A 72,089-nucleotide genomic window follows, 5' to 3' on the forward strand; every position below is an offset into this window, starting at 1 on the left:
CAATATATTGCCTTTTTGTACAGAAAATGTCAGAACACTTTAACAGACTTTCTATAACTTATATTGTTCAACTACTCAGCAAGCTACAATTTACAACAACAAAAAAGCAAACTATTATTAACATAGGAGAAACCTAATGCATTTACAAATTCTGATTCTGTCTGGATCCACCACAGCTAACATGGCGGTCCTAGACAAATGGACATTGGTGGGAATGGTGCTGGAGGGCCCGCCTCAATTTAACCAGCCTCTGTGTTACCATTATAGCAAGAATTTAATCGGTCACAAAGGTTATTGTTATGCAGGCCTGCTGATGCTTCCCTGTTGTTAAATCTACATTCCGATGAACTCTAATTATGGTGAATGAACAATACAGGACAGGCAGGACTTCTGTCCTTCAAATAATCCTCATATTGTTTAAAGTTGAAATACTGAAATGGCAAATATGTTTATTTACCTGTGTATGGTTGTTTGTCTGCACCTATACAACTTAACATCAATTAACTGGGGGTATTTAGCAATGCAAGATCAATGGCTCCACATCCAGAGGAGTCCATCTAGCTACTAAGAGGGGTGAGTAGACACAAATCTGGTCAACAGGGGCAATATAGTTTTTACTCACAGGCTCACGGGCACATGCTAGGGCCATGCAGGACCCCTTTGAGCTATCAGAATCTGGATAGCTCTGAGGCTAACTAAGTGTTGCACCTCTTCAAAACAGGGAAAGGTCAGTGGAACACCAGGAGTGGATTGGGAACACTTCTTTTGACATCTGGGTCTAGGCCCTGGCTCACTGCACAACAAGTGAAGTCAAGTAAGTAGCCAAAATGGCAAATGCTGAAGAGGGATCAGTAAAATATTGGTACAGGGTGGAAGTGTGTCGACCTGACCCTGATGGCTATAAGCACTCAGCATCTGACCTACCGGCTCTGATGAGGGATAAAGAGGGCTTCTTTCAACTGTGTGTTACTCATTGGACTTGCTGGGGGCTTTCTTACAAGCATATTTATTTGCTGTTTAGGCTAGTCTAGGCTTGCAGAGCTTCATCTTGGCATGTAGCTTAGTCCTAGCAGTAAGAAACATTGAGCACTCTATTTACAAAGAAAGTGTGTCTGATGCCTATTTCCATGAGAATTACATGGAAATAAATGATTTCCAATTGGAGTTCAGTTCCCTCTTTACAGTGTTTTTTTGTGGTGTAGAAAACCACACAGAGGAAATAGAATTCCCTTTTGAATGCAGACTTTCTTTTAAAGAAATAAATAAAAACAAATTCCAGCATTGAAAATATATTTCCCAGGGAGAAACCACTTCCCCATACCATTACAAAATTTGGTAGTGATCCATTTCCCTTTCCACACTTGATAGAAACTTGTGCCGGCAGTTGGCTGAAGTACATCTCCAACTCTTTTCTGTCAAATGTGAAGAATTTGTGAATGGCCACAAATGTTCTACTTTGTGGACATTCACACATTTCTGAGGCTAACCACATCTAGAAATGTCCTCAATCACACCCCTTAAGCAGGATTTATGGGTGCAGACATCTCCATATACGTAAATGGACTTACACCTACAGGAAATCCTGTTACTACTACTGGGCAGGCATAACTGTGTTTAATTTGGTCATAAGCTTAAGTATGTGGGTGAATTTTTCTTTGTAAATGAGCCGCGCAGCATGGAAACCTACTTCTAGGAAGAAAAATCCACACAGGTCTATGTAGATTGATCAAGTCCATAAGCATTAGTGGGCATGCAGCATTTGCTCACAGCCCACTGCCAATGAGTGTCAATGCATCCTGACATTTCAAAATTTCACACCACTAGGTTGATATAGAGTTTCCCACATCAGAGGAGTTTTAGGGAAGGGCAGATTATGCCCTGTTACCAGACTGCACTTTTGGGCTGATGCCCTCTGACACTAGGCAGCTGCATTCCCCAGGGACATTCTCTGGTGGAAAATGCTGTATGTTTTCCATAAAAAGGACATGGGACAAAGGAGCTGTGAGAGGACGAAGTAAAGGACAGGAATGCCCTAGTTGTTTCTCTGTTGGCAGAAGACATCCTTCAGTTACAGTGTCCATTTCCAACTAAAAAGACATTTGTGATCTTTCACAGATAACCCTAATAATAGGTTCTCTGAATGTGATTGTAACCAATCTTTGCTCTGCACCTGTTGTGATGTTTGCACCTAGTATTGAAAACTAATATTCATCCACTATAAGAAAAACAAATCTAACCCCAAGAGTGCATAGACATTATCCTTTTACATTATGACTCGATGAAGCTGCTATAATAAGAAGCCAACTTCTAGGATCTCGTCCACTTGGTTGAGCTGGCTCGTACCTCGAGTCTAGAGGTTGGGAATAAATTGAGATAATACCCCAAAAAATAGGCTAGATAAAGAGTGTTTCTATGGAGCACTAGATGTTCAGTTTGATGAGTCACTGAGATTAGGAGCCCCATACACTGAGAAAACAAGGAAAAATACAGAGGAGTATCCAGAACAAGGAAATAATTGCAGGTATGGACTAGCTTTACAGATGGTATGAAATTTGATTCTAATTCCCTACTACCTGTCTTCTTACAGTGGGCTTCAAGCCTTCCTGTGCACAGTATGCAGCACTTCACAAGAACTCGAAATACAAAATAAATATTGAATTTTCTAGGCTAGCCTTTGGTGAGAGCAAATGATAGTGGAATGGTTGTGTGGAATGAAGAGGCTCTAGGGATCAGACATGTTAGGATAGTTATAAAAATGTAGCATGACCAACATGCATCTCTGCGGTAATCACAGCTGGCTGACCAGGTTATAGGTACAGACTCAGAGAATCACCTACACGTTGCAATTTCACTTTATGTCACTCTATCAAAGACCTATATGGTTGTGACTAAAAAATTGCCTGATTTTATCAGCTTTATAGTATAAAGTTGGAACCTGCATGCAAACTCTTAAGAAAGAAGGATTCATCTGCTGTTCTCATGGGAAGGCCTTTGTGATTTTAATTGAAAGTTGCATGATCTAATATCCTTTCACATCAAACCGATGGTCGGCAGAAATTGTCACATGCACTGTCATTTTCACACAGGCACAACACACAGAAACCTAAAGGCCAATGGCAAAGAAAAAATGGGTGTCTTCTGTCACTAAAGCAAATTGATCAAATGGCTTGAATTCCGGCTCTGAACACACAAAAGTAGATCTGTAACAACCAGTCTTAAGTTGTTTAGATGGATGGAAAGTTTGCAAAGTGGACTAACACGTACTTTGGGTGGATCGTTGTGTAACCAGAATTATATATTTTCAAGCATTGGTAGGTCTAATCCTTCTGTGATTGATTATATGACTACCATTGAGTTGGATAACCATTTATACCTGTTATCAGCACCTAGAGTTTGACTGCCAGTTGTAAGTAGATACATTAAAAAGATTATTATAAACTACTTTCAAGAGCACATAGACCACAAAGTCTATTCAATTCCAGTAAATATGCGTTTTCTTCACAAACTGATCTTAAACTGTCCTTCTAGATACAGTGGATAATATGCACTTTCTCACTGATCTTGGCAAACAAACTCTGATGATTGTATTTGATCTGTCAACAAAGTCTGTTACTGTGGACCTCCCCATTCTTCTTAGTTGACTGACTTTTGTTGCCTAAACACGCTGTATTACTTGGGAATGGTTTTACTCATTACACAGCCATCTAATGACATCTGTCCAAGTAGGAATGTTCCTCTCTATAGCATCCTATCTGGATTAGGGTATACCAAAGGGTCAATTAACCAACCAATCAATACGAACTTTATTCAGCTTTTGAAAAAAAGCATAAAGGTACAACGAATCACAGTATACACATAAGTTGATAAATTCGCCTAAAAATAAATAAGGGGTCAATCCTTTCCATCATAAAACAATGTATATTAGCAAATAGCTCATTCTCCTCACGGTGTATCATGGCCATGAATGACAGATGTGTATTGTTACCTGGTTCAATGACCCTATGTTGCTTCAACATTTATCCCCAATTACTATTTGCTATGATTAAACACTACGCCTAGCCCACCGGTGAAGTGTTGATGCCAGTATTGTTTGTCTAAGGCTGGATGGGTCTGCCAAAAAGTTTAAAAATTGCACATCCTAAAACAATGACTTCGAAATTTGGATGCAGAGCAACTGTCTATAACTAAGTTGAGTAAAAGAAATATAACATTCTGTGTGCAAGAAGGAACAAGAGGATGTAGCCTTACAGCTAGAGCAGTCGATCTCGAAGCTGGGGAACTGGGGGGCATATTATCAAGACAGGTGATAAAGTTATCGAAGTTTTAGCAGCAGAAAACTGGCGCTAAAACGGCGATAATGGGTTTGATAATATGCTCTTTGGAATTCCAATTGAAGCCCATGTTAGATGTCCTTCACATTTGACATGGGCTTCAATTGGAATTCCATAGAGCATATTATCAAGCCCATTATCGCCGTTTTGTCGACAGTTTTCTGCCGCTAAAACGGCGATCATTTTATCACCTGTCTTGATAATATGCCCCCTGGGTTCGAGTTTCAGTAACGATGCTCAACATCCTGTGATTCTGGGAAAATCACTTAATCTCTCTGTGCCTAACAAAATGAATATGTCTAGCTGTAACGAAACTGGTGCTCATGTAAATCGTTCTGATAACTGATATGTTCGGGTCTAGTTCGCGCTTTATAAAAAATGTTCTTTAAAAACAGTTGGACTATAGTTTTCTTATCAGCTCTATCAACCTCTTTAGTCATAAAGTATACTGGTAAGGACAGTGAGAAATGATAGATTGTTAACTAGCTAGATCTTCTCGATCACCTCAATTACCTCAGGTAATCTAAGAATGCACATTTGCAACTTAATTCAGAAATGCAAATGTACTATTATGATCTTTAATAAAAGGACTTGGCAGTGTTTTTTCAAACATTTCTAATGATTAATATGACCACCCACATCATTGCATAATGATTTCCTAGCACTATTGTTCCCAAAATAGAGGAAATCTTCAGGATATCAGTTGCAATATATAATAAAAGACATCTTATTATTATTAAATGTTAATGATGCTCACAAGAAAAATTAATGAAGATAGTCACAGGCATAAATCAGCAGACACCAGGTTGAATAAATTAAACTCCAGTGTGACTGTAACAATAAAAAACAATGACATGTTCCATGTCACTAAGTGCTTCATTTGAGCACAGAGAAGCATGAGAGCTATAATATTTGCAATACAAATATTAGCAATGCGGCATTAAATCTGGGAATTCAGACTAATGCATGGATACAATAGTTTCAAATCGCACATTACATTAATTTATAATGCATACAGGGCTCTCCAAATTAGTGTTCTTCTTTGAAAATTAACATTCATCGAAGAAAACAAAACATTCTATGAATCAGGTTACTACATTTTGTATTAAGGACATTCACATCTTGAGTTCAATGTGCAAAGTAAATTATTTTCTTCAGTTCTGTGAAGAGAGTAAGTAAACAGAGAGTGCCCCTAGAGAACTGTGTGTTGAATGTCCCCGGAGAACAACGGGTTGAGTGCTTTTACGAAAGGGACAGCATAAGTTCCAAATGGCATGACACAAGAGTCAGATAATGCTATGAACAAAATGGCGACCTCCCACAATGGAATGCTCTTTGTAGTCCCCAATTGATAAAAACACAGTTGATGGACAGAATGTAGAACAATGTCATACATTCATCCCAGTACAAGGATCTGGGCCTAAATCCATCGTTTTTTTGCACTCCACACCACCCTGGGTTAGACACTGGCTATATGCAAATCAGCTCTGACCCTGTGCCTCATGGGAACAGTCCAGTCCGAACTACCAAGCCATGTCTTTCCCAGACCGGAATCAAGCATCCAAGGACCGGTTTCTGGCTATCAGCCTTCATCAGCCTGGATAGCTTGACTCCAGTGGTGTGGAGAGCATGGGACTCACGTCTGAGCATACCCAGCCCACTCGGGGTGAAAATTGCAATAAACACAGTTGATGGACAGAATGTAGAACAATGTCATACATTCATCCCAGTACAAGGATCTGGTCCTAAATCCATCGTTTTTTTGCACTCCACACCACCCTGGGTTAGACACTGGCTATATGCAAATCAGCTCTGACCCTGTGCCTCATGGGAACAGTCCAGTCCGAACTACCAAGCCATGTCTTTCCCAGACCGGAATCAAGCATCCAAGGACCGGTTTCTGGCTATCAGCCTTCATCAGCCTGGATAGCTTGACTCCAGTGGTGTGGAGAGCATGGGACTCACGTCTGAGCATACCCAGCCCACTCGGGGTGAAAATTGCAAAAAACACAGTTGATGGACAGAATGTAGAACAATGTCATACATTCATCCCAGTACAAGGATCTGGGCCAAAATCCATCGTTTTTTTGCACTCCACACCACCCTGGGTTAGACACTGGCTATATGCAAATCAGCTCTGACCCTGTGCCTCATGGGAACAGTCCAGTCCGAACTACCAAGCCATGTCTTTCCCAGACCGGAATCAAGCATCCAAGGACTGGTTTCTGGCTATCAGCCTTCATCAGCCTGGATAGCTTGACTCCAGTGGTGTGGAGAGCATGGGACTCACGTCTGAGCATACCCAGCCCACTCGGGGTGAAAATTGCAAAAAACACAGTTGATGGACAGAATGTAGAACAATGTCATACATTCATCCCAGTACAAGGATCTGGGTCTAAATTCATTGTTTTTTTGCACTCCACACGACCCTGGGTTAGACACTGGCTATATGCAAATCAGCTCTGACCCTGTGCCTCATGGGAACAGTCCAGTCCGAACTACCAAGCCATGTCTTTCCCAGACTGGAATCAAGCATCCAAGGACCGGTTTCTGGCTATCAGCCTTCATCAGCCTGGATAGCTTGACTCCAGTAGTGAGGCACAGGGTCAGAGCTGATTTGCATATAGCCAGTGTCTAACCCAGGGTGGTGTGGAGTGCAAAAAAACGATGGATTTAGGCCCAGATCCTTGTACTGGGGTGAATGTATGACATTGTTCTACATTCTGTCCATCAACTGTGTTTTTTGCAATGTTCACCCCGAGTTGGCTGGGTATGCTCAGACGTGAGTCCCAGGCTCTCCACACCACTCGAGTCAAGCTATCCAGGCTGATGAAGGCTGATAGCCAGAAACCGGTCCTTGGATGCTTGATTCTGGTCTGGGAAAGACATGGCTTGGTAGTTCGGACTGGACTGTTCCCATGAGGCACAGGGTCAGAGCTGATTTGCATATAGCCAGTGTCTAACCCAGGGTGGTGTGGAGTGCAAAAAAATGATGGATTTAGGCCCAGATCCTTGTACTGGGGTGAATGTATGACATTTTTGTCTACATTCTGTCCATCAACTGTGTTTTTTGCAATTTTCACCCCGAGTGGGCTGGGTATGCTCAGACGTGAGTCCCAGGCTCTCCACACCACTGGAGTCAAGCTATCCAGGCTGATGTTTATGTTTATGTTTATTAAAACTTTTATAGCGCGCTCTGTTACCACGGGGTATCCTGGCGCGGTGAGTGAATTGAGAACATAAGTGCTGGAGCAAAGCCTGGATGAACTACAAGAGAGGGGCATTGAACAAGTGGGTCTTGAGATCTTTCTTAAACACAGAAATGGTTGGTGAGGCTCTGAGGGGAAGGGGGAGGGCATTCCAGGCAGAGGCTGCTTTAACTGAAATGGATTGACCTCCCATACGTGCATATTTGAATTTAGGGGTGGTTAATAAACATAGATTGGCCGATCGAAGGGCACGGTTGGGAGTGTAAAATGAAAACCTTTTCTGCAGATATGTTGGTCCCTGGCCATGGACTGCTCTAAAAGCCAACACAAGGATTTTAAACAGAATTCGATGTGGTACTGGTAGCCAGTGCAGACTGCGTAAGTGGCTGCGCACGCTTGACCTCCTTGGGAGAGAGAAAAGCAGACGTACTGCAGCGTTTTGTATCACCTGCAGGCGGTGAACCATGTACGCAGGTAGACCACTGAATAAGGCATTGGCGTAGTCGAGCCGGGAAAGGATCAGAGCTTGAAGGACAGACTCCTTGGCTGCCCTAGGCAGAAGAGGAAAGAATTTCCTCAGGGCACGCAAGGTGCCAAAGCAGATGCCGGTCAATTTTTTTATGTGGTCCGCAAACTTTAGATCCTGACCGAACCAGACCCCCAGGTTCTTAGCTGGGCCTCCCGTCGCACTGGGACAGGGAAGGTCCGGGGGCCAAATCTGGTCCTTGAAATTAACAGGGAAGGGGCCGAAGAATAAGACCTCGGACTTATCTTCGTTGCACTTAAGTTGGACTTGTGCAAGCCACCTGAAAACTTCCGACAGACAATGCTGGACTGCTGATGGATCGGACACACCCTTAGGCCATGTGAATAGCAGCTGAGTGTCATCAGCATATACTATTATCTTGGCTCCCAGATGTTCCGCCAGATAAAGTAGAGGGGTCATATAAACGTTAAACAATAAAGGGCTTAACGTAGAACCCTGCGGGACTCCAGTTGACAGTCTCTTCGGGGCCGACGAATAGGGGGGCATCCAGACCTGTTGAGTTCTATCACTCAGGAATGATGACAGCCAGTCAAGGGCCAACCCAGAGATGCCAACAGCACGCAATCTGTCAATCAGTAAGGCATGTGGGACCGTATCGAAGGCGGCAGAGAGGTCCAATAAAATCAGGACCGCTCTGCCACCTCCGTCCAGGCACTCACGAACAGCCTCCGAAACCTCAACTAGAGCTGTTTCGGTACTGTAGGCAGCTCTAAATCCTGACTGAGCAGGATGTAGGGCGTGAGAGGACTCAATGAAGCTGTCCAATTGTTTAAAGGCCACCTTTTCACACACCTTCGCCAGAGCTGGCAGCAGTGAAATGGGCCGATAGCTCGATGGTAGTGCTGGGTCTGAACCGGCCTTTTTTAATAAAGGGAGCAGCTTTGCCTCCTTCCAACTTCTCGGGATCATGGCCGTGGACAGGGAGATGTTAATGATGTACGTCACCTCTTGAATAATGGTGTCCGTTATCCCGCCCAAAACCCTGGCTGGGCAGGGGTCTGAGGGAGATCCAGACTTTAAAGCGGTCAGGAATTGCCGTATGTCCAGTTCCGAGGCCGGGAGGAAGGCAACAAGTTGGTCCTGTAGACATAGTCTATCCGATCCAAGTAGGACAGGAGGAGTCGTAAGGGACTTTTAAACCATTTCTATGTCCAATTGTATTTTTGCAATTTTGTCCATAAAATAGCAGGACAGTTCTTCACACCATTGGGCTGAAGAAGGGAGCTGGGGTTGGGCAGCACAGGGAGATAGAAAGTTTTGGACAATTGAGAAGATCTCTTTGCTGTTGTTTTCCGCCTTCTCAATTCTGTCCGAATAATACCTACTTTTAGCTGTCTTGATCGCAGCATAATAGTCCATTTGGGCTGCTCGTAAAGCTTTCTTTGCGGCAGGCAGGTAAGCTTGTCTCCATGCTCGCTCTAGTTTTTTGCAGACCAGCTTCTGTTCTCGCAGGGCATGCGTGAACCATGGTTGGGAGGGTCGTGACCGCATTCGCCGGACACCCCCCACATTAGTGGAGGTGGCGACACCGTTCGCTATCCAGGAATTGAATGCATCAACAGTCGCTTCTAGCTCCATCCTTGGGGCCAGCCGGGTGTCGGAAAGAGACTTAGATAAGGACAACACATGAAGGCTGATAGCCAGAAACCGGTCCTTGGATGCTTGATTCCGGTCTGGGAATGACATGGCTTGGTAGTTCGGACTGCACTGTTCCCATGAGGCACAGGGTCAGAGCTGATTTGCATATAGCCAGTGTTTAACCCAGGGTGGTGTGGAGTGAAAAAAAATGATGGATTTAGGCCCAGATCCTTGTGCTGGGGTGAATGCATGACATTGTTCTACATTCTGTCCATCAACTGTGTTTTTTGCAATTTTCACCCAGAGTGGGCTGGGTATGCTCAGACGTGAGTCCCAGGCTCTCCACACCACTGGAGTCAAGCTATCCAGGCTGATGAAGGCTGATAGCCAGAAACCGGTCCTTGGATGCTTGATTCCGGTCTGGGAAAGACATGGCTTGGTAGTTCGGACTGGACTGTTCCCATGAGGCACATGGTCAGAGCTGATTTGCATATTGCCAGTGTCTAACCCAGGGTGGTGTGGAGTGCAAAAAAATGATGGATTTAGGCCCAGATCCTTGTACTGGGGTGAATGTATGACATTGTTCTACATTCTGTCCATCAACTGTGTTTTTTGCAATTTTCACCCTGAGTGGGCTGGGTATGCTCAGACGTGAGTCCCAGGCTCTCCACACCACTGGAGTCAAGCTATCCAGGCTGATGAAGGCTGATAGCCAGAAACCGGTCCTTGGATGCTTGATTCCGGTCTGGGAAAGACATGGCTTGGTAGTTCGGACTGGACTGTTCCCATGAGGCACAGGGTCAGAGCTGATTTGCATATAGCCAGTGTCTAACCCAGGATGGTGTGGAGTGCAAAAAACGATGGATTTAGGCCCAGATACCTGTACTGGGGTGAATGTATGACATTGTTCTACATTCTGTCCAGCAACTGTGTTTTTTGCAATTTTCACCCCGAGTGGGCTGGGTATGCTCAGACGTGAGTCCCAGGCACTCCACACCACTGGAGTCAAGCTATTCAGGCTGATAGCCAGAAACCGGTCCTTGGATGCTTGATTCCGGTCTGGGAAAGACATGGCTTGGTAGTTTGGACTGGACTGTTCCCATGAGGCACAGGGTCAGAGCTGATTTGCATATAGCCAGTGTCTAACCCAGGGTGGTGTGGAGTGCAAAAAAACGATGGATTTAGGCCCAGATCCTTGTACTGGGGTGAATGTATGCCATTGTTCTACATTCTGTCCATCAACTGTGTTTTTTGCAATTTTCACCCCGAGTGGGCTGGGTATGCTCAGACGTGAGTCCCAGGCTCTCCACACCACTGGAGTCAAGCTATCCAGGCTGATGAAGGCTGATAGCCAGAAACCGGTCCTTGGATGCTTGATTCTGGTCTGGGAAAGACATTGCTTGGTAGTTCGGACTGGACTGTTCCCATGAGGCACAGGGTCAGAGCTGATTTGCATATAGCCAGTGTCTAACCCAGGGTGGTGTGGAGTGCAAAACAACGATGGATTTAGGCCCAGATCCTTGTACTGGGGTGAATGTATGACATTGTTCTACATTCTGTCCATCAACTGTGTTTTTTGCAATTGTCACCCCGAGTGGGCTGGGTATGCTCAGACGTGAGTCCCAGGCTCTCCACACCACTGGAGTCAAGCTATCCAGGCTGATGAAGGCTGATAGCCAGAAACCGGTCCTTGGATGCTTGATTCCGGTCTGGGAAAGACATGGCTTGGTAGTTCGGACTGGACTGTTCCCATGAGGCACAGGGTCAGAGCTGATTTGCATGTAGCCAGTGTCTAACCCAGGGTGGTGTTGAGTGCAAAAAACCGATGGATTTAGGCCCAGATCCTTGTACTGGGGTGAATGTATGACATTGTTCTACATTCTGTCCATCAACTGTGTTTTTTGCAATTTTCACCCGAGTGGGCTGGGTATGCTCAGACGTGAGTCCCAGGCTCTCCACACCACTGGAGTCAAGCTATCCAGGCTGATGAAGGCTGATAGCCAGAAACCGGTCCTTGGATGCTTGATTCCGGTCTGGGAAAGACATGGCTTGGTAGTTCGGACTGGACTGTTCCCATGAGGCACAGGGTCAGAGCTGATTTGCATATAGCCAGTGTCTAACCCAGGGTGGTGTGGAGTGCAAAAAAACGATGGATTTAGGCCCAGATCCTTGTACTGGGGTGAATGTATGACATTGTTCTACATTCTGTCCATCAACTGTGTTTTTTGCAATTTTCACCCCGAGTGGGCTGGGTATGCTCAGACGTGAGTCCCAGGCTCTCCACACCACTGGAGTCAAGCTATCCAGGCTGACGAAGGCTGATAGCCAGAAACCGGTCCTTGGATGCTTGATTCCGGTCTGGGAAAGACATGGCTTGGTAGTTTGGACTGGACTGTTCCCATGAGGCACAGGGTCAGAGCTGATTTGCATATAGCCAGTGTCTAACCCAGGGTGGTGTGGAGTGCAAAAAAACGATGGATTTAGGCCCAGATCCTTGTACTGGGGTGAATGTATGACAATGTTCTACATTCTGTCCATCAACTGTGTTTTTTGCAATTTTCACCCCGAGTGGGCTGGGTATGCTCAGACGTGAGTCCCAGGCTCTCCACACCACTGGAGTCAAGCTATCCAGGCTGATGAAGGCTGATAGCCAGAAACCGGTCCTTGGATGCTTGATTCTGGTCTGGGAAAGACATGGCTTGGTAGTTCGGACTGGACTGTTCCCAAGAGGCACAGGGTCAGAGCTGATTTGCATATAGCCAGTGTCTAACCCAGGGTGGTGTGGAGTGCAAAACAACGATGGATTTAGGCCCAGATCCTTGTACTGGGGTGAATGTATGACATTGTTCTACATTCTGTCCATCAACTGTGTTTTTTGCAATTGTCACCCCGAGTGGGCTGGGTATGCTCAGACGTGAGTCCCAGGCTCTCCACACCACTGGAGTCAAGCTATCCAGGCTGATGAAGGCTGATAGCCAGAAACCGGTCCTTGGATGCTTGATTCCGGTCTGGGAAAGACATGGCTTGGTAGTTCGGACTGGACTGTTCCCATGAGGCACAGGGTCAGAGCTGATTTGCATATAGCCAGTGTCTAACCCAGGGTGGTGTGGAGTGCAAAAAAACGATGGATTTAGGCCCAGATCCTTGTACTGGGGTGAATGTATGACATTGTTCTACATTCTGTCCATCAACTGTGTTTTTTGCAATTTTCACCCGAGTGGGCTGGGTATGCTCAGACGTGAGTCCCAGGCTCTCCACACCACTGGAGTCAAGCTATCCAGGCTGATGAAGGCTGATAGCCAGAAACCGGTCCTTGGATGCTTGATTCCGGTCTGGGAAAGACATGGCTTGGTAGTTCGGACTGGACTGTTCCCATGAGGCACAGGGTCAGAGCTGATTTGCATATAGCCAGTGTCTAACCCAGGGTGGTGTGGAGTGCAAAAAAACGATGGATTTAGGCCCAGATCCTTGTACTGGGGTGAATGTATGACATTGTTCTACATTCTGTCCATCTACTGTGTTTTTTGCAATTTTCACCCCGAGTGGGCTGGGTATGCTCAGACGTGAGTCCCAGGCTCTCCACACCACTGGAGTCAAGCTATCCAGGCTGATGAAGGCTGATAGCCAGAAACCGGTCCTTGGATGCTTGATTCCGGTCTGGGAAAGACATGGCTTGGTAGTTCGGACTGGACTGTTCCCATGAGGCACAGGGTCAGAGCTGATTTGCATATAGCCAGTGTCTAACCCAGGGTGGTGTGGAGTGCAAAAAAATGATGGATTTAGGCCCAGATCCTTGTACTGGGGTGAATGTATGACATTTTTGTCTACATTCTGTCCATCAACTGTGTTTTTTGCAATTTTCACCCCGAGTGGGCTGGGTATGCTCAGACGTGAGTCCCAGGCTCTCCACACCACTGGAGTCAAGCTATCCAGGCTGATGTTTATGTTTATGTTTATTAAAACTTTTATAGCGCGCTCTGTTACCACGGGTATCCTGGCGCGGTGAGTGAATTGAGAACATAAGTGCTGGAGCAAAGCCTGGATGAACTACAAGAGAGGGGCATTGAACAAGTGGGTCTTGAGATCTTTCTTAAACACAGAAATGGTTGGTGAGGCTCTGAGGGGAAGGGGGAGGGCATTCCAGGCAGAGGCTGCTTTAACTGAAATGGATTGACCTCCCATACGTGCATATTTGAATTTAGGGATGGTTAATAAACATAGATTGGCCGATCGAAGGGCACGGTTGGGAGTGTAAAATGAAAACCTTTTCTGCAGATATGTTGGTCCCTGGCCATGGACTGCTCTAAAAGCCAACACAAGGATTTTAAACAGAATTCGATGTGGTACTGGTAGCCAGTGCAGACTGCGTAAGTGGCTGCGCACGCTTGACCTCCTTGGGAGAGAGAAAAGCAGACGTACTGCAGCGTTTTGTATCACCTGCAGGCGGTGAACCATGTACGCAGGTAGACCACTGAATAAGGCATTGGCGTAGTCGAGCCGGGAAAGGATCAGAGCTCGAAGGACAGACTCCTTGGCTGCCCTAGGCAGAAGAGGAAAGAATTTCCTCAGGGCACGCAAGGTGCCAAAGCAGATGCCGGTCAATTTTTTTATGTGGTCCGCAAACTTTAGATCCTGACCGAACCAGACCCCCAGGTTCTTAGCTGGGCCTCCCGTCGCACTGGGACAGGGCAGGTCCGGGGGCCAAATCTGGTCCTTGAAATTAACAGGGAAGGGGCCGAAGAATAAGACCTCGGACTTATCTTCGTTGCACTTAAGTTGGACTTGTGCAAGCCACCTGAAAACTTCCGACAGACAATGCTGGACTGCTGATGGATCGGACACACCCTTAGGCCATGTGAATAGCAGCTGAGTGTCATCAGCATATACTATTATCTTGGCTCCCAGATGTTCCGCCAGATAAAGTAGAGGGGTCATATAAACGTTAAACAATAAAGGGCTTAACGTAGAACCCTGCGGGACTCCAGTTGACAGTCTCTTCGGGGCCGACGAATAGGGGGGCATCCAGACCTGTTGTGTTCTATCACTCAGGAATGATGACAGCCAGTCAAGGGCCAACCCAGAGATGCCAACAGCACGCAATCTGTCAATCAGTAAGGCATGTGGGACCGTATCGAAGGCGGCAGAGAGGTCCAATAAAATCAGGACCGCTCTGCCACCTCCGTCCAGGCACTCACGAACAGCCTCCGAAACCTCAACTAGAGCTGTTTCGGTACTGTAGGCAGCTCTAAATCCTGACTGAGCGGGATGTAGGGCGTGAGAGGACTCAATGAAGCTGTCCAATTGTTTAAAGGCCACCTTTTCACACACCTTCGCCAGAGCTGGCAGCAGTGAAATGGGCCGATAGCTCGATGGTAGTGCTGGGTCTGAACCGGCCTTTTTTAATAAAGGGAGCAGCTTTGCCTCCTTCCAACTTCTCGGGATCATGGCCGTGGACAGGGAGAGGTTAATGATGTACGTCACCTCTTGAATAATGGTGTCCGTTATCCCGCCCAAAACCCTGGCTGGGCAGGGGTCTGAGGGAGATCCAGACTTTAAAGCGGTCAGGAATTGCCGTATGTCCAGTTCCGAGGCCGGGAGGAAGGCAACAAGTTGGTCCTGTAGACATAGTCTATCCGATCCAAGTAGGACAGGAGGAGTCGTAAGGGACTTTTGAGCCATTTCTAAGTCCGATTGTATTTTTGCAATTTTGTCCGTAAAATAGCAGGACAGTTCTTCACACCATTGGGCTGAAGAAGGGAGCTGGGGTTGGGCAGCACAGGGAGATAGAAAGTTTTGGACAATTGAGAAGATCTCTTTGCTGTTGTTTTCCGCCTTCTCAATTCTGTCCGAATAATACCTACTTTTAGCTGTCTTGATCGCAGCATAATAGTCCATTTGGGCTGCTCGTAAAGCTTTCTTTGCGGCAGGCAGGTAAGCTTGTCTCCATGCTCGCTCTAGTTTTTTGCAGACCAGCTTCTGTTCTCGCAGGGCATGCGTGAACCATGGTTGGGAGGGTCGTGACCGCATTCGCCGGACACCCCCCACATTAGTGGAGGTGGCGACACCGTTCGCTATCCAGGAATTGAATGCATCAACAGTCGCTTCTAGCTCCATCCTTGGGGCCAGCCGGGTGTCGGAAAGAGACTTAGATAAGGACAATACATGAAGGCTGATAGCCAGAAACCGGTCCTTGGATGCTTGATTCCGGTCTGGGAAAGACATGGCTTGGTAGTTCGGACTGCACTGTTCCCATGAGGCACAGGGTCAGAGCTGATTTGCATATAGCCAGTGTCTAACCCAGGGTGGTGTGGAGTGAAAAAAAATGATGGATTTAGGCCCAGATCCTTGTGCTGGGGTGAATGCATGACATTGTTCTACATTCTGTCCATCAACTGTGTTTTTTGCAATTTTCACCCAGAGTGGGCTGGGTATGCTCAGACGTGAGTCCCAGGCTCTCCACACCACTGGAGTCAAGCTATCCAGGCTGATGAAGGCTGATAGCCAGAAACCGGTCCTTGGATGCTTGATTCCGGTCTGGGAAAGACATGGCTTGGTAGTTCGGACTGGACTGTTCCCATGAGGCACATGGTCAGAGCTGATTTGCATATTGCCAGTGTCTAACCCAGGGTGGTGTGGAGTGCAAAAAAACGATGGATTTAGGCCCAGATCCTTGTACTGGGGTGAATGTATGACATTGTTCTACATTCTGTCCATCAACTGTGTTTTTTGCAATTTTCACCCTGAGTGGGCTGGGTATGCTCAGACGTGAGTCCCAGGCTCTCCACACCACTGGAGTCAAGCTATCCAGGCTGATGAAGGCTGATAGCCAGAAACCGGTCCTTGGATGCTTGATTCCGGTCTGGGAAAGACATGGCTTGGTAGTTCGGACTGGACTGTTCCCATGAGGCACAGGGTCAGAGCTGATTTGCATATAGCCAGTGTCTAACCCAGGGTGGTGTGGAGTGCAAAAAACGATGGATTTAGGCCCAGATACCTGTACTGGGGTGAATGTATGACATTGTTCTACATTCTGTCCAGCAACTGTGTTTTTTGCAATTTTCACCCCGAGTGGGCTGGGTATGCTCAGACGTGAGTCCCAGGCTCTCCACACCACTGGAGTCAAGCTATTCAGGCTGATAGCCAGAAACCGGTCCTTGGATGCTTGATTCCGGTCTGGGAAAGACATGACTTGGTAGTTTGGACTGGACTGTTCCCATGAGGCACAGGGTCAGAGCTGATTTGCATATAGCCAGTGTCTAACCCAGGGTGGTGTGGAGTGCAAAAAAACGATGGATTTAGGCCCAGATCCTTGTACTGGGGTGAATGTATGCCATTGTTCTACATTCTGTCCATCAACTGTGTTTTTTGCAATTTTCACCCCGAGTGGGCTGGGTATGCTCAGACGTGAGTCCCAGGCTCTCCACACCACTGGAGTCAAGCTATCCAGGCTGATGAAGGCTGATAGCCAGAAACCGGTCCTTGGATGCTTGATTCTGGTCTGGGAAAGACATTGCTTGGTAGTTCGGACTGGACTGTTCCCATGAGGCACAGGGTCAGAGCTGATTTGCATATAGCCAGTGTCTAACCCAGGGTGGTGTGGAGTGCAAAACAACGATGGATTTAGGCCCAGATCCTTGTACTGGGGTGAATGTATGACATTGTTCTACATTCTGTCCATCAACTGTGTTTTTTGCAATTGTCACCCCGAGTGGGCTGGGTATGCTCAGACGTGAGTCCCAGGCTCTCCACACCACTGGAGTCAAGCTATCCAGGCTGATGAAGGCTGATAGCCAGAAACCGGTCCTTGGATGCTTGATTCCGGTCTGGGAAAGACATGGCTTGGTAGTTCGGACTGGACTGTTCCCATGAGGCACAGGGTCAGAGCTGATTTGCATGTAGCCAGTGTCTAACCCAGGGTGGTGTTGAGTGCAAAAAAACGATGGATTTAGGCCCAGATCCTTGTACTGGGGTGAATGTATGACATTGTTCTACATTCTGTCCATCAACTGTGTTTTTTGCAATTTTCACCGAGTGGGCTGGGTATGCTCAGACGTGAGTCCCAGGCTCTCCACACCACTGGAGTCAAGCTATCCAGGCTGATGAAGGCTGATAGCCAGAAACCGGTCCTTGGATGCTTGATTCCGGTCTGGGAAAGACATGGCTTGGTAGTTCGGACTGGACTGTTCCCATGAGGCACAGGGTCAGAGCTGATTTGCATATAGCCAGTGTCTAACCCAGGGTGGTGTGGAGTGCAAAAAAACGATGGATTTAGGCCCAGATCCTTGTACTGGGGTGAATGTATGACATTGTTCTACATTCTGTCCATCAACTGTGTTTTTTGCAATTTTCACCCCGAGTGGGCTGGGTATGCTCAGACGTGAGTCCCAGGCTCTCCACACCACTGGAGTCAAGCTATCCAGGCTGACGAAGGCTGATAGCCAGAAACCGGTCCTTGGATGCTTGATTCCGGTCTGGGAAAGACATGGCTTGGTAGTTCGAACTGGACTGTTCCCATGAGGCACAGGGTCAGAGCTGATTTGCATATAGCTAGTGTCTAACCCAGGGTGGTGTGGAGTGCAAAAAAACGATGGATTTAGGCCCAGGTCCTTGTACTGGGGTGAATGTATGACATTGTTCTACATTCTGCCCATCAACTGTGTTTTTTGCAATTTTCACCCCGAGTGGGCTGGGTATGCTCAGACGTGAGTCCCAGGCTCTCCACACCACTGGAGTCAAGCTATTCAGGCTGATAGCCAGAAACCGGTCCTTGGATGCTTGATTCCGGTCTGGGAAAGACATGACTTGGTAGTTTGGACTGGACTGTTCCCATGAGGCACAGGGTCAGAGCTGATTTGCATATAGCCAGTGTCTAACCCAGGGTGGTGTGGAGTGCAAAAAAACGATGGATTTAGGCCCAGATCCTTGTACTGGGGTGAATGTATGCCATTGTTCTACATTCTGTCCATCAACTGTGTTTTTTGCAATTTTCACCCCGAGTGGGCTGGGTATGCTCAGACGTGAGTCCCAGGCTCTCCACACCACTGGAGTCAAGCTATCCAGGCTGATGAAGGCTGATAGCCAGAAACCGGTCCTTGGATGCTTGATTCTGGTCTGGGAAAGACATTGCTTGGTAGTTCGGACTGGACTGTTCCCATGAGGCACAGGGTCAGAGCTGATTTGCATATAGCCAGTGTCTAACCCAGGGTGGTGTGGAGTGCAAAACAACGATGGATTTAGGCCCAGATCCTTGTACTGGGGTGAATGTATGACATTGTTCTACATTCTGTCCATCAACTGTGTTTTTTGCAATTGTCACCCCGAGTGGGCTGGGTATGCTCAGACGTGAGTCCCAGGCTCTCCACACCACTGGAGTCAAGCTATCCAGGCTGATGAAGGCTGATAGCCAGAAACCGGTCCTTGGATGCTTGATTCCGGTCTGGGAAAGACATGGCTTGGTAGTTCGGACTGGACTGTTCCCATGAGGCACAGGGTCAGAGCTGATTTGCATGTAGCCAGTGTCTAACCCAGGGTGGTGTTGAGTGCAAAAAAACGATGGATTTAGGCCCAGATCCTTGTACTGGGGTGAATGTATGACATTGTTCTACATTCTGTCCATCAACTGTGTTTTTTGCAATTTTCACCGAGTGGGCTGGGTATGCTCAGACGTGAGTCCCAGGCTCTCCACACCACTGGAGTCAAGCTATCCAGGCTGATGAAGGCTGATAGCCAGAAACCGGTCCTTGGATGCTTGATTCCGGTCTGGGAAAGACATGGCTTGGTAGTTCGGACTGGACTGTTCCCATGAGGCACAGGGTCAGAGCTGATTTGCATATAGCCAGTGTCTAACCCAGGGTGGTGTGGAGTGCAAAAAAACGATGGATTTAGGCCCAGATCCTTGTACTGGGGTGAATGTATGACATTGTTCTACATTCTGTCCATCAACTGTGTTTTTTGCAATTTTCACCCCGAGTGGGCTGGGTATGCTCAGACGTGAGTCCCAGGCTCTCCACACCACTGGAGTCAAGCTATCCAGGCTGACGAAGGCTGATAGCCAGAAACCGGTCCTTGGATGCTTGATTCCGGTCTGGGAAAGACATGGCTTGGTAGTTCGAACTGGACTGTTCCCATGAGGCACAGGGTCAGAGCTGATTTGCATATAGCTAGTGTCTAACCCAGGGTGGTGTGGAGTGCAAAAAAACGATGGATTTAGGCCCAGGTCCTTGTACTGGGGTGAATGTATGACATTGTTCTACATTCTGCCCATCAACTGTGTTTTTTGCAATTTTCACCCCGAGTGGGCTGGGTATGCTCAGACGTGAGTCCCAGGCTCTCCACACCACTGGAGTCAAGCTATCCAGGCTGATGAAGGCTGATAGCCAGAAACCGGTCCTTGGATGCTTGATTCCGGTCTGGGAAAGACATGGCTTGGTAGTTTGGACTGGACTGTTCCCATGAGGCACAGGGTCAGAGCTGATTTGCATATAGCCAGTGTCTAACCCAGGGTGGTGTGGAGTGCAAAAAAACGATGGATTTAGGCCCAGATCCTTGTCCTGGGGTGAATGTATGACATTGTTCTACATTCTGTCCATCAACTGTGTTTTTTGCAATTTTCACCCCGAGTGGGCTGGGTATGCTCAGACGTGAGTCCCAGGCTCTCCACACCACTGGAGTCAAGCTATCCAGGCTGATGAAGGCTGATAGCCAGAAACCGGTCCTTGGATGCTTGATTCCGGTCTGGGAAAGACATGGCTTGGTAGTTCGGACTGGACTGTTCCCATGAGGCACAGGGTCAGAGCTGATTTGCATATAGCCAGTGTCTAATCCAGGGTGGTGTGGAGTGCAAAACAACGATGGATTTAGGCCCAGATCCTTGTACTGGGGTGAATGTATGACATTGTTCTACATTCTGTCCATCAACTGTGTTTTTTGCAATTGTCACCCCGAGTGGGCTGGGTATGCTCAGACGTGAGTCCCAGGCTCTCCACACCACTGGAGTCAAGCTATCCAGGCTGATGAAGGCTGATAGCCAGAAACCGGTCCTTGGATGCTTGATTCCGGTCTGGGAAAGACATGGCTTGGTAGTTCGGACTGGACTGTTCCCATGAGGCACAGGGTCAGAGCTGATTTGCATATAGCCAGTGTCTAACCCAGGGTGGTGTGGAGTGCAAAAAAACGATGGATTTAGGCCCAGATCCTTGTACTGGGGTGAATGTATGACATTGTTCTACATTCTGTCCATCAACTGTGTTTTTTGCAATTTTCACCCGAGTGGGCTGGGTATGCTCAGACGTGAGTCCCAGGCTCTCCACACCACTGGAGTCAAGCTATCCAGGCTGATGAAGGCTGATAGCCAGAAACCGGTCCTTGGATGCTTGATTCCGGTCTGGGAAAGACATGGCTTGGTAGTTCGGACTGGACTGTTCCCATGAGGCACAGGGTCAGAGCTGATTTGCATATAGCCAGTGTCTAACCCAGGGTGGTGTGGAGTGCAAAAAAACGATGGATTTAGGCCCAGATCCTTGTACTGGGGTGAATGTATGACATTGTTCTACACTCTGTCCATCTACTGTGTTTTTTGCAATTTTCACCCCGAGTGGGCTGGGTATGCTCAGACGTGAGTCCCAGGCTCTCCACACCACTGGAGTCAAGCTATCCAGGCTGATGAAGGCTGATAGCCAGAAACCGGTCCTTGGATGCTTGATTCCGGTCTGGGAAAGACATGGCTTGGTAGTTCGGACTGGACTGTTCCCATGAGGCACAGGGTCAGAGCTGATTTGCATATAGCCAGTGTCTAACCCAGGGTGGTGTGGAGTGCAAAAAAACAATGAATTTAGGCCCAGATCCTTGTACTGGGGTGAATGTATGACATTGTTCTACATTCTGTCCATCAACTGTGTTTTTTGCAATTTTCACCCCGAGTGGGCTGGGTATGCTCAGACGTGAGTCCCAGGCTCTCCACACCACTGGAGTCAAGCTATCCAGGCTGATGAAGGCTGATAGCCAGAAACCGGTCCTTGGATGCTTGATTCCGGTCTGGGAAAGACATGGCTTGGTAGTTCGGACTGCACTGTTCCCATGAGGCACAGGGTCAGAGCTGATTTGCATATAGCCAGTGTCTAACCCAGGGTGGTGTGGAGTGCAAAAAAACGATGGATTTAGGCCCAGATCCTTGTACTGGGGTGAATGTATGACATTGTTCTACATTCTGTCCATCAACTGTGTTTTTTGCAATTTTCACCCCGAGTGGGCTGGGTATGCTCAGACGTGAGTCCCAGGCTCTCCACACCACTGGAGTCAAGCTATCCAGGCTGATGAAGGCTGATAGCCAGAAACCGGTCCTTGGATGCTTGATTCCGGTCTGGGAAAGACATGGCTTGGTAGTTCGGACTGGACTGTTCCCATGAGGCACAGGGTCAGAGCTGATTTGCATATAGCCAGTGTCTAACCCAGGGTGGTTTGAAGTGCAAAAAAACGATGGATTTAGGCCCAGATACCTGTACTGGGGTGAATGTATGACATTGTTCTACATTCTGTCCATCAACTGTGTTTTTTGCAATTTTCACCCCGAGTGGGCTGGGTATGCTCAGACGTGAGTCCCAGGCACTCCACACCACTGGAGTCAAGCTATTCAGGCTGATAGCCAGAAACCGGTCCTTGGATGCTTGATTCCGGTCTGGGAAAGACATGGCTTGGTAGTTTGGACTGGACTGTTCCCATGAGGCACAGGGTCAGAGCTGATTTGCATATAGCCAGTGTCTAACCCAGGGTGGTGTGGAGTGCAAAAAAATGATGGATTTAGGCCCAGATCCTTGTACTGGGGTGAATGTATGACATTGTTCTACATTCTGTCCATCAACTGTGTTTTTTGCAATTTTCACCTCGAGTGGGCTGGGTATGCTCAGACGTGAGTCCCAGGCTCTCCACACCACTGTAGTCAAGCTATCCAGGCTGATGAAGGCTGATATACAGAAACCGGTCCTTGGATGCTTGATTCCGGTCTGGGAAAGACATGGCTTGGTAGTTCGGACTGGACTGTTCCCATGAGGCACAGGGTCAGAGCTGATTTGCATATAGCCAGTGTCTAACCCAGGGTGGTGTGGAGTGCAAAAAAACGATGGATTTAGGCCCAGATCCTTGTACTGGGGTGAATGTATGACATTGTTCTACATTCTGTCCATCAACTGTGTTTTTTGCAACTTTGTAGTCCCCAGGCAGTACCAGGAAGTTTAAAAACAAGACCACAGAGGAGGATGGACCGGAGGAGACAAACCATGACTGTAACAAGGCAGAGTAGGACTCAACATTTTTAAAATAACAGTTTTTTTAGGCAGACTGTTTCCTCTTTAGCCCTTTCCAATGGCACAGCTCACACATGATGATGAAATAAGGCAATAATAAGAAGTAACAAGTCTTTGAGCAGCATCCTAGGTGTAGTTCCCAAATGGAAAAGAATGTAAGTTTATCAGTACAAACATACCTTTGTAGTGAGGGCTGGGCCTTGTTGCGCACATTGCTATGTTAGCATAGGTGCACCCAACTTAGTGGTCTTATTTTGAGACTCTTGAGTAGTGCTTATATCAGTCCACGATCCCCTCACTATTATTTCCAGTTGACAGTAGTGACGGATGAACCTACCTATAGTTAAATAGGTCATTCAAGCTTGATAATTTAAAACGTTTTCTCATGAATTACTACCCAGTTGTGCTAAATTTCTTTGCAGTGTTCTTGTTCCTTTCCTTGTCCTTATGGCTGACGTTGACATCCCACAGCACAGTAGGGTGGCCGTCCACAATCATTTGCAGACGTATGGCGTCACGGTGGATGGTTTGGCGGTTGTTTTTGTGGTGAGTGCTGAAGTAGCATACCCGTTTGAGCTCTTCTACTAATGGGTTACCTTTCCTGCTGTTGATGCAAATTCTGGTCTGTTTCACGTTTAGACTCCCACAGCCGTGCCTCTACACTACACTCCATATAAGACTCTGGAGATCCCTATTAATGCTTGGCAGCATCGCGTTTGGTTTGATGGCACCCTTCCCCAATCTTTAACAGCAGTTCGGTTGGGCCCTTTGTCAATTCCAGGGGGCCACATGTCCGGTTTTGGCCGGTTACACACCACATCCGCATTATAACACAGCCACTATTGAATAGTTGCGTATGCTCTATACCTCTTTGGGTAGAGTGCACCGGGCTCTAGTTCAATGTGTGACACGCAACATCCAGGGAGGGGCACCTGGTGCTGTGGCGCGTCCAGTTGGACCGGCCGGGATCAAAATGAATCCCGTCATGGCTAATTTGGTTATGGGCAAGCGCCCCCAAGATAAGGATAAGATGCCTTTCTGGCTTGCTGAGAAATTTGACCAACTGGAAGCGGTATTTCCTAATACGACCTGTTGAAAAACACAGGATTGTCATCATTAGTTTGCAGAAAGATTTATGCAGGAGGTTCCCAATTGTGAAACCTAGGGCAAGATTTTTGCAACAGTCTATGCTAAGTGCTTCGGCACTCCATCCATGGCTGTCCTGCCGTTCGTCATGAAGCGCGTCCAAGATGAACACGAAGTGGAGGCGGCTGTTGAATTGGGGATGAGACTCGTGGGAGTATTTGACGTAGTTTCTGATCTCATCCTTGCTAATGTCAAGGGAGATGCGGTGAGCTTCAAGGTGTCGAATGCTTTATGCGATGTCCCGAAGGCCGATAAACCCCTTCAGTTACCGAAAATTATTATAGCGGCTTATAAGACTATTGACCACAATAGTTTGGGTGTTAAACCTTTTAACAAAGCAGCGCAAAAGCAAACTCAGGCGGTGATATTTGATAAAGATGATCGCCCCAATGTTCCAAAGCAGAATTGGAATAAGAATAAGAGACAGGGGAAACAAACAGAAATATGGGTCCCGTCCCGCTTCACCAATACCTGCGTCTAGTGAGCGCACATATGAATTGCACGACGGCGCTACTATTAAGTCGCCTGATCGTTTTCAGGTTCCTGATCAACGTTCTCCTCACTCTTTGCAGGAAACATCAGTCTCACCCACTGGTGGAGTAGACGGCGGCAGAGGACGGGGTGCAAAACAAGAGCAACCTCGCAAGACGGATGGTAAAGGCAAGCAGGACAACTCTAGCCGTCAAAGACCCAAGTTTTAGAAAAAGAAAGTTGCTGCTTTAACAGCAAGATATGCCACAGAGAGTGAGAACACAGCTTTGGAACCTGACATGGGCGCTGACACTACTAGACAGTGTGGCGGAAATGACCATAGTGCGGGAAACATTGCGTCCACTTGTGAAGGTGACAGCAACTGACACGTTCGTTGTTGTTGAGACATTTAACACTAGAGTGGCTCCCCCTGAAAGACTTTTTGAAACGTCCTTTTAATTGAAGGTGACATACAGCGTACTGTAAAAGGGGTGTTTTGGGAAAATCTAACTACTACCTATGCCATTTTGTTGGCAGAGGTCGACTGGCCCCCACCTTTTGTTTTAGTCGCTCCACAAGGGGAGGAGGTAATCCTCCCTAGTTTCGCGCACACTGTGCTGAAGGAGCAGGCTCTGCATTTTGCAGAAGACTGGGCTAAGGTGCTTGCACTGGCTGTGTACCGTACTCACTGATTCCAAAGATAGCACAATAAAGCACAAAATGATCTGGGTTCGAGTGGCTGAGCTTAAAGAATGGCTGCCACTCGTGTTTGTGATTCTTACTCTTGTTCACCAGCGTGTTGGAGTTCAAGCTGTGGGCAATAGTCTTGCTGATGAAAGGGCAAAGACAGCAGTAGCGACATATTTGGTTGCAGCACTTACACATTCCAAAAGTAAGATTGATGATGACATCTTGGCGGCTATTACCGCAACAGAGAAGGGAAGTAATTACCCTAGAGGTTCCCCTTCCAGATACTCTTATCATTTAAGTCCTAATAAAGTTGCTTATGTGAGAATTAACGACATTGGTGACAGATTGATTCCCAACTCGAACCGCAGGTCCACACTGATTACAGCTGCTAATGAGGGTATGTCACCCGCTCATGCTGGCGTCTCTGCTACTGTATCTCTTTTACAACAGCGTTACTGGTGGTGCTTATTGCACAAACAAATGCATGATTATGTCCTTCATTGTGACATTTGTCAGCAGATTAAACCTTCCACTGCTTCACGCCCGCCCCAGACACAGTTGCATATATCTAATAAACTACTTGGCTGTGGTTATTTAGATCACTGCGGTCCTTCCTCCTTTGATACTGTGTATAAGTACATCTTAGTTGCAGTTGAATCTTGCACGCACTCTGTTTGGGTGTTGCCCCAAAGGAGTGCTGATTCTCGAATTGTCGTAAGGGATTTGCGTGTCTTTGTGGGAATTTTTGCATGTGGTACCTTCCACTCGGACCAGGGTCCAGCGTTCGCCTCAAATGCGTACATGGATGCCATACGTTCATTGGGGTCCAAGTCAAATTTTTGTCTCCATACCGGCCTGAGGGCAATAGTGTTGTGGAGTGGATGAACCACGACTTAAAGCAATCTTTGATAGCTAGGGTTTTAGGTACAGGCCGGAACTGGCTAGCCCACCTCAATAGCGTTCAGCGTGCACTTAATAATCTCCCTAGAAGGTCTCTGGGTGGGCAGACCCCATACAAAATGCTCTTTGGTATCAAAATGTTTGTTCCGGACCTTGAGGGTCTGGACCAGGCGGTGTCTGCCGCTCCCTTTGACGTAGATGAACATTGTGCTGTTTTCCAGAATCTACAAAAGACATGTGACAGTCTTGCAAAGGAACACTTGCCCTCCACATCTGATGCTGCGTTGCAGATTCTGGTAGTTGGCTGGCTACCCCGAGTTGGTGAACTGGTCCGAGAGAAGGTCGAGAACAAGGAGTTTGGCCCCTCATATCGTGCTTCAGTTCCTGTGCTTGGCGTGCAGGGTACCAGAACAGTAATTTTACCTCACTTCCTGGTCGAAAGGAAAACAGGTACATCTCCATTGACAATGTCAAACTACACAGAGTGGACTATTCTTCTTAGTATGACACCTGCGGTCTCTTGTCCAGCGATGCTGAGAAACTCTGTTTTGGCTCCACCTACCACCAGGCCTGATGTTGCCATTGAGATGAATACAGTTACAAAACCTTTATTGAATACACCGGCTGGTGATCCTCTTGATGATACTGAGTACACTTATCCCACAGACTTATCTATGCCCGATTTAGAGACCTGTGTGGATAATCAATCAAGTTTTTCATTTGACACTGACTCTACCACATCGAAGTCCCCCTCAAAAGTTTCGATTCTTGCTGTTTGTTTTAAAAAACGTTTTTTAATTCCCCCTTGGACTTACATTTGGCTGGTGCTTTTTTAAATTTTTTTTATTCTTGTCCATTGGATTTGTGGTGTATTTTTTCCGTCTTGTGAATGGACGGACACTATGTCAAAGAAAGAACTACAATTAGACTAATTGATGGAACTTTGGCACCCCGCTCCTCATCACACAGAATGAAGAGGGACCAGACTTTTGCGTATATCACTGCTTTGTCTGTCTTAGATGGGATTGTATGGGATGCTGTAAAATTTCAAATCCACAGACCTACAGAGGTTATTAATATACTTATGTACTTCGTGTTTCAATGGGAGATGTGGTTAAACACAATATACACTTTGATGATTGGGATGTCCAAGCCGTAGTGGCGCCGCGGCCAGGGCGACTGACTCCGAAAGCTGGGGACCACGGTTCGATCCCCGGCACCGGCGGCAGATTAGCTCAGCACCATGTGACTCTGGGCAATAGCTTGCTTAATCTTCCCGACGGCCCCCAGCGCCTAGAGACCCTAACGGGTGAATGTGCGCTTTACAAATGTGGATTATTATCTGTTTTCTGATTTAAAAGGTACACCCGCCCCGGCTATTAGACCTACTTTCACGTTGTTAGTGAACTGTTTACACCTACTTTTACGTTGTTAGTGAACGGTAGGTATTTATTATTAAATAATGAAGATTGCTGTGGTATGCTGGCAGGGATACTGTACATAGTGACTGTCTCCCAACATGTAGTTTGTTGTAAGAATGTGCTATTTCCTCCTCCGCGTGGGAAGCTCAATATATCCATCTGGCCTTCCATTCCGACCTTGAAAGCAGAGTTCAACAAGATGAGTCACATAAGGGCTCTTTTGTCTCAAAAAGAAGTCGCCCTTACATCTGCGCGTGAAACAATCGTCCTTCACGTGGCTAATACTCGTACCGAGGTGCATGCTTTACTAAATACTGATCTCCCCCTGCATTTCGGAGCATTGATTCACACTATATTCAATGCCTCGTCTACCTCAGGCTTGGCGAACATTTTTTAAAGTGGTTCGTCTGGCCTTGTGACTTCATTCCAAACTATGGGGCCTATTACGATGGAGGATTTTCCGCATCCTCCGGGCCGGCGGAAGCCACCGCCGGCCCGGAGGATGCGGAAAATCCTCTGCGGACCCACCAAAGACCCACCGCCACATTAGGATGGCTGGTGGGTCCTGGTTTCCGTCCGCAGCTTTTCCGCCGCGGTTGGCTTACAACCGCGGCGGAAAAGCACTAATATGGTGACGGTGTCTCTCAGACACCGTCAGCCAGATTAGGATGGGCTCTGAAACATGCTTTTCCACGGTGGCTTTTCCGCCGTGGAAAAGCATGTGTAACTTCACTGCGGGGCCCGTTGCGGGCCCCCTAGGTGAAGGGGGGCAGGGGGTGCACATGGGGGGTACCTATGGTACCCCCCTGCATTTGTATGCAGAAAGCGGCAGGCACCGCGCGGTGCCTGCCACTTTCTACATACAAATGCAATGCGTGCATTTTTAACATTGCTGCGGGTGCAGCTTGAAGCCGCACCCGCTGCAATGTTAAAAATAGAGGATGTGACCGCCAGGGTGGCGGTCACATCCTAATTGCACAGGAGGGAACTCCGCAGCCCATGCGGAGGTTCCCTCCTACTCTATGGTGGCGGACGGACTCAGGTCCGTCCGCCATCATAATGTGCCCCTATATTTGGTGTGATACTAGCATTTTTTCATTCTATTTTTTTCAGCCTCTTCTGCGGTTTACCGTTAATTTTCGCCTTGGCTGCCGGTGTTCTGCTGTTAATTTGCTTGCTCAAAAATGGTTGCACATTCAGTGCCCCACGACAACCTGCCTCGGCTGCTCCAACTTCGTAACCGGATGCTTGAATATTATGGATCGCTGCCTCTGACTACTTTGAGTGTGGCATATGGTTTATCTTTCCGGTTTTCGTACTTTACTGCCTGGATTGCAGTTTTGAATGGGCTCTGGATTTGTGTCTCTGCAATACGGTGTCTCCTAACCCGGATTAAGATCTACTAATGAGTCCCTTAGTTGCTCATGAACTAGACTAGATGTCGGGATTATGGCCTGCGCATTCTACGATCAAGGGAGGGTGTAGTGAGGGATGGGCCTTGTTGCACACATTGCTACGTTTGCATAGACTTATTAGAAGTTTAAACACCATTTTACCTTTTGCTGCTTTAACACAAGACACTGCATATAGCTTTTGTTGTAAGTTAGGCTGCGTGAATTACTTCACATGAGAAAGGCTTGTTTTCGGCATCCTGAGGAAAAGTGTCTTTCTTGTCGGCATTTATTTTGTGTCAGGACTCCATTATTTTTGCATTGCCATTTTGTGTCAAACACCTCTGCACGACCCTCCTGGTTGTTTCTGCTGATGTCTGATGAAATTCTAACTGTCACGACCACCCTGCCCTTCCTGCTCCTTGTGGTTGAGCCAATTTCGAAAAAGGGAACACAGAATTGGCCTCACCACCCTCGGACTGAACTCCTGCACACATCCATCCTGTTTCGCAAGACTTGGTCACGCCGCCGTCCCAGAACTTGTTTCTTTCACATATCCTGTTGTTCAAGATCTGTCTGTTCTCTCACGTATATATCCTGTTTTGCAAGACCTGTTCGTAATCTTTTGTACCATCTGTGGCAGCCCCCGTCCTTCCTGAACAAAGAATGGTGTAACTGCATTTTGACTCAGGGGTGCCAGGCCCCCAACCAAATTGGTTTCTTAAGGTGGGAAATGTGTATATAAGGCCTGTAAGCTGCAGAGTGAAGCAGCAGCCTCCTCTGTCTTGTCACCGACGAGCTTGGGACTCTGTTCCACAGCCCGGGCTATTTGAATAAAACTTGGTTCCTCCTGCAGACGCAGGCTCCTGTGTCTCCTTTTTCTATATAAGGTGGGTATGGAAGACTTGGGCGGTTCCCCCGCCGCCGAGACCCAGTAAGTGGGTATAAATGGTTCTTCAATCCCTAGACTTACATCGCGACCCTAGTCTGCACAGTTAGTGATAAAGCCTCCAAGGTTATCATAACAAGGTAGCTGTTGTTCGGGATGATCGTCTCACGTTTTAGACATATCATACATGCAGCTGGAAGCCAACAGAGATTCTGGCGCCTTTAATATTGCACTGTAGGCATGATTTGGGGCACTTGGAAGAATTCTGTTTCCAGAGAGCTTTTGCAGATCCTGATGTGATTCACTCTTGCTGATCTTGGAGGTATGGGGTCCCCCACACAAGCCTAAGAGACCTTCTATATGTTATAAAACATAGTTCCTAGCTAGGGAAGGTGATATACTAGGCGCTATAAGACCTGTTTTCACCATCATTGTAATATGATTTCTCCTTTTGTGTTTTATTGAATTGTAACAATGCGACCTGTCCTTGGCTGCGGTCCAAGATGGCGGAGTGAGGACCCGGAGTGAGCAGCTCGCTTAGAGGTTCCCTCACCTACCCTTTACGATGCAACCCAGCGCATTGATAATGAGGCGAAAGCAACAGCAATACTAAAGCGGCACGTTTGCATGCAGAAAGGGGACAGACACCACCTGGCGAAAAAGATACACACTTGCAGCGCTGCCTGCCTGGCTGGTGTTCGTATGAGGCACATTACCGATGCTCCACTTTGCCGCCACAGTCGAACTCCTTCGGCGGACGATTCACGGTCTGCTCAAGAAATCCGGGCTCAGCTGGTCTGGCCTCAACCTTCGTACTACACGCACCTGGTGGCTGAAGGGAATGTCTCAGAAAAGACTTCCACGGACTACGCGCAATAGCAGGCACCCAGCGGGAACTACGGCACCTCTCCCTCCCCCGGCTTCACAAGCGTTACAGAATTCAACACAAACACCGCTAGTAACATCTCTGGCGGTAATAGCTCTACCCGCGGTCTTAGCGACATCGGCTATCTCAGGGAACACCTCGCGGGTGAAAGCCTGTGTTGCCGTTAAAGGTGGAGCGGAGACTACAACAGACATTGAAACGCCGGGAGGTCAGCGACAGGAGAGCGTGGACTTCGATATCAAAAAACAGGTACAGAGATCTCCTAACCCACCACTAGGTGTATTGTTTAAGAAATCTGGCCAGAGTGCTGTCAAGATCACAGCCAAAACTAAGATAATGGCAGCAAGCGGGGAGGCAGCGGGGGGCGACCTAATAAGGGAAAATCAGGCCTCATCGACAGGAAACGCTGATGTTGCAGCCAATGCTGGGGGACAGAATGCCAATATCCCTATGATGCCAGTGATCTCTAAAGAGACTACTAAAAACTCTGAGCAGCCAGGGATTAAGGAAATAACTGTTTCTGAAGAGGCTGAAAATCCAGACAGGCCATGCACTAATTTGAACACAGAGAATCAGATTTTCTCCACTGATACTACGACCCTAACCCCCCTCATTGAATTAGACACTACTGTCCTGATGGCTGGGGCAGAGGCAGAGGCAGAGGCAGAGGCAGAGGCTAGCGGGCTAGTGGTGGAGCCCCCTGACCTGACAGAGCAAGGCTCTTTTGAAGACATTGACGCAGAAACAGAAGATGAATTGGGAGAGAAGGGAGAAAAGGATGAAAAGGATGATTGTCCAAGCAACGCAACAAAAATACGTGCTAAAAAAGGACGAAAACAGAAAAATAAACCCAGAGCAAAGAAATGTGGCAAGGGTGGTGCTCTATTAAACAAACACCTGGCAGGCAACAGTCAAACATCGATAAAGGCTTTACAGAATCAAAGCCCACTAAGAAGATGGATTGAAGCAAAAGGGCTAGTTAAAAGCATAACACAGAGGCTCTCAGGGGGAAGTCCTACAGAACTCATATCTAGCAAAGACGCCCTAACACCGCCAGCTCTATCAATTTAGATAGCTGCCTCTTAAATACCTCATTCAATCCACCACCTAGTGTACTCAATATACCATCGGATATACTGTCCGATCCTGCACCATCGATGACGTATGAGTCTATTGCAGAATCACCTATAAAAGAAGGTGACATGTTACAATCTTATGCAACTTCAATCCCAGCAACAGCGACAACCGCCACCCCCCCTTCTCTGGGAGGTTTCTCTCTTGAACATTCACCTCCTGATACTAGCTTGGAGACAAATAAACAAATGAACATCTCTAGAGAAAGACTAAATCAAAGCCAAGAATCAGCCAATTCCTCTTCTCTGGACATAATATTACAATTATTGGGCAATCAACGGGCAGAAGCACAGGAGCATTACCTACAGTTAAGGGAAGACAACAGCAAAGTTCAATCATCCTTACAAGAACTTACCACTAAATTCGGGGGGTTCTCACAAGACATTGTGGAATTGCAACAACGGGTGGTTCTGTTGGAAGAAACAAGCATTAAAACAACATTTGTATCTGATAAGCATGAGACTCAGCTTGATACACTCCAACAAAAGATTGAAGATTTGGAAAATCGCCAGAGACGATCAAATCTAAGACTTTTTGGCATACCGGAGGGCGCAGAAGGATCTGACCCAAGGGCCTACCTAGTGGGTCTGTTTCAAAAAGCCTTCCCTGACTTAGATGACTGGGGCTGGGATTCACAAATCCAGCAAGCTCACCGCCTCCCTCTAATACAGAAAAACAGAGAGAACCAATTTCCACGCCCTTTTCTTATCTTCTTTGGGAACTTTTTACTACGTCAGGCTATTTGGCAGAGAGCTCGCCATAATACCCCTGTAGCCTTTGGAGAGCTCTCAATCTTTGCTCGCTCCGACCTCAGCAAAGAAACAATGGACAGGCGATGGATGCTACTCAAATTAATAGACCCAATTAAATCTAGCGGAGGTCAGGCGTTTCTTCAAGAACCAGCACGCCTCAAGGTTATCAAAGATGGCCGCACTCATTTCTTTACTGATGTAAAGGAAGCAGAAGCTTACTTAGCTGATACCTGTGGGCGTAAGAACAAGACTAAGAATTAGCTAAACTCAAAACACTGGTTTCACTGGTAGACTAACCTTTATTAGAAATCTCTATTAACAAGCAATAAGGGTTATCTGGGGGGTTTGTTTGTTCAGTTTGTTCTTTCACCTTAAGATATATTCACTATTATACACTAGTAAACTGTTTGGATTATATGTTATACACCCGCCGACAAACTGCCAAAAGAATAAGTAAAGGGAGGGTGGGGACCTCTTCGGGCGACCTGCCACGTTAACTGCCCCTCCAGCGGCAGCAGATGCAGAGGGATGGCTCTTCCCCGGCTGGGGTAAGAGCTAGGGGGGAGGGGGCGGGGGGGGAGCTTCTCCGCACAATGGGGGGTTGAGGGGGGGGAGGGAAAAACTAAGAAAATTTGTTTTCAGGCTGAGGGGGCTGATTTACACTATGAAATTAGAACTTCTATGTATATTAACAGCACTAAAAGCAAGCAATATATGAGGATATGTGGACATCATGAACATAATTTTAGACAAACTGAGATAAGCTCAAATTTAAGGCTATTATCTTTTTTCTTTCTTTTACCTTTTAGATGTATGAAATAAAATGCTTAGCCTGGAATGTAGCTGGGCTAAATAGCAAGAACAAAAGATGCTTGATAAAAGAAGAATTGAAAATGCATAACCCCCATGTTGCTTTGTTATCTGAAACACACATTGCAGGGAAAGATAAAAAACTACTTAATCACTTGGGGTACGACATCATAGCTCGCTCCACATTTGGACAACCTATAAGAGGTGTCGCTATCCTCAAGGATAGACGATTTAGGGCCGAAACAATACAAACTTCTTGTGGTAAGGATGGCAGATGGGCAATAGCGCAGATAAGCTATGAGAACGTTAAGTACGTTCTATGTGTGGTTTATGGTTGCAACACAGATGATCCTACTGTTTTTGATCATTTGAATATTAAACTTTTGGATTGGGAGGGAGAACTCATTGTCATGGGGGATTTTAATTGCATTATGGACTACAGAATAGACACAACCAGATCTGGTAGCTATCAAAGGATGCATAAAACCAGGTCATCTATTCTTGATCTATGCCGCGTACACAACATCAAAGACGCTTGGCGACATTTATACACTAACAAACCGGGGTATACATACTATTCCGCACCTCACAAACTATGCTCAAGGCTAGACATGGCATTAATAAGCGATAATCTATTGAAAAATAGCTCCATGGTTCTATGCCCTTGAATCTCTTCTGATCACAATGCTATAATTCTGATATTTAAAACAACAAATATTAGAACTACCCCCAGACCATTCTCTTTTCCGAGACATTTGATCTCAGATTCATGTTATATAACCAAATTAAAACTAGAATTATAGACATAAATATCAACTCAGCTTCACCTGCTATGGTATGGGACGCCTGTAAGGCAAGTATCAGGGGCTTTACTCAAGCCTATGTGATTAGACAAAATTTAGAACTTAAGAAAAATAATGACTTATTGATGTCTAAAATAACTGCTCAAGAAGAACTACTATCATCAGCACTCCGGTCTAATCTAATAACGAGTATAGAAATCGGCCTTAAACTTTGCTCGCTTAAAAACAATACTAAAACAAAATTTATTCAGAAAAGTACAAACAGCTTACACAAATTTAAAATAACACAATATGAGGGAGGGGACAAAATTGGGAAACTTTTGGCTTATAAAGCCGCCGAAGACAGAGCCAATTCTACAATTACAAATATACGAGGGGCTGGTAACAAAATCTATACCCAACCACAAGACATCTTAGATCAATTCGCCGATTTTTACAGAATTCTATATACCCCAGAAGAGGAGTCTAATTTAGATGACATACACAAATATATTGAAGACTATACTGTGGATATTCAGAATAGCTTAGAGATAGACTCATTGTCTGATGATATAACAATGGCTGAACTACATCAAGCGATAACTCTATTACCAATAGGAAAAGCGGCGGGGGAAGACACCATACCGTTAGAAATATACAAATTATGTCTAAAAGAACTTGAACAATTATTTCTGAAAGTTATCCAATCTGTAGGCTCAGAAGGAAAGACACCTAAGTCCTGGAATAGGGCAAAAATAATATTTTTTTTGAAGAAAGACAAACCAAAAGAAGAGAGAGGGTCATACCGCCCAATCTCTTTAATAAACACAGACGCAAAAATCTTCGCCAAAATTCTAGCACTAAGATTGGCTCCCATTATGCCCCAGATCATCAACCCACAACAACATGGCTTCATAACTGGGAGAGATACTACCATACATGTTAATATGGCTATAACAGCATTCGATGTAGCGGAGACTGAATCCACCCCACTCGGTATGATCCTATTAGATGCTGAAAAGGCTTTCGACCGAGTGGGGTGGGACTTTCTCTGGTGCATACTGTCTAAAATAGGGTTTGGGGGACAATTTTTACGGAATATACAAGCACTGTATGATAAGCCAGTTGCTTATACCAGCTATGGGGGGCTGGCATCCTCAGATTTTTTGATCTTACGAGGTACCCGTCAGGGCTGCCCCCTTTCACCTCTTTTATTTGCCCTCTCATTGGAACCTTTTTTGTTTGTCCTTCAATCTCAAACTCAGATTGCACCTTTTAGATCGGGACCACAAGAATTAAAAATAACTGCATACGCCGACGACATCGCGATCTATACAGAAGATGTAGTTGAAGCATTAAGGGGAATAGCATTAGAAGCCGAAAAATATGGGAAGGTTGCGGGTTACAAATTAAATTTACAAAAAACGCAAGTAATAGTTAATTACACCCCAGCTGTGATTGTGCCTGAGATTTGCCACACTGCTACCTATCTTGGGGTCAAAATAACGTCCAAATTACAAGAAATTAACAATATAAACTACAATCAATTAAATAAATCTACCAGCTTACTATTAAAAAAATGGCATAGATTACCTCTGAATTTAATCGGCAGAATTAATCTAATCAAGATGAAGGTATTGCCCAAATATGTGTACCTATTCCGATCTATACCACTAGCGCTAAATAATCAATTCTTTAAAAAACTTGATGGAGTATTCAGCAGTTTTATCTGGGGGTACAAAAAGGCAAGAAGATCATTAGCCTTTATGAAAAACAGCACAAATCTAGGTGGGCTTAACTTTCCTGATTTCAAATTGTATTTTTGGTCTGCTTTTGTTATCCGCCTTCGATCTCTACTCAACGAAAAAAGAGGTTTGTTCTTCCATTCCTTTATGCTATAATCTGATTCGAATATGTTTTTGTTTAGAACTAATGACCCCAACTACTATGAAAGGGTTAGATTTAAGACCGCAAGAGACTTAACAAAGATCTGGGGTAATATACTTTCCTTTTGCAACACTAGCTTTTTCCACTCAAAACTTCCGCTATGGGGAAATCCGGGCCTTCCTAACATCTTTAATGATAGCACCACACGCTGCTGGCTAAGATCGGGAATTGCTGTTTTAGGGGCTTTATATGGCATACAAGGATTTTTAGACTTCAACACCCTTAAATTACTATATGACCTACCTGAAAATATGAGGTACAAATATTTACAGATACATGACTATCTGATTAACAAAAAACAAATATTAGAGGTTACTGAATGTGACATTTGGACCTGTCTATACTCATCCAAAAACAAGTCTACAATAAGTGAAGCATACAGGCTTCTTGTTGGATTTAAATTAAATGACTGTATCAAGCTGGCCGACAAGTGGAGCAGAATGTTGGGCTCAAATATAACACCTAAACAGATAGAGAACTCTTTTACAAATATTAATAAACGAGTACGGTCATCTAGTCTAAGACTACAACAATTCAGAACAACCTGTATGCTATATTACACCCCGGAAAGAATCTCTAAATGGTCTTCTAATAACATCTATAGTGACCGCACAAAATGCCCCAAATGCTCTACCGAAGCAGCAGATTTGGTACATATTTTATTTTCTTGCCCGAACCTTAAGACTTTCTGGCGCGACATTGAAAATGTTTTGAAATTGAAACAGATTCAGCTGCCTACGTTCACGGCTACCTCTGCTCTACTAGACTTCTACCCTGTCTCTTTCCCGCAGGCTGCTCTGGCCACGATACTTATGTCTTGTGCTAAGTTAATTCTGGCCAGAGCTTGGACTAGTTCAGAAACACCTAGGGTCTGGGACTGGTGGGCATTGGTAACCGAGATACACTCAATGGAATTAGCTTTAGCAAACATCAGGGGCACACGCACATTGAAAAAGCATGAAAAAATGTGGGGAACTTTCGTAGAACGCTGATGCTTTACTATATCTTCGTCGGGATTTAGTGATAGGGGGAGGGGGGAAGGAGATTGACTGGACAATACAATTTGTTTCACTGTTGAAAAGAAATTGCCACTATTTTCTTGCTTTCTTATCATCTTCTTTTCTTCTTCTTTTCTTTTCATCTTTCTAATAACACCTCATGACTTGTTTACTTTATTGTATGCTGTATATGATAAAATTTATGTATGTTAAATTATGTATTCATGCCTTAATGTACTTATTCCTTGCCTGCCTGTAAACAATAAAAATATATTTTTTTAAATGAATTGTAACAATGCTGATCATATTATCTCTAATCATATGTCTGCATATGTTAGCAAAGATACTGCATCTTAGAGCACGTCGTTAAAATAAATATTTTAACCTTTCCTGTGTCTCTTTTTTACTCCTGTCATGGACTGGTATGAGAATAACAGACGAAAGAGTGTTCTTGCTTCCCACCATTCCTGAGTATAACCTAAGTTGCATGTTCTGGGTTGTCTAATCATTGGTTCCTTTGCTATAGGACGAAGAGCTAATGTGACACTGATGCTAGTCAGTTAGGTTTTCTAGTTATTGAGGTGAGTTTTTTGGTCCACCACAATTCACTGAGGTCCTGGGTCTCTGTGCACAATTCTGTGTAGGAGCAGAATCCCTGCAACACCTTTAGTAGAAGATACTGAATGCTGTAAACTCCATACGAAACAGCTGCATCCCAGCAACTGCAGACGTGGCACAGAAAACCTACAAAGTGAACCCACAAGTTTGGCCAGCCGCAGAGAAAAAGTCTTCACACATAGGTGCCAAGAACATAAGTCACCAGATGGATTAATTTAATACGTGCAAGCAGCCATAACACATTTTTATTAAAGAGGAATGACACCTTTTCTCAACTGGTATGAAAAATGACAGAGAACTCTGTTTCTCACAGTATCCAGCCCATCAAACAAACAGATGAACCATTTGAATTTCTACATCATAGGGAACATGAATGCTTTTGCAAGAATCTAGGATTCAAATCTCAATAACACACAAGAGAAAACCCTAGGAATAGCACAAAGCTGACAGACACACTGACAAAAGATTTTAGAGATGGGCCTATCTTGCATAGGGGGAAACAATATTTTATATCAATATAAGCCACATAACAGTGTTTGCCAGGGCCAAGTACAAAAGTGTGCCGATTACTGCCAGATTTACCAACCAGTTAATACCTCTTGCCCCAATCCATTGGTCACCAGGTTCAAATATCAGACAACAATCTGCATACCCAGTTACTAGGAGCTGTCTCATGGCAAATGCAGGTACCAATGTGGGCACCTTTAGCACAATCACTTTCGCCAGTACAGTTTCATTAGACGTGTAGGTTTGGCATCACTGTATACCTAATAGGAGCTCCGGATTAAAATTACATACCAAAAAGGACTCATTGACAGAACCTGTTTTCAATGCAGCCGAAAGGAACAAAGGAAAAAAGACTTCTCCTGCTTGCTAGAAGTTTACAGTGATCCGTGCCTTCATCTGCAAAGCAACCTCAGCTGGAGTGTAGAAGGACCAATTTAAAAATATTAATGAACCTGCATTTGAGACTAGTCATGTTGAACTTCTTCCATTTTTCACTTTTTTATGATGGAGATACTTTTGTATGATTTTCTATGCTTAACCGTTGCCATTGTTTTCAGTGGCATAGCAAGGGGGGTTGGCACTTTTACCCGACACCACCCTCCCGCCCCCTCCGCTCTTCGCTGTACCTGCGGCCGTTATGGGGCGACAAACACAGGGACTGCCACGGGTGGCAAAAGCTCATGCTAGGCCACTGATTATTTTGTTAATTTTGCACAGATTTTTTATTTACTGAAGATATATTAAAATATATATTTTAGATACATTATTGAAGATAAATTAAAATGTGAAAAAAAGTGTTTTCAAAACCACCATTCCTGGTTAAGGAGCTGAATAAATCTACACCTCTAATATGAGTACAAATAGAGAAAGGCGTGTGTGAAAACTTACCTGGATATTAGCAATATATTTGTGCATTGTGAACATTGAACATTCAATGGAAATTAATTCTAAAGAAGTTTTGAGGCATTTTACAAATTATAGAACATTACCAATATTACCCTTTTTCTATAGCAGAAATATTTGTTCATTATCCACTCCAAAGTTGGATGTGGTTTCAAAGTACGGCCTTTGTCCATCTCCTGATGCCTGAGCCTGTACCCCTATAAGCCTGATACAGTGGTCTTCGGGTGGAAAGAATGACCTGTTACTGAGTCCTGTAGCCAGATGCAATGACCCGGAGTCAGCTGTACATGACCTTTGAAAGTGCACTGAAGGCTCACAATACACAGTGTGGCAATTTGCCCCAGTTTATTAATGGCAGTGGCTATTGCTTGCAACATTTGGCCATGCACTGTAAAGCCTTGATGGAGGGAAAGTCCTGTGGTCAACCTTTCCATTCTGCCACAGAGCCCTACAGCCAACTGCACATGACCTCTGGCAGTGAGCAGTGGGCTCTGGATGGTGAGCCTTGCACACCTCCTTATGGATCCAGAGTCCACTGAAAATGACCCATGACATATCCAGCAGGCTCTAGATGCAAAATATAGCTTTTGGAAGCAACCTACCCATTTTACCCGTAGCCATAAATCTCAGTGTCCATGACCTTGGGCTGTGAACACTTGATAGAGGGAAAGGCCTGTGGTTAAGCTTTCTATTATGTCCCCACAGCCCTACAGCCAATTACCCATTACCTCTGGCAGTGAGCTGCGGGCTCTGGATAGTGAGCCTTGCACAACTCCTTATGGATCCAGAGTCCACTGAATATGACTCTTGCCATGGCCAGCAGATTCTGAATGCAGAATATAGCTTTTAAAAACAACCTGCCCATTTTATCCATAGCCACAAATCTCAGTGTTTATGGCCTTGGGCTGTTCACCACCGAATCTGGACACAAGGTGTGACCTTTTGCCATTCTCTGTTCCCAGTCCCCATAGCAACAGAATCTTCAATTCACAAGTGCTCACCACCGTCATTGGTTTTGGCCTGAGCAAGTAGCTGTAGCTGCTTTCTGTACTCCCCATTAACCCCAGATCCCAATGCTCATGACTGTTTGCCAGATGCTACAGCACCATATCCGACCCCCATTAACCATTGTTGCAGTACTAGAGCTGCTCTAAAGCTTGTTGCAGACATCTAACTATGCACAGTGGACTTAAGACGCAGATTTTACTCAAAATTCCCACTTACAGAAGGTCTGCTGCTCATGACCTTCTGTCATCCACAGCAGGATTTAACGTCACTTCCTTGCCTGCAGAACCAATACACAACCAGACCTTTAATCTTTGATTCCAGTGCACAATGAATTTGGCTGTGCGTAAAAGGTTTTTGATAAAGGATGTAGCTGAGGATAATGCCCTTTATCAAGAGCCTTCTGAATCCACTCTACATGGCCCCAGTGAAGATTGTGTATGGGCTTCGGTCCTGGCAGCAGGTTCTAAATGCTCTGTGTACGGGGCCTGGACTTTGTACAATCTTGCACTCAAATCCCCTACATGGACTGGGATTCATCATAACCGTGCCCTCAATCTGGAGTGCTCAGATCAGTACACCAGCTTTATTCATGTAATTGATGCCATGTTTGGTTTTCCTGAAATGTGTCAAGTCATTATCAATGCTTTGGGAGGTGTCTTGGTTGCAGTGCAAGTTTCAGTGCACTTGAGGTCTTACATTATAACAATAATTCCCTTCAACTGAAGCCCTTTAAAGGAAAGTCAATGTTTTCAATAGTAATGATAATTTCAAGCATAAATAATGTTTTGGTTCTGGCATTTAACTATCACATTCCAGTAACTGGAGTTTTTTTCTATAATAGACATTAATTTAGATAGAAAGATAGATAGATAGATAGATAGATAGATAGATAGATAGATAGATAGATAGATAGATAGATAGATAGATAGATAGATAGATAGATAGATAGATAGATAGAGAGAGAGATAGATAGAGATAGATAGATAGATAGATAGATAGATAGATAGATAGATAGATAGATAGATAGATAGATAGATAGATAGATAGATAGATAGATAGATAGATAGATAGATAGATAGATAGATAGATAGATAGATAGATCTGAGTTTCTGCGTACATGGATGCTCAAATAAAATGTTACGACTTAAACCCTTGTGGATCATTTATACTTAGTACAATTTTGGTGATGATTCGGAGAAGAATCCAGAGGGAGCCACCATGTCTCATACACCATCAGGTGTGTGATTTTGCATGGATTTGGAGATTTGAGTGCCATGTGCTGCCTCATTGAACACATCGATGGACAGTACGTGCAGGAGGTACTGTTTGAAAACAAGATTTTGAAAGAGACTTTCAACTGCTGCTTGAGGGCGTTTTTTGGGGGATTGTGTACTTTGATATGTTCACGGTGCAACTGCTGTACACGAGACGGAGCGAGGATCGGCTCTTCGAATTCAATATTCTTTTGGTGATTGGGTGCATTATTTTGCTCATTGTGCAAATACCGTGCATGAGACAGAGAGAGGATCAGCTCATATAACTGACCGGAAGCACTTTGTCACTTACGCAGGTAACAGGATGACGCAACGTATTGTCTGTATTACCCTACGTTGAGTTAAACACAAGGACTTTTTGATGGTTTTGCAACATGAAGACAGGCTTGTTATGGTACAACTGGATTTATTCCGTTATTGGGCACACAGTGCTTGTGGTTGCTGCATCACACTGTGTTGCTGCTGTGGAACATTGTCATTGAGTTGGTCAGGTTATTACCTTATTTTTAACAATTTTGGTGATGATTCGGAGAAGAATCCAGAGGGAGCCACCATGTTTCATACACCATCGGGTGTGTGATTTTGCATGGATTTGGAGATTTGAGTGCCATGTGCTGCCTCATTGAACAAATCGATGGACAGTACGTGCAGGAGGTACTGTTTGAAAACAAGATTTTGAAAGAGACTTTCAACTGCTGCTTGAGGGCGTTTTTTGGGGGATTGTGTACTTTGATATGTTCACGGTGCAACTGCTGTACACGAGACGGAGCGAGGATCAGCTCTTCGTATTCAATATTCTTTTGGTGATTGAGTGCATTATTTTGCTCATTGTGCAAATACCGTGCATGAGACAGAGAGAGGATCAGCTCATATAACTGACCGGAAGCACTTTGGGCTAGATGTAGGTAATTCTCATTTACCGACTCTAGAATGCCGAATTTTACCGATTCGGTATTCTAGATTCGGTAAATGAGATGTAGTTAAAAAATCGGTATTTTTTACCGAATCTGTAGGATCTGAGGCCCATAGGAATCAATGTCAATTACCGAATCGGTAGTGTGGGAAGGTTGGTCATTTTGGGGTAGTTTGCCAAGCTGTAACCAAAAGAATATTGAGTGTGCATGCGAGTTTTTGGTGATGGTGGTATAGATGATGATTCTTCTATGAAAGAGTTATATTATATGTTCGAGAACATGGTACAACTGAGGAGGTTAAGCCTGTGCAACTCAGAATGTTCAGATTCTGAATGACGTGGAAGAGAAGACTGGTATAGATGTTGAGCTATATGTACCACCTATGTGTGAAATCAACATTGATGGTGGGAGTTTAAAAGTCAAGGTAATCTCAGGATGCCCATATACCATAATATCAGATTCTTATTTTCATAAGAAAGGGCACAATAAGATGTTGGAACCTGATGATTTTAGGGTTAATGGATAATGCCCTAAGGGCATGTATGTGTGTCACATGGCACAGGTGTACATACACAGATGTGCATGTACACAGGAATTCGTTATTTACCACCAAATAGTATTTGGTGGTAAATAACAAATCGGTAAGGGCCTGTGGCACTGATTACAGTGCCACCTACATGTGGATTTACCGATTCGGTAAATATACCGATTCGGTATTTTACCGAATCGGTAAATTTACAGATTCGGTAAATATACCGATTTGTCACATTTTCAGGCCCCTACATCTCCATCTGCAAATACCGGTCGGTAACGGCCGAAATCGGCTGTTACCGACCGGTATTTGCCTTCCTACATCTGGCCCTTTGTCACTTACGCAGGTAACAGGATGACGCAACGTATTGTCTGTATTATCCTACGTTGAGTTAAACACAAGGACTTTTTGATGGTTTTGCAACATGAAGACATGCTTGTTATGGTACAACTGGATTTATTCCGTTATTGGGTACACAGTGCTTGTGGTTACTGCATCACACTGTGTTGCTGCTGTGGGACATTGTCATTGAGTTGGTCAGGTTATTACCTTATTTTTAACAATTTTTGCTGATTATAAGAGAAAGTCTGGAAATTCTGGAGCACTTATAGTGTCGACTGTTTTCCCTCAAATTTGTGACCATGAATAACGTGTGGAAACCTGCCTCCTCCATATATTAGTGGTTCAATTCAACCGAGTATGAAGTGGGAAAATGGTTGAGACACTTTAAGAATTATTTAGTGGCCATTGATGGAAATGTATTTGCGCCCAAAAGGAAAAATGCATTACTTTTAACTTGATTGGTTTGGTTGCAGAGGACATTTTTGAGCTCTTACCTTCAGTGGCAGCACCACATCCTAGAAGCTGGGGATTATGATTGCTTTTCGGAAGCCTTAGATAGACTCAAGAAAAGATTTATTGAAGAGCCACATATCATGTTAGAGAGGTTCAATGTTTACACTTGCCATCAATTGCTGGATGAGTCAGTTGATTCACATGTGTAAGTATTGAGGATTCTTGCTGATGCTTGTGCATTTGGGGCACAAGTAGATAACTATATAAGGGATCAATTGATAATGCAGTGCTCCAACAAGAAAATTCAGGAACATCTTTTATGCCATTGCAGACATACGTTACAGGAAGCAATTGATACTGCTAAAAGTGTGGCATGTTCTAATAATTTATTTAAAACTATTAATGTAGATGGGGATTCTGTGGGTGTGGCTTGGTCAAAAATGAAGAATCCATACAAACCTTAGGGAAGATGTCTGAAATGCAATTCATCTAATCTGGCGATGAATAATAGGTTATTGTGTAACTGTTGTGGGTCAAAATTGCGCTCAGATCAGTTTAAGGCTTGTCTTGCAAAAGGAAGAGAATGTTGTAAGTGTGGGAAGGTTGGTCATTTTGGGGTAGTTTGCCAAGCTGTAACCAAAAGAATATTGAGTGTGCATGCGAGTTTTTGGGGAAGGTGGTATAGATGATGATTCTTCTATGAAAGAGTTATATTATATGTTCGAGAACATGGTACAACTGAGGAGGTTAAGGCTGTGCAACTCAGAATGTTCAGATTCTGAATGACGTGGAAGAGAAGACTGGTATAGATGTTGAGCTATATGTACCACCTATGTGTGAAATCAACATTGATGGTGGGAGTTTAAAAGTCAAGGTGGTCTCAGGATGCCCATATACCATAATATCAGATTCTTATTTTCATAAGAAAGGGCACAATAAGATGTTGGAACCTGATGATTTTAGGGTTAAGGGATTTGCGGGAAAGGAGAGTAACATGATGGGTTACTTTGTGTCTGAAATATGTTTCAATCATAAGACCATCATTGGCAAGGTGTATGTAGTGATTAATGGGTTACAAGTCCTGGGATGAAGGCAATGAACATGTATGTTTGGCAGAAGAATCAATGAGGGTTCAGAGTATATTCAAAAGTGAGAATAATTTAGAAAAACTTCTTAATAAACATAAGAGTTTATTTCACAAGGAACTTGGTAAAGTGTAGGGTTTTTGCATCATATTTGATTTTTTAAATGAATGTTATTCCCACTAAACATAGACTGGGACATGTACCGTTATCTGTGAGGCATGAGTTGTCGGGAATGCTTAAGAATATGTGGGAAAAAGGACTAATTGAATCTGTAAATCCATCTGAATAGGTTTCTCCAGTTGTTTTAATTAAAGAAAATGTAGAGTTCAGGATGTGTGTGGACCATAGATCTGTTAAGAAGGAAACTGTGGTGGCTTGCCATACGCTGCCTAAGGTGCAAGAGTTGCTCACAGTTGGATAGTGCAAATTATTTCACGACAATTGATCCTAAAGTGGTGTATCATTAGATTGAGTTAACAGATTATTCTAGACACATTACTACATTTTTAACACCTGATGGAGTATTCAGATACATTAGAATGCTGTTTTGACTCACGTCTACTGCATCAGTATTTCAGAAGTAGACGTTTTGTCTTTACAGAGATATCGATGGGGTGGTTATGTGTCAGGATGACATTTTGGTGTATTCTGAAACTACTGATCAACATCTCAGTATGCTCAACAGAGTGTTGACTATTCTGGAGGAGAAGGGAATGACAATTCACTTGGACAAATGCAAGATTTTCCCCAAGAGGTGGAATATTTGGGACATGCATCTCTAAGATAGGTATTTCTCCCAAAAAGTATATATTAGAGTCGATTAGAAGCATGCAAGAGCCTGATTATAAAGAGTGACGTAAGTCATTTTTTGGGTTATGTGGGTATTAATCTAGATTTGTGCAAATAATTGCTGATATGGTGCATCTATTGCTCTCTTTACTTAAGAAAGGAATTTAATTTGTATGGGTTGTAGAACACATGTCTGCATTTAAGAGTGTAAAGAATGCCATTATTGAGTCTAAACCATTGTCATCATTTTCACACAATGCTGGTAATGTGGTCACAGTTGATGCCAGTGCCACAGGTTTAGGGGCTGTGTTATGTCAGATTAAGGCAGGGGGAGACCGTACTATTGCATTTACCTCTAGGCCACTGCCACTTGCTGAGTCTAGATATTCTACTTTAGAAGGGGAGTCATTAGGATGCAGTTGGTCAGTAGAATACTTCAAGATGTACTTATGGGGTAAGCCTTTCAAACTGAAAACGGACCATAAACCATTGATTTCTTTATCTAAGCATGGAATGGGTAAAGCTTCATCTAGATTTGTGAGGTTGGTTGCTAAATTGTATGAATATAACTTTACAGTTATGTACATAGCTGGAATACAAAACATTAGAGCAGACTGTCAGCCTAGGTTGTCAGGTAAAGTTCCATTTTCTAATAACTTGTTTCCTCAATGTATGAAGAATGTGTAGTAGCAACTGTGAAGGATGTGGTACTGTCAGTTGGCCAGGTTCTATCAAAGGAAGAGTGGGGGAATGCTACTGATGATGATGAAATTTTGAAAGAACGAAAAGAGTATATTACTAAAGGGTGGCCACTTGAAAGGCACTCATCCGTAGAGTTTCATGTGTTTTGGAATGTCAGAGTTGATCTATTTTTGGAAAATGATGGGATCTGAAGTGTGAGTGCTTCGTTCTGCCAGTGGGTATCAGGAAGAAACTCATTTCAACTGCTCATTTAGGTCACTTGGGTCAAATGAATACCATTAAAAAAATTAAGAGATGTGGATTGGTGGCCTTATATTGATAGGGATAATGTTAGATTTGTAGTGAGCTGCCCTTTTCTAGAGAGCTAGTGGTAAAAGGTATTTGTTGGTTATTATAGACTATATGGAGCTGAACGGTATATCACAACCTAATCCAGAGATTGTCATTGAGTTTCTTCAAGAAACATTTAGGAGAGAGGTTTTCCTGACTACAATGTGTCTGACAATGGAGCACAGTTTACTTAAAGTAAATTGGTGAGTTATCTAAAAGTTGTTGGTGTGCAACACATAAGAACTGCAATATATTCAATGTACATGAATGGGGTGATGGAGAGATTTAACAAGACTCTAGTGGAAGACATACAAATGGCAATGAAAGCATGTATGGATGTAAAAACAAATCATGATGCAGATTATGGGCCCGATTACGATTGCGGTGAATCCGCATCCTCCGGGCCGGCGGAAGCCACCGCCGGCCCGGAGGATGCGGATTCACCGCTGCGGTGAGAGAAATTACCCCCCGCCAGATTAGAATGGCGGGGGGGTCATCTGCGGACGGCAAGTCCGTCCACCGCTTTTCCGCCGCAAGACCGTGGCGGAAAGCTCTAATATGGTGGCGGTGTCTATCAGACACCGCCAGCCATATTAGGATGCATGGGGAAACATGCTTTTCCACGGCGGGTTTTCCGCCGTGGAAAAGCATGTGGACTTCGGTGTTTGGGGGCCCGTTGCGGGCCCCCAGGGTGTCGGGGGGTGGGGGGTGCACATGGGGGGTACCTATAGTACCCCCCAGCATTTACATGCACAAAGCGGCAGGCACCGCGCGGTGCCTGCCGCTTTGTGCATGTAAATGTTAAACATGCATTTTTAACATTGCGGCAGGTGCTGCTTCAAGCAGCACCTGCCGCTATGTTAAAAAAACAGGATGTGACCGCCAGGGTGGCGGTCACATCCTAATTCGCACGGAGGGACCGCCGCTGCCCCTGCGGACGGTCCCTCCACCTTTGTGGTGGCGGACGGACGCAGGTCCGTTCACCATCCTAATTGGCCCCTTAGTGTGGTCATATCATTGTACTCCACATTGCACTAACACATTTCCTCCTTTTCAATTGCTTAAGGGAAGAAAGCCAAGACAAGAATTGAATTAAAGTTAGTTATGTGGCAAGGTTAGGATGTGTGACTTGAATAAAATTTATAATATTGCAGGAATAATAGTGAAGCTAAAGGAGTGAAAGTTCAAAATCTGCACACCATTATTTGTTAGAGGTGGCCAAACTAAATTGCCTGTACATGTTAGAAAAAGGAAGTTCAACATTTTCCTATATTTGAAAGTTGTTAAATAGGAGATTTCTTAGGCTTTTAAAGTGATATGAAATATCAGAGAAGGCCAGTGGCATTCTAAAATAAAATGGTGGGTGAGATTGTGTCACACTTTCTGATACCATTTGCAATCCGACACCAGTAAAAAGGACAGCTATGATTTAGAGATGCAATGGCGGAGGACATTACTTTTATTGAGGAACATGTCTTGTACATCTGTTCTGAAGTTTACTTCTTGAACAAAACCTTTCCTTTTGTGGAGGTGGATGAGTTAGCGTCAGGCAGTCTGTGTTTCCTTTGGGAAGCTGATGCTCTATTCAGAGGGAACCAGGATGTCAGAAATGTGTGCGATGATGGAGAATACCACTTTTCAACAATGAAAACAACGAGAACATAAGTGGGTATCAGATTGTTTATATGTGATCCGATTTCTTGGAAATTTTCGGACATTATTGTTTTCTTCGGAAACTGAGATTTCTTACAGAGTCTGTAATGATTTGGTTCTCCTTTCTCAAAGTGCTGTTTTTTCAATATCATTTTCAAATGTTTGGATTCTTCAGGTATTGGTTATTCCCACAGCTCATGTATTCTATATATCGTTTGCTATATAAGCATGCAGAAAGTGTGTAGAAATGCAAAGTGTCATCATTGTTCTGATCGTGAATGGTGGTGAGAGCAATACTGATGAGTTGGATAGGGTTATTTGAGTACATATATCAGAGATGATTGTGGAGTATGCATACACAAAGTTGTGATTAGAAGACGTTGAATAAGTGTGAGTAAGCTGAGAGGTGGGCAACGTGTGTAGCAGTGTTTTAACCCTAGGCGTTTCTCAGACCCTAACAAATTCAACCAAGAGTCACTCTTGTGGAGTCAACCATGGGGCATATTATCAAGGGATTTATCTCTGCTTTTTTGGCTTTAAAAGCCAAGAAAGCGGAGATAAAATTATCTCCATATCAGCACCAGGGTGCTAACACGCAAATTCGCATGTTAGCACCCTTTTTCTCTACGCTTCCCCTTGCATCTCTAGTGAGATGCAAAGGGGGCGTTCCAGAGAAAAATAATAGGAGAAATGTTGTTAAGCGACATTTCTCCTATTATCAAGGATTTCGCTAACCCTGTTAGTGATAAAAAAAGCAACGCTAACCGCGGTTAGCATTGCTTTTTTTACACCTGGTATTTTCCTGACTTAGCCATGATATCCTATGGAAGGTGGATATCATGGCTAAGTTTGTGAGCCCCTATCATCAAGCTAACGCCAAACTTCGAGAAATTATCGTTGGTTTTCCAGCGATAATCTCCCATTTGGCAGTTAGCGTAAGGATTTTATTATCTCTTCTGAGATAAACCTTGCTAATAGCAAGTTATCTCTCCGATAATTTCCGTGGATGCTTAGCGTTAAATAATTCGTTGCTAAGCATCGTTAGCGATAAATATCGCTAAACGTTGGTAATATGCCCCCTTGTTCTTATATACTTAAGTCTGAGGAAACATTGGGCCTTCTCAAAGAAGAGGGTGTTTATTTTATTGAATCTTAATGTTTTTGCAGTAAGAAATTTGTTCCATATGGGGCTTGGACCTTTATATTTCTTCCTGTGAGTGGGAGTTTCAGTTGGTAGGAATTCCTGGGCAGGCCTTACTCCTGAAATGGCCTCTCTTACTTCCGGCTTCTTCACTTTTAGTCCTATACTATGTACCTGAAAGCGAGTTCATAGCCCATTTATGAAATGTTTATATGCATAATTTCCTGTCAAAATGTAGGCACTGTGTACGTTGTAATAGATTTGACAGTAGTTAATTCACAGATCTTCCTGATTGATAGGTGTTGCAGGGGGATGGGTGCTGAATGGAAGTTGTGTTCTTGCTGTGCTGTGGTCTTGCTGCATTGTTCCTATTTTCTAAGGTTATTGTTTTTGCATTCTGTTCTGTTTTACAATGCAATTGTTTGCTTTTTTAATTTTGTATTGCTCTAATTAGCTTTATTTTTTGTACTGTGTAGTGTTGTTGAGTGTTGTGCTGTGTTGTGTTGTTTTGTATTGGTGTGGTTTATTGTATTGTTGCAATGCTGCACAGTTTTACTATAGTGCAAGGCTGTAATGATTAATGTAGATTTGCAGGTGTGCTATTGCATTTTTTTGTCTTTTTGTTTTGCTGTTCTTCTATGAAAGTGGTGGACTGTTGAGTTTTGTGGAGTTTTGTGGTATGATGTTGCTGTTTTGTTTTGTAACCTTGTATTGTACTGTTACTTTTTTTTGTTGTTTTCTGTTGTTGTCAGAAGCATCCACATACTCACCCCTCAGAGCAGATTTGCACATAGAAATTTTGTGTGAGTAAATGAACATTTTGCAACCTACCCATATAAGCTGACTTTTCTTTTCAGTACCAGATGTTGCTCTAAAGATCTTTGTTTTCAAGCAACAACATTATTATGCTGCTGGGCACTGGTCTCCTACCTGTACAATGTTGTCTTTTTCTGAGCAAATGAACTCTCTACAGATGAAGGGCCTGATTTAGTGCATGGAACTCTTTACTAGGCCTGGGCTGTAAATTCTGTTCTGCTCGCGTAATTTGTGGAATTTTGGTAATTTGCGTTTTGCGGAGAATGCAGAATTGTCAAAAATTCCGCGATTCACAGCTTTGCGGAATTTTTTGGTCTCAAATTGTGTATTCACGAGATATTTCCCCCGGAGCATGCAAACAGCATTCGCGAACAGGAAAAAAGCATCGCGAACGGACGGAACAAGCAATTCCGCGTGTTTGCAGAACTTGTGCGTGCTCGCAGAGAATTTTGCAAAGCGCGACTGTGCAAATTCCACCCACCTTTATCCAGCAGGATGGAGAAGGACAATACGTCTGCCATCTTGATGGACAGAAGCGCGCCAAATTTGGAAATCACGGTCTGTTCAACTGTGATCCATTTATCATAATAATAATAATCCACATTTGTAAAGCGCGAACCATCACCTATTAGGGTCTCTATGCGCTGGGAGCCGTCTGGACGATTAAGCAAGCTATTGCCCAGAGTCACATAGTGCTGGGTTAATCTGCCGCCGGCGCCGGGGATCAAACCGTGATCCCCAGATTCCGGAGTCAGTCACCCTGACCGTGGCGCCACACCTCTCCCTCATCAGGGAACAGCCCACATGGCGGTTCTCCTGAAGGTATCAAAAGATTAGTGGACAGCTGATGGGAGTTTGTTTTCGAAAAAGAAATAACTAATGACCCTCACACACATGGACTTTTTTCCTCAGTTTGGGAGTCATTATTTAACCCCTTTGATGCTTGTGACGGAACCATTCCGTCATGCCTCGCGGTTGAGCTGTGCGGATTACGGAATGGTTCTGTCACGACCACACCCAGGAATGGAATGTCCAGCACCGGGGGGAAATCAGCGCCGCACGCAAGGTGTTAAATAGTTCTATTCATCAACACCAGGTTTTCTCCTGTTGGTGATGGACAGCAGAAAAAAAAGAGATCAGACCGTCAGGTTTAGCTAGGGCAGGCAGTATGATGAACTTACTCCAGACTAGAGCACCCCGATAGGCCATCAGAGTAAGCTTTCCATCTAGGCAGCTAATGGGGTAGCACTGACAGAGAGATGTCGGTCTGTCTGACTCAAAAAAGGGTGTCTGGATCGAGAGTTTGGCAGGCAGAGAACTCCATCATTTGTGATGAAGTACCCTGTCCCCTGACTGCCAAAGCCTAAATTATACACTTAGGGCCAGATGTAGGTAGCCAAATACCGGTCGGTAACGGCTGATTTCGGCCGTTACCGACCGGTATTTGGCTTTTGAGATGTAGGTGGGTCGGAATTTACAGAATCGGTATATTTACCGATTCGGTAAATTTACCACTTCGGTATTTTACCGAATCGGTAAACATACCGATTCTGTAAATCCATATGTAGATGACACTCCTGAGAGTGCCACAGACCCTTAAGAGTCGGTATTTTACCACCCAATTCTATTGGGTGGTAAAATACTGAATTCAGGTGTGCATGCACATCTGTGCATGCACACCTGTGCAATGTGACACACAGACATGCCCTTAGGGCATGTATGTGTGCCACATGGCACACAAGCCTGTAGTTGGGATGCTAGAGGGTGTCAAAGTGACACCCCCTGCACCCTTGCAGGATTCGGTATTTACCGAGTCTGTAAATACCGAATCTGTATTTCCCATTGATTCCTATGGGCTTCAAGGCCCATAGGAATCAATGTGAAATACAGATTCGGTATTTACAGAATCGGTAAATACCGACTCTTACAGAATCGGTAATGTTTTACCTACATCTGCCTCCTTCAAATTTACCGACTCTTAAATACCGATTCGGTATGGGTCGGTATTTAAGAGTCGGTAAATCGAAATTACTACATCTGGCCCTTAGTACCTTAATAGCAGTAAAACCTCTTTTCTAGTACCTCTCGTTGACACTTAGGCCCACATCCTGCCCTCTATGTAATTCGTGTTCGAGTTGAAAATGACATTTAATGTGAATAGCAAATTTCAAGGAAACAGAAATACCAGATGTCCTTTAATTTCCTGCCCACATATTTCACCAGCTAATTTGATAAGATCACTGGGTAAAAACAGTCTGACAATTAGGAAATATCCAATGCAGTATTCTCAATTTCTGTACTCCATTTCTTGGGGGTCCTGCATCCATAATGCGGTATTCCAGAAGGGTTCGTGATGGGGGTATCAAAAAGCACAAAAAGCTTCATACGTATTTACTTTTTTGCTCCATATTAATAGAGAAACGGTGACTTTGATTGTTATATAATCCATTTTTATCAGAACTAGGGAATAAGTGATCTTATGAAGGTATTCAAATAGGTCAATGTCAGCCACCATTATAATCAATCAAGGGTCGTAGCACCTGTCAATAATTTGATGCCTGCCGGAAACATCTCACCTGCGCTGACAGTGCAGAGATTTGATCAAGACACATTCAAAAGAGAGAAAGTGGTCACAGCTGCGGATACATTTAGCACACGATTTATTCTCGCGAGGAGAGAAACGGGGAATAATCAGGCTGTCCATGGACGAGAATAGTTGTCAGATTGCCAATTTCTGGCCGATCTCAGTCAGCCCGTGAAGACTTTAGAATGCATACAGTGAATGGCTGATCAGTTGCAAGGCTTCGAGACCAGTTACGCACTGATCGCCTCAAATGCCATTTAAGTTGCCGAATATCCGTTTCTTACTCAGCCTTTGCTTGTAGGACAGTCAGGATGGAAAAATCTCCTCACTGGCCACGCGCAGCGCAGGCACGTAACTGTCCACGTGATCATCGATCTGATGTCTGACAACCAGGAGATACAAAGCATTGATGTTCACTAAATAAACTACATGTCAACAACAAGAACAGATAAAGTGATGAACATAATGCGTTATGGCAGTTAATAAATGTATTGATCCTCTGAGTACCTGTTGTTCCTTCCCTGATTCAACACAGGAAGGTGTTATCTTGTTATTGTAGACTTTTAAATGTATTTTTCAGTTGGAACTGGAACTTATCATACCTTCTTTCACTGCAAAATATCTTATTGGAAAGCTTTTTCAGTGGGGCGGATTCACAATGATTTACATGGACATGTAAGCTGTGCAATATATAATTTACTCTGTTGCATGAATGCATTTTAATGCCTTTGTTATATACATGTCATAATATTTGTGTGGATCAGTATGGTGTTTGCATAGATCTTAAGTCTAGTTTGCCCTGCTCTACATGTATATGCAATATTATGTTATGTTACGGTATGTGATGTTATGGTATGGTATGGTAGGTAAAGTTCTGGTCATTGGATGTCAGAGGAGAGTAAATAGGGTTTCTTATTTCCCTTATATTGACGCTATGCAGTTTATCTGTTGGGAAGCAATCTATCATGTTACTTCAAAAGATGCATTGAGCTAGCCCCACATAAAGTGGAATTCACTACTAATAACACACATATGATTTCATAGCTTTAACATGATTTTTCTAGTGTTACGGGGCAAAGGATTGCCAAACAGCACTGACTAAGTTGCTACATAAACATGAAGAGAGGTCAATAATCAACTATTATAAAAAGGAAAGTTTCCATTTTCTTGACATTTTCTTATTTTAAAAAAATAATACACGATTATTACAGTGCATACTGATTATTTTTAAGGTGCATTAATGTCATCTCTTTGTATTGCACAAAACGAATGAATTCCTAAAGAAAGACTCTAGGCTAAAGTGTCGTCTGGAGTGTTAATAAGTGCACAATCTGCTACCGAGCTGGGTCACTTCTGAGAGTGAAATAGACACAGTAAAAAGCGTATTTCTTCCTCCTCCCATCTGTGGCATTTCGGTCGACGTTTTCGGGACTTATTGATAGCCTCGTTCATAAGAACAATATTTCATTTAGTTTGGTCTGTCTGACTACGGAATATGAGACAAACACAACAATATAAAATAAGTTAATTACAACAATTTAGCCATATTTATGGTACCGCAGAAATGCAATTTCAAGTGTAACAATGCAAACAGGCCCGGCATTACATTAATACTCATTATGCATGATCATATACTGCGCATATAGCATTTTTCACAATTATTTCGCATTCGGTCTACTGTTGCATCTTTGAAAGAATCTATCTCTGACTAATTTGCATAGCTTATGACATAAATGAACTCCTTTATCAAGTGTAAAAAAGTACCTTACTTGACGTTATCCACAGTGCTATAATTTATTTGTTTTGCCCACTGACTCATATTCACCATTCTCATTTCTATTCACGATATTCTTAAGTGGATTCGATGAATTAAAAATATTATCAATATCATCTATTGTAAGTGACCCTCATGTTAGCAGATTTTATCTCACCAAGCCCATGACATTTAGTAGTATTTACAAGTAATTCTCCTACATCTCACTCGTAAAAAGTACAGCGATGTTTGTGATTTGTTTTGTGTTCACCTATTAAATAAAGTTATAATATATCAACCATGTTGGTTATTAATTCATTATTTAAAAGAGAAAAAGTGTAGTATATAGTGACATACCTCTTATTATTCGAGTAACCCTCATTCACAGTGGCGAGGTATAGTATAGCATGCAAACACTTGAAGGATGCTACTGTGGGCCGGTTCAAACAGCAGCGTTGATCACTACAATTAAAGAATGAATATCCATTTTAAGGGAGTGTCTTTTAATAAGATTATGCTTTTCTACAGAATCAATTTTCACACGGTAGTAGCAATTTCCTTTAAGTGCCAGAAATCTGCAGGCATCTCAATTTGGTATTCCTGAACTGTTATGTTGGGTTTCTCGCCGTAACTTCATTTACAGGAGCCTATGTTTGTTTGTATCTGTGACAGTTTTTCAGGCACTAGGATGATAACAGTGACTAGAAAGAGTTTTGAAGTACCTCTAGAAATCACCATCTCAGTTACAGTTGATGCGTAATTAAGATTCACCTTGGCGGTTGTGGTCCATCTTTACCATGTCTTATGCATGTGGCTAGCAGATATTATTACAAGCAGCAAACTTTTAAGAAGTCCTCCATACAGCATTACACCATGTGGCTTCATGCAACTTGCCAGCCATCCGAAAAGATAGCATGAAAAAAATGTTCTATACATTATAGAGGCCAGCTTTGATTGGGAGCATGGACATGGGAGAGTGGCAACAGGAAGAGAGGCAGAGAAAACTAGGGAAAGGCGACACTAAGAGGCACATTATGTTATTCTTGATTAGTGAACATGGATCTCATTCTGACCATGGTCCATGGATTGCAGTAGTCTCCCTGTCCCATGATTCAGGAGGAAGACTCTTTTGTTTGTTCTAGCATGCACACACTGCTCTCTCTGGAAACCACTCTGTCACATCTGCGCTGTAGCGGTGCCTTATCTTACGCTAGCTGCGAAAGTACAGGGAGAAAACATTTCACGGAGCTCACGCGAGAGGCGGGAGATTCGGCATCCCAGTCCCTGGTAAAGACTACATGTACCTTGCAGCTTAGCGCGAGTCGCGCTCGAACACCAGGTGAAAAGAATCAAGGCGTCGCGCGGACACACCCAAGGGCTACAAAAAGGCAGGGACGCTGTGAGCGCTGCCGATTATTGTTTCTTCGTGCCTGGGGTCCACTGCGGCGAAGTTCTAGTTCACAGCCCATGTTCAGCGGAGACGAGATTACAGATCCTAGGAGTCCGGAGCAGGCTTCGGCATCAATCATCTTCGCGGTCACAGGTATCAGACGGCAATTAGGTATTCTCCTCTGTTGGCAGAGACGCCTTACAGCGTACTCGTGCAGAGGAGGAGTGCGCACCTAGAGGCGCTTAGGCAGTTATTCTCTCTGTTGGCAGAGACCGGCCGGTCTCGTGCAGAGAGGTTAAAACGCCTGCAGTCTCCTCTGTTGGCTGAGTCGCCTTTTCCGGCGAACTCGTGCAGAGGAGGAGTGCGCACATAGTGGCGCTTGGGAGGTTGTTCTCTCTGTTGGAGAGACAGGCTTGTCTCGTGCAGAGAGGGTAAACCACCCATTTACCTAGCCTATCATCTTTTCTTCGTATTTTGCACTGTACTGGTTCATTTGACTATTTGTGGTACTAAGGATTATTAGTGGCACAGAATATTACCCTTATCCTCAAAGCTGCACATATTGGGAATACCTTGCTGAGGGGTCCTGCTGTTTAAGGATTCCTGTATTTATCATTTCCAGACACGTGGATTACCAGTCGAGTAATTAGCCACTGCTCATTCTAATTGGATGCGTACCTATAGACAGTAGTCAAGAGATATTGAACTCAATGCTTGATTCTATCTCTGCTGATGACTAACTAGAATATAGAAGATATAGTTTTTTCCAGCAGGTAACAGAACAGAACACACCTTATAACGAGTGAGCTCATTAAGCTAGGGAAGATTCAGGTGTTGACCTTTTGTTGTCTGCTTTTGTCTCCCTTGCAGGTCGACATCCCCCGCAGTTCCCTTCCCTGGTTCTTTTTTCCCCCGCTCAATCGCGCCCAAAAGTCTGTGCTTTTTGCAAACCGGACTTGGGTCGATTCAGAGGTGGGCCCCCATATAGCATCACACAACCCTGAGGAACGGATTCGGACGGTCGTGACACACTCAATGCACTCTCTGTATATTCCAACACCTCCAACGATGAAAAACACTACATTAGCTACATATTATCTCTAATCCAATTTCCAACACATCTCATTTTCCTAATCAGCTAATGCCTGTAAAAACTTCCTTTCACAAGAAAGTTCCAATTCAAACTTCCCATGAAAAAGCAGACCGTGACATATTTGGGTCCTCCCTTACCATCATAGACACCTCCACAATCTGTAATCGTGTGACATATCAAACTATCATGATATTACTCCAATATGGTGCTTTCTGCTTTTTGTGGTGGTGGCTTTCCGTCCTTGTTACTTGCTCCTGGTTTCCTGTGTTTACTTGCTTCCTCTCCTGGAATCCTGTGCTTCTTTGCATTCATGCTCCATATCCTGGAATCATTGCTTCGTTTTCTTGAACCCTGCTATAGCTGCTGCAATCCTGTTGCTGCCACCTGCTCTGGTCCAGGATTTTTGAGTTCCAGGTTCCTCAACTATTCTATTTTGGATATCCTGTCTATCTGTAAGTTTTGTATGCTACATGGCTTTTCCTTCAATCAAAGAATAAAAGGAGACTCCTCTGTTGCCCTGTGATATTCCTATGTGTTGAGCACATAATGGCTACAGGACAGAGTTATCCTTACGTCTGGTGACTTGAACGAGAGAAGAAGTAGCAGTTGTTGCATCTGGCTATTGATGGACTGCAATGCCAACAACCCCCAGACCTCCATACAGATAAGACTCCTGTGCAACACCTTGCAATGGCCTTACACTAACAAGCTCAAGAACTGTAACACTTGAGAAGAAAGAATGCAGTCCGGTGGTCACTACAAGTACTCTTCAATTTTCTAGAGTTTGAGCTAAACTAAAGGCATTTCTGCATTCTCTTCTGGTCTACTTTACATTTCACCCAGTTCAATTTGTTTCTGACAGCCCCAAGGTGGGATACCTTATTTACAACCTCTCTGGGGCAACCTTGATTTGGCCCACTCTATTAGTTGTATAGATCAATCCGTATTTGGATGATTATGTTATCTTCCTGATTTTGTTTCATTAGATGTTTGAAAAGCCAGAGAGAGAATCCCATGCAGATCTAGCACTGAGCAACATTCAGCAGGGTAATGCTGATGAGCTATCTTATGTGACCCTTTTTAAATAGTTGGCTGCTGAGACATCCTGGGTGGAAAGAATCCAGAAGATACTTTTCTAATGTGAAAATAAGAAAGAGATAAATAATGATTTAGTGCATTCATCTTGACATACAACTTTGTTGATGTTAGTAGCAATGGCCCTTCTCATAAAGCATCGTCTTCTGGAATGCAAGAATGAGAGATGGAAGATTCGAAGTCCTGGTCCTCTACATCTATATCAAACCTTCTCTACTCAAGAGTCCAATTCTGCTGATTGTACAGCCTTTAAGCCTTTAGTGATCAACTTTGCAGATTGAAACTGCTAGCTGTCTGCTCTGTGATGCTGAAAGAGACCGAAGGAAAGGTGCTAGACTGGGAATGTACTGCTGGTGAGATTGTCATATGGTCTGGGCTTGTCCTGTTCACCCAGCAAGGAATGCAGAAAATGTCAGTGCTCTTGTAAGTGAGAAAGTGGTCCCCCTTGTTTTATTTCTTCTTCTTTGAAAGACTCAAACTCTTAACTATTCCTTGTACTAGTTTCTCTTTGCTTGGAAGACAGAGTAGTGCTTCAGGTTCCAGCTTTGTTTGATTGTTGTCCTTCTGGAATGTATACACATGGTGAATGGGTGCAGATGAATAAAATGTCATGTGTTTCAAAGAACGGGCCTGAACACATGCACATTCACATACATACTGTTGACAGAACACGTTTAGTGTCTGGTCCATTGAAAGAAAAAACAATGCCATTGATTATTTCTTTTGAAGATCAGAAACATTACTTTTTCATTGTATCTCCCTGACCATTTATGCAATCATTTCTGGGCAACTGTGGCTTCTCAGCCAGAACCCGTACATAAACTAGGCTACCAGAAAAATATTTGTGTCTTCTCAATTTTGCCATGCACACTACCTTTACTAGGGAGATTATTGGGCTGCTTTTGAAAAAATCTAGACTGTAGTTGATGAATGCTACCACTGGCTCTGCAACACTGATTCCAACAAAATATCAAGACTATACTAATATTTGTTTTAAAACCTCCTGACTTCTCTGCACTCCAGTATTATGAATTTAATTGAGAAAAATGTGTTTGAACCCAGGGTTGATATTCCATTTGAGATATTATATTCTTTGTCTGAAAAAAGAAACATGAAGAGTATCTCTGGGGAAATTTGCAGGATGGGTAAATAGTTTGAGCCTCATTGTTTTTTTACCCAAGGAAATCTAACAAAACAGCATTGGTGGTCAAGGACTCAAAAAGATCATAATCATGGTAGACTTCCTTTGCCGATAACCATTTACACTCTGTAGAGTTTTTGAGGTGACTAAGATCAATATGTGGAGTGCTTACCATATTCTTATTAAAAAAAATGGAGGTGAGTGGAAGACTTCCTTCCATGCTCCATTTGGGAATCTGGAATATCAGGCCATGCCCTATATTTTTACAATGCATCTGGAGTGCTTTAAGGATTCATGGATCACTTATTCACGGATATCTTGACTCAATATGTGGTAGCATATCTGGATTATATATAAAGTCTCATTAACGATTGATTTCATGTTGCTTCACTTCTGCCCATGGTGATGTGACACCAACTCTTTTGTAAACCTGAAACAGAGTCTGAAAGGAAATATTTCAGGTTTCTTTTAACATCACAATGAATCACTAAAGGTCCAAAAACAATTTCTGCAATTATTTACTTGCCAACTCCGATCACAACTAAACAAACCCACTGTTTTTTAGGATTTGCTTATTTTTATTGCCATTGTGGACTTTGCTTGGTATACCCATAGCATAATCCCAGTTCACAAGAAAGAAAATGTAAAGAATAAAGGGGCATATTATCAAGACCGGCGTTAAAATTATCGCCGCTTTAGCAGCAGGAAACTGCTGCTAAAGTGGCGATAATGAGCTTCATAATATGCCCTTGTGAATTTTTATAGAAGCCCAGGTTCACACCAGAACCTGGGCTTCTATGGGAATTCACAAGGGCATATTATCAAGCCCATTATCGCCACTTTACCAGCAGTTTCCTGCCGCTAAAGCGGCAATAATTTTAGCACCGTTCTTGATAATATGCCCGATATTTCCTTGAGATATGGAAGCCAAGCAAGCCTTCCAAGGTTTAAAAAGTGTATTGAACCTCATTAATATGTGATAATTCCTGATCCAAAGAAGAACTTTATTGTGGAAGCTGACGCTGATAGAGCAATTGGAGCATTATCTCTCTAGACACAAGAGAATGACAATTTGGAACATCCAATTTGTTATTTTTACTACAGTTAATCTCCCTTTGAAAGTAATCACTTCATTTTTGACAGAAATTTATTGGCCATAAAACATTCTTGTCAGGAGTGGAGACATTTGTTAAATGGGACTTGAAAGCCTTTGGAGGTGAGCACTGATCATAAGAATCTTTTGTGTTTCCGCAATATGTACTGTCTTAATAGCAGACAGTCCTATTGGTCATATGTCTTCTTTAAGTATGAATTATTTATCTCTTCAATACTGGGATTTAAAAATGTATTAGGAGATGCCCTATTTAAAGCTGTCCTGATGCTCCTATGACTTACACTCAAAATCATCTTCCTTTGAACCAAATTACTGGACTGATACAGTTGTTTTTTGATACGGCTAAGGAAGCATATACACTCAAAATAGTCCTCCTCTGAACCAACTTGTTGGAGTGGCATAGATGTTTCTAGATAAGAATAAAGAAGGACATGTCTCTCTTAGTTCATTCCATTTGGAATAATGGTTAGTTAAGACGTCTTCAATTCAACTCAATGGCCTATACTTTTAACAAGGCGTTTTAGATCCTACTAAGGAATTCCAATGGGAGGTCATAAGAATGTGTCACGATGCCACCTTTTTTTGTACACAGAGGAATCATTCATTCATTCATTAGAAACTTTATTCGGTTATTATAAAGAAAAAATAACCATAAAAGTACAGTTAATAAAACACAATCACAGAACACAATAAAAACAAAATTTAAAAATATACATCAGATAAAAAATTCAATAAAAATTACGGATTGGATTTCATGTTACAATTGATTTCCGGGATCTAAAAACAGCTTTTAAAAAGGCGGAGACAGAGGCAACGGTAAAAACATTATCCAACTTCTGGATAGCCAGGAATGCGGGCGACATTGTCTTAATTCCAAGCCTTTTAACAATGGGACTATCCATCTTTTCCTAGGTATTGTATAAAATGCACAAAAAAACAAAATGTGAATAGATGACCGAGTTGACAGATCATCACATGGACATTTAGAAAGTGATCCTGTCCAGTCATTTACCTTCGGAAAGCTTAAAAATGTCTGTGCAAAATATTTAATCTAAAACAGGTTAGTAGAAACCTTTAAAAGTCCATCATGGAGAGTGTAGCATAAGGCTGTATTTTGTCAGAAATCCATATAAGATGATGTGACACCACAGTAATTTTTGTCATTTCCTTAATTAATCTAAGATCATTCAGGTGTGCCAGGCAACAGTTTTTAAGGGCCTTTCTAGGAACCTGCCACATCAATAAAGGATCACTGAAGTAATCCTGGTGGCCTATTAATGTCAAAAACATTTTACATAGTGAAGCCATCTTATTTTGTTAACCTTATCAGAGATCATTGCATCCTTCAGAACAGAGTGGTTAAAAGCACACTCATCAGTTGTCCAAACCCTGTGCCACACAAGAACTGGTTGGATCTTGATTATATCCTTTATATACGGTAAGCCAAGTTCGGCGTGGCATATGAATGTGGAGATAGTGGACGGAACCGCTAAGAGGTATCTCAAAAAGGTGTTTTCCGCCAACTGTAATGTGGTGACATTGGAGTACCCCCAGATACCTGCATCATAAGTTGCAATGGATACACAGGTTGACCTGTATATACACAGCAACTCCCCGGGCGGCCTCCTGCCCATTTTCCTACTAAAGTTGGTTAGACTCATTAGGGACTTAGAGAACAGCTGCCTTCTAGTTTTTATAGCATTACACCATGAACTGGATTGATCAAACAATATCCCTAAATAGGGAAATGTAGGAGTAGTGTCCAGGGCCTTTAAATTAATGTAAATTGATTTCTTAATTTTGTTTTCCCCAGGACCACAGTTCATAGTGAAGGTTTTTGTGCAGTTTATAGTCAGGTCCAGATTCGTCATAAAAAGTGAGAAGGATGTTACTGCCTTTTGCATAGCTATGGGGGTCCGGGCCATCAACACTGCGTCATCTGCGTATAGGAGTGCAGGGACAGATCTTGTAGCTACCAATGGCAAGTCCCTGCACTCCCTTAGCAAAGTACTTTCTAGGTCGTTGATGTAAAGGGTAAACAAGAAGGGGGCAAGGACACCACCTTGCCTTACCACTCTTGCAATGGGAAACACCCTGGTGCAGTCTCCATTCTTACCAAATCTGACCTTAGCCCTAGCCCCTGAATAAAGTTGCCTAAGGAAAGAAACTATGTGATCTTCCACTCCAAGCCTGTCCATAATCATCCACAGCTTGGAGTGTGTAACACAATTGAACGCTGATGTCAAATCAATAAAAGTTAAAAACAGCGTCCCTCCCTTGGCTTTAGTATATGTGTCTAATATGATATGCAGATTAAGGCCCTGGTCTATAGTACCGAAGCCCTTCCGGAATCCATATTGAAGGTCGCTAATTACAGATTGTTCATCAGCCCATAACTGTAATCTATCTAAAATCACACGTCCACTTATCCTGATTGTGGAATCTAATAATGATATTGGGCGATAGCATTTGGGACTTGCCCTATCTCCCTTTTTAAATATACGGACGAGGATAGAGTCATACCATGATGTTAACAATCCCCTCGAGGAGCAAGCATTAAATAGTTTTGTGAGCAGTGGTCCCCATAATGCCACGTTATTTTTAAACAGGTCAATGGGGACCCCATCTGAGCCTGGTACCTTTCCCCCATGCTGATTTTAATAGCTGTACTGACTTCATTTAGAGTAAAGCCCATATCCATTATTTGGGGGGAAGGTAAGGGCTCCTGTACTAGTACCTCCTCCTCTGATGCGTGGCCTGTTTGAGATGGATCACTATACAGCTGTACGAAATGTGTTACCCATTCGTCTTCTGAGATGGCAATCTCTATTCTTGCTTTGATATTATCACTAAAAAAAAGGGAATTAACTGCCTTCCAAAAGGCGGCAGTATCTCGACTCATGGAAGCCTCATGCAGAGAATTCCATTCTTCCTGTTTCATTTCATCCTTCCTTTTCTTAAGTACCTTCTTAAAATTACTTCTCCAGTCCCTAATTAATTTCTGATCCTTATCTGTGGTATTTAGGGCGTACCTAAGGTTGGAGTAAGCCTTAGTACAGGCCGAGTCAAACCAGCCCTCGGTTTTAGTACCCTGGCTTTTGGTTTCCACCCATAAGCATTTTTTGATGTGCTCAACAATGGTTGTGAAATTTTCGATAATGGCAAGATCAGTGGAATGCTCATTTAAGGATGTACTAAAATTATTCTCACTGTTCTTCACCAAATTATGTAAAAAATCCTCCGGGATCACCTTTGTCCACTTCAAGGTATATCCAATTTGTCTGTTTAAAGCAATACTGTGCATGGCATGCCTAGAAGTGGATTTCCTATTGGAAACTTGGTTTGGTAGTAAAATGTCGATGCTTAAGGGAAAGTGATCACTTAGGGCAGTGTCGAGTGTGTTAAAATTCTTAACAGATGCAGAATATCCACAAGACAATAATATGTAATCAATTGTAGAAAATACACCTCTACCATTGAAGGTAGGACAGAAAGGAACCTCCGGTTGACATAAATTATTGGCATACCCATATCACATGAGAACATAATATCGTTCAATAGGTCCCCACACGTAGTATGTGCGAAATGCGGTAGATTAAAATCTTCATCCATCCTCAGCCCACATGTCCCCATCTCCCCTCTATTTCATAGAGAACAAGTAAAATCCCCGCCCCAGATCATGAGAACGTCTTTGGTTGTCCCACCTAGTAAGCTTTTTATATTACAGAGGAGTCAAGTCAACATTAGACTTAGTTTGAGGTCCTTCCAGTGGCCATCAGTGCCAAAACATTTTCAAGAATATGTTACCTCTTGTCCGGTACTTGCTCAAGGGAAGCTTCAACGCGCTCGTCTTTTGGTTATCTACCTACTCTTCCTGGTCCACAAGAGCTATGGAGTACAATTTCCAAAGGTTCATCACTAATATCTTTTAATCTCTACGACCTTTCAGCTGTCATAATATCTGGTCTAGGAATCTAGTACACTTATTGCTTATGAAAGGCTCTTTGCTCAGTTCTCAGAATCCAACCACCATCTGGTTATTACCCTCAATCCAATAGTCGAACTGAAAGAGAAAACCAATGCCTAAATCAATACAAACAATATTTCTGTAATGTTACTCAAAACAATTGGTCAAATTAACACTAACCACATTGTGTATGTGATGTTTCCATTCTACTCTGTCTCTCTCTGCATTTCCAAATTTACCTCTAATCTATACTCTGTTATGATTGCTAAAGAATATCTCAATCAGTTAAAAGAACTTTGAAAAAAAATTGCTGAAAAACTTGGTGCACCTAAAAATGATATGTCAAAGAGTTACAATCATGTCTGACAGCCTGCTACAAACATTTCCAGGAGATCATGTCTGGTTACCCTCCCCATTGTCATCTGCCTGATATCTGCCTTTCAAACGAAGGCCACAATATTTGGACCAGTCCACATTGTTAATCAAATCAATCCAGTGACCTTTTGAATCCAATTGCTTGTGCAATGGAGAAGTCATCCAACGGTCCATGTTTTTAAACATAAGCCTTATGTTAGTGATTCCTTTAAAAGAGAAGTTCCAGCTTCTTCACCAGTGATGGTTCAGAGTGTAATCCAAAATGTGAAGTCCTAGAAATGTTTGACTCTAGAATATTCAGAGTTAAATTTCTATTTTTGATTAACTGGAAAGGGTGTCCTCCGAGGAAACTTGCTTGAATGTTAGCTTCTTCTATTCATGCTCTTGCCCTGCTTCTGGAATTTCATTAGCACTTTTCATGAAAAACATTGAGTCTTGGGAGGGAGCATATGCGCACTTGTGCTGTAATCCATAGACAGCAGCAGTATTCCTGCTAGTTTTGGAACAGTTCCGGTGACAGACACAACGTTGTCCAAGAAGTTGCCCCACTCTCTCCTGAAACCACTCCTGACTCTCTCAGTACTTTCTTTCAACTCTATGGGTCAAAAACACCACATTAGCGGATTTATTATTACCATTAATTAGGTTTTCCAATGAGCTCTTCGAATTCCTTTTTCAGACCAATAATTTAAAATCATTCTTTCAGAAGATGACTCCTAATACAAACTTTTCATGATAAAACAGGGAGTGACATGTTGCATCCCAAACTATCATGATTACCTCCATTGTCACATTGAAACCTATCATGACGGCATTTCTTTGTTTATGCCACTTCCTGCTTCCTCTTTGAAGTACTACCTGTTTCACACCACAAAGGATGCTGGAACTCTCACTACTGTGCATCAAAAATGCTTCTGTAACTGTGATGGTGGGTTTCCCTATTACTTACTTGCTCCTGGAGTCCTATATATTTCTGTTCATCTCCTTGAATCCTGCTCCATCTTCTCAAATTCGTTTTCATCTTCTGGGATCCTGCTCCATCTCCTGGAATCCTTACTTTATCTTCTGGAACTCTCTGCTGGAATCCTGCTCCTGGTGGATCTGGTTCTCATCTACTCCAATCTGGGTGTTAGGAGTTTCAGTTTCCTCACAAATTCTCCACTTTGGATATTGTGTCTGCCTCAATCCTTTAATGCTGCAAGTCTTTTACCTTATCTTATGAGAATTTGTTGAGAGCGCTTGTTAGAAAATGGCCCTCTCTGAAGGGCCCTGGGCCTGTACGTTAAATGCTACTAGTGGGCCTGCAGCACAACTTCTGCCACCCACTTAAGTATATCTCTAATCATGTCACAGGCCTGCCAATGGAGAACTTGTATGTGCATTTTTACACTGCTACTTCAACCTGGCAAGGTAAACCTCTTGCCAGGCCTGAACCTTCCCTTTCTATACATATATATATATATATATATATATATATATATATATATATATATATATATATATGTGAAATTAGAGCTCCTCCTCAGCACGCTCTGCGCTCGCAGACACCGCCTCCACGCCAGCAGTAATGAGAAACGGACCAACAGAGTCAGCAAAGATGTTTTTATTCCAAAACAGAACCAGCGACGCGTTTCGAGCTGAAGAGCCCTTGTTCACGCTGCAACATGTTTAGACGTAATAATGCTTTTTATATGCTTTTAGTGATAACATCACCGCCCCCTAGTGGTGATCACCAGTAAATAACAAATAGTGAAGATATACTGTCGCTGTTAGTCTTTCTTTGCTTCTTTAGCACATAGTACAAGGAGACAATGCAATTTCTGGTTAAATCCGATATATATATATATATGTCAACCCTAATGTAGTATCACCCACAGGGCAGAGTGCAATGTATTTGAAAGGCAGGGCAGGTACTTTTAAGTTTTACATGTATTAGTAGAGAAAAACTCCCAATTTCATTTTTTCACTACTGCAAAGCCTATCTCTCCCATAGGATAGATTTGAGATTACCTTATTATATCCTTTAAGTGTAAATCCCAATTGTGAAGAGATGAACTTTTCAAGTTTGGTATCACTGGACTCACAATTTAAAATCACAATTTATGGTGAAGTTGGATTTTGAATTACAGTTTGGAAAATGCCACGTTTAGATAGTTGAGTACATAACATAAGTATCTGGCTGTAATGACAATGGTAGGTGTTATAGTTGACTTAGTATGGTGCATATAGACTGCGAAGTGAAGACAGCACCATAACCTAGGAGTTTCTAAACTTCTTTTTTATGTTGATGCTATTATGAACATTTTAGTTAACCTTAACTCACTTACATTGGTATGCTCATGCAGATACAGTTAATAGAGTGAAATTATTACAAAAGTTTAAAAAGTCTGAAAAACAATATTGGGTGTAACAAATCACAGAACTTTCAGGTTAAAGGTGTACAAAAGAGAATGTAAATTAGTATAATTAATAAATAAAAGTAAACACAATTAGGTTCATGATGTAAAAAGCAAAACAATTAAGGACACAGGGTACTTACAATAGAAAAAACAATTAAGATTATAAATTGAGGTGGACTTTGAGAAGTTTCCCTCCTTACAAATATATCTATATATACCTATAAAAATTAAATATGAAATAGGGGTGATCTTGTCAATATGGAGGCAGGAGTTGCAGGGCAGCATCAAATGCAACTGCAAAAAGAAGGCACAGATTTTACAGAATAAACAGAATACTTATGATTCACATATTAACATTGTGGATTCTTTAAGGCAGTGCTTTCCAAACGGTGTGTTGCGACACGTTTGTGTGTTGGCTGCCGTCTGTAGGTGTGTCACACAAAGTGGTCTAGGCAATGCTGTCTACGCTCATGTAGGATATTATTGCGCATGCTACTGATGCATTACCTGTTCCTGCGAAAGAGGAGGAGTCTCCTGTGGCGGGGCAGCGACCCGTGATTGGAGTCGTAGCATCGCTGCTGCTCGCTGCCACCCTCCTGCAAACCAGTTGAAGCATCCAGCAGCGGCAGTGGCGCTGAGTAGACTGCCGGTGGTTCCTGCACTGCAGTGCTCTGCGCCACCTTATCAGTCCCGTTCAATGGAGAGGCCAGCAGCACCATCGCAAGTGGTCATCCGCCGCTCACTGCTGCTGCCCTCCCACAGACCCGTCGAACCTATGGCAGTGAGTAAAGACTGCAGCGGCTCTCGCTGCTGCCAACCCCCAGGTCTCCTGCCCCCCTCTCAGACCCCTCCAAGCTTATGCGGGGGGGGCAAAAGCAGCATCACCAATGATGCAGCTTCACATGCTTGCGGCTCCTGCAGCCCTCGCTGCTGCCGCCCCACGCAGACTTATTCAAGCTTACACAGGGGAAGGTGACAGCAGCATCGCCAGTGACGTGGCTCCTGCCGCCGCACATGCTCGCTATCAACCTCATAACCTCATTAAAATAGTGTTGCCGTATATGTTCAAAGTGTTTAAATTCTTGCACATATTTACATATTGTTACTCCTAAATGACAGCAGTCTTGGAAATGTATGTATGTTATGATTTTACAAATCATATATTTTGCTAGTAAATCTCAATTACCGTTTCAGGAAATGATGCATGTCTAAAAAGTGTGTCACCAACATGAAAAGTTTGGAAAGCACTGCCTTAAGGTGAGGGTGTAGGTTAGGCATCAGTTAGAGAGATATGTAACTAGAAGAGATGGGTCATTAGTTGCTTTTTGAAGTTTGAACAGAAGAGATACATCAGTAGCGTTTCTCCAGAATGAACCAGAAAAGTAACCGAATGTTTGTTTCAATTATTTCTTTTTCATGCTTTTAGGAATTTCTAGTATAAGATGCTTGGTGCTCCAGTGATATTGCAGTACTATGAAGGATAATGTGTTAGTTAGATAGTCTTGTTTTTAGTGTATTTGGAATTATGGATGATGCATAAGGAACAGAATGAATTACGTTTAGACCGAGTGTCAATGGAGGGCAATGAAGGTTGCTGAATGTGGGAATGATGTGGTAAACTTTCCATTCTTTCATGATTAGACGGGCTGCTCCTTGGAAGGCAATTGTGAGAGAGGTAATAATGGATTTGCCACTTAGCAGTGCAGAGTTTCCTTTAAGGATTTGTCCTGTATTGCAGAGTGTCGGGTTGGACGAAAAGCTTGACTGAGAGCAAGAGAAATATTTGGTTTCAGACTGACTGAGCTTTTTTACAATAACTGTGAAAGATCGAAGCGACATTCGTTACAATATTAGAGGGAGTTCCAGTGTAGCTGTCTATCTTTTTTTAACAAGTGAAGTTTCTAATTTTGTAGACAACGAATTCCAGTTTTGCAGGGTTAAGATTTAGGTAGAGTGACACTGCCTAAATCCTGTGAGCAATGATTAAGGAGCACATTTCAAGGCAAAGATGCATGGTATTACCATATTGTTGAAGGGCAATGTCTTGTGTGTTGTAAGGGCACCTTGTAGAAGTTGCATATCGAGGGTGTAAGAAGGTACCTTAAGGGGCCTCTGTTTAACTGGGAGGGGGAGTCTTAAGTTAGGATTTTGTCTTAAATTCAACTTAAGACAAACTTAAGTTAAGACAAAATCCAAATTTAGAACAAAATCCTAATTTAGAACAAAATCCTAATTTAGGACAAAATCCTAATTTAAGACAAAATCCTAACTTGTCTACTAAATCCCTTCTGTGAATACCAAAAGTAGTAAATTTAGGATTTTGTCGTAAGTTAGTTTTGTGAATCGGTCCCATAACTATTACTTACGTTTACCAAAAAGTTACAAAACAACATTTATAAATTAAATTAATATATTCTACTTATTAAAATATCCAATGATCATTAAGTTTGACGAGGTAATGTGCTGTACTATGTTAATTTATTAGTTCTAGGTTAGTACTACAAATTGGTATTTCCTTTAATGCAATCTACCTTTGCATTTTATGTAAAAATGTTTCTAATATGTTTTAACAATTAATAAGTTTATTATTTTCCCCATACTTTACCATAGGGAGATCCCAGCCATGGTGATGTAGGTCTCCGCCTAGAAGTAAAAAGTCACCAGTAGTAACTTGTAATTTCAGCCTTAAATGTTTCCATCTCCTGGTTAGTCTAGATTTGAGCAACACATTTACACTTGGAAATGGTGACTAGAACAAAGTGTACATTTACACCTGGGGTCAAGATTACATTTACATGTGAGTAATTCTCTGCATATAAATTTACCATGGAAAATAGGGCACTGACTGGTTTAAACATTGCTTGCAAGTCAAAACCAATGGATATTACCTTATTGTTCTAACAAATGTAAACATAGGGGGCCTGATTCACCAAGCTAAACTTTACACGTTGGTGTAAGTTTACTACTTTTCGGTATTCACAAAGGTAAACTTAGACCACAAGTCTAACTTTACTAGTAGTAACTTACCTTTGTGAATACCGAAAAGTAGTAAACTTACACAAAAGTGTAAGTATACCTTTGTGAATCCGGCCCTACTTGTGCATGACTATATTTACATGGATTAGCACAATAAAGCCAAACCTATTGAAATTGCAAGTTCTTGTTGCATGTTACACTTTCCACTGAATGTAATTTTTCCCTGTTGTCAGTAAGCCTACAGTAGTCCTTTTATACAGCAAATAACAATGTCTCAACAGGTAATATTTGGAGGCAAATATTTAAGAGCATGCTCAACAGTTGCAGGAACGCAATAAAGACAGGGAGATATCGATGATTTATGCAGTAATTGCTAGGAGCAGTATATATTCAACATTAAATTAGGGAAGAAGCGCTGTATTACATTAAATGGCATGTAACCTGTACCACATGTGCACATTTTTGCTCGTGAAAAATTGAACAGCGCAAAGTGATAAGTGAAACAGCGAGCAAATGAACAGTGATAACAATATTTACAAATGAGCATTTATAGTGGTCCTATTTTCATTTGATAACAACTTAAAGATGAGTTAGTTGATTAATAAACCAAAACAATAATGCGCCTTATATCAATACAGGTCAGCATCATGTCCAAGTTACTAAATATTTGAAGTGCTGCGTGGTATCACAATTGCAATCGCGGAGGGGCCAACATGTAGGGTAACCAACTGGTAATCCGCGGATCAAGGTACCAATGGATCGCCTATTAGGTCCCATTAGAGTTCAAATTGTTTGTTAAGGATATTTGTGACATGCAACCATGACAGGGGATCCGTAGCAAATAAGGGCCCAATGCAGGGGGTCAAGTGGGGATGTTGAGGGCCTGGTGTCAAGGAAAAATGGTGGCTGGCGTATGCATCTTGGGGTAAAATTATTCCTGTCATATTGATAAGCCAGCTCGGTTCCGCCAAGGTCAGCTGGAACCGCAAAAGCAGACCGGCATCCAGGGTTATAGGCGTCTGGCATAGGGATTTCGGGGAAAGCTAATCCTGTTGTATCGGTTAGTCAGCCAGGTTCCACTGAGAGCAGCTTGAACCATAAAGAGCCTGAGAAGCAACGGCGTGAGTCCGTGCAGGCTCAAGGGGACCCCGGTGTGTACAATCAAGAAGTCCTGACTTACCGATATGACAGGATTCACTGTACCCGAAAACACCTACGCCCGATACCTATTACCCCTTATTTGCTACGGATCCCTCCTTCTGGTCGCATGTTACAAATATCCTCTCCAAACAATTTGGTCTCTCATTGGACCTATTAAGCAATTCATTCGGTCCATGAAATTGACCACTATAAATGCTCCTTTGTAAATATTGATATCACTAGTCTTTTGCGCTGCCTCTTGCTGGTTTCACTTGTCACTTCGTGCGTTCACTTTTTCACGAGCTCAAATTTGTACAAGTGGTACATACCATTTAATGTAATGCAGTGCTTCTTCCCTAACTTAATGTTGAATATAAACTGCTCCTAGAAATTATTGCATAAATTATTGATGTCTCCTTGTCTCCACTTCTTTCCTGCAACTATTCTGCATGCTCTTAAAATTTTGCCTTCAAATATTACCTGTTGAGATATTGTTATTTGTTGTATATGTTTATTACCCAGGTCTCAACTGGGTTTACAAGTTGCCTCCTGTAGTCTGTTCTTGGTATCAAAATACTTTGTTAGGATTTTTGTTTTCTTTGTTTCTGAAAGACTTCTGTGACGTCGAGAGTCTCTAGGATAGACCTATGTATCCTTTCTTTCTGAAATAATGTCTATTGTTTCTACCACGAACACCTAGTTCAGTTGTGGTAAACCCTGCCACACAAGACTTTGACTAAAACGATTGTTAATATAGCAAGCAGTCGATGCATATTCCATATGCCTAATCCGTCATACCTTCCTGGTTTTAACAT

The sequence above is a fragment of the Lissotriton helveticus genome, chromosome 2_1 (assembly GCF_964261635.1).
Source record: "Lissotriton helveticus chromosome 2_1, aLisHel1.1, whole genome shotgun sequence".
Classification (NCBI taxonomy): domain Eukaryota; kingdom Metazoa; phylum Chordata; class Amphibia; order Caudata; family Salamandridae; genus Lissotriton; species Lissotriton helveticus.